Source organism: Protopterus annectens, chromosome 13.part0 (genome assembly GCF_019279795.1).
Source record: "Protopterus annectens isolate FY-2018-M chromosome 13.part0, PAN1.0, whole genome shotgun sequence".
NCBI lineage: Eukaryota > Metazoa > Chordata > Ceratodontiformes > Protopteridae > Protopterus > Protopterus annectens.
Genome location: NC_056747.1, coordinates 52,366,942 through 52,439,030, shown reverse-complemented (window position 1 = coordinate 52,439,030; position 72,089 = coordinate 52,366,942).

The following is a 72,089-nucleotide window of genomic DNA, read 5'->3' as shown; positions in this document are numbered from 1 at the left end:
TGTTGGATCAAAGTAGATCCATATACAATGTCTACACATGCTCCTACAGCAATGCCTCTGTTACATTTATTGACCGGGCTAGTCTAGCTGGATACATGTCCATTTTCAGCAGAGGCCCAGGGAGAAGAGCTCCACAAAACACAGTATTATTTATATTATCATTCAGTTTTTACAGATGCAGGTACATTAAAGATTTTAGCAATTCTTTACATTTCTGCTTACAGAATCTTAATACATATATATGGATAGTTATAAGAAGATATTCATAGTGACATTAGATTAATACATAAAAGTACACTCTATAGTCAACAGAAAAGCAACTAGTTTATACAGGCATAGTGAGAAGTGGGGTAATTATAGTCAGGGTTAGGACAAGGGCATAACCAATGTCTGTGTAAAAAATAATCACATTAGTTAAGCAAGAGCTAAAACACACACTGACAAGGTCCCAAGTCACAAATACCATGGTAGGAGAATAAGAGAACAGTTCTTTCAAAACATTTGCCCCGATTTGTCAGACAGACGTACAGAAATATAAGTATATCTTCAGAAAAAAATAAAGCATAAGGTAATATAACATGAAATGTCTACACTGGAATACACAGCTGAAGATAATTTATTTTAAGATATGGCCAGAGAGCAGTACATTCAAATGGAAACATGAAACAAAGATGAATCAAGCTGAGCTGTAAGACAATGCTATACACCGATGAAAACTTTAATAAGCACAGGTTGTAAATATGCAAACACCTATGAGAAGTTCCTGCAGATAAATTCAAACAATAGGGTGTATACCTGTGACGGATCCACACAGTTACCAGTTTTTGCTATGCCTCGAGCCACATATCACTGTGTATGTTTAATTATTGCTAGATTGATTATTGCTAGATCTTGATATGCCACTACCTCACTGTATGCTGCTAATATTGTAACAATACAAAATGCTTAAGAGCAGGCCTTGCTCACTGATTACTGGTATTACTGAACTTTTGTTAACCTATAAGTGGTTTATCAGCTTAAAAGATGTTTACCAGAATGTGGGGATTTCAAAGAGGAACTATATCACAAATTTGTGAGCTAACTGTTCTTTGAAAAATGGAAGTAAGGCACAAGACCAGACATTACGAGACTTGCTTACAACTTAGGAAATGATTTTTCTAAAATATTCCATCGACTCATGAGGAGCTTGTAATGTCATATTTTCTACAATATGCCATCAACTCATGATGAGCTTGTGATCAATATATCATTAGTTGAACCCGTTGACCCTGTTTGTTCAAGACTATAAAAGCTCAAAGGCTAAAATGCAAATCATCATCATCCGGAATTGATCACAGCACCAGCCTGAACTGAGCTTAGGGACATTTTGCCAGTGTTGAACTTGCCTTGACTGAACAGATAGCTGCACTGGATAGGATTGAAGTCTCCCTATCAGTAGCAAAGATGATTTTGTTTATGCATATGCTTGTAAGTACATGATCTATTAGTTTTTCTGTTTATTTAGTATTCGTTTTACTGTTTTATTTAGTAAGTTTTTGTTTAATAAATTGTTGCCTTGGTGTCTTGTGTCATTTCTAATCCTGTATTAACCTCAGACTTTAAAGTAACAGACTACTTCAATACCAGACTTTAAAAACTCGTGCAAATGGCAACTGTCTAGATAATGCAGAATCTAAATATACAGATCATGCACGGATGTAGAGAGATAAATACCAAAATAAATGACTGTTTTACTGCAGTGCATTTATGCAAAGTGAACGTATAGCCACTTCAGGTCACTTTGAGCAGAACAGTTAATTAAGAAATACAATTTTAATCTCATTGCCCAGTTCTGTGCAGTAGCTGTGCAGCCTTGCAACAACTGTGTTGTCCTGCGGCATCCAAGCAAGCCTAACACTGTAGCAAATAATCCCTACATGTAAAGGAAAACAAACTTTGTCAGATAGGAAAATCACAAAAATAGAAAGGTAATTATGCATTACAAAAATAGTGCATTAATATTACCAAGAATTAAAACACAAATACAAACATTTCATTGTATAAAACGGTTCATGGAAAACCAAAGCACAGAAATTTCCATGAATGCTACAGAATAGAGAGACAAGCATTTAATGTGAAAGGTCAGTTATAAACATATTTATTGACATTTGTTTATCTGCAAAGTCCATTTGAGCACAGGTGCCCTTTTTTCAGAGAAGGCTCAGAGATAAAAGCTCCAATGTAACAAATTTAATAAATGCAATGCGGAGTGCAACAAGCAAGACACAATGTCAAATGAGTAAAACTTCAGAACATAAAGGGCATGATTCACCAAACAGCTTTTAGAAATAACAAGACTAAATGCAGTAACGTGCGAGTGACATTATGGTGCCATGTTACAATCACAGACGGCAAAATTTCAAATTCATTGCATTTGAAAACTAAAGGTTCAAGGCAGGATTTCACTTCTGCATTTGCAAACCCTCCATGCTACCCAATTAATGATCTTCATTTCTTTTAATGCTCTATCAATATCACTAACTCCAAGGTAGCTACTTCTCAAAAAAGGAAATTTGTCCTGTGGTGATCACCTTTGAAAATAGAGTACTTCTGCAAGTGTTCATCACAGCCAACATATACAAACATGTTTCTAGTCCCCAAAAGGTATATTCAGTTACTTGTAAACTTCACTTTTACCCTATAGAGAGCTCAAGCAAGGAAAAGCAGGTAAACAATGTGGACATGGTACATAAATATGCTACAATAGCATCCAAAATTTAGAGAGAGAAATATTAACAAAATAGCCTAGACAAAAATATTTAACTACTTAATTAAAAACAGAAACTCCAGCTTAGGGCCAATTAGTCCAAGCCACTTAACAGAATACAAAAACAGTGTAGAAAGATAATGTTACTGGTTATGACTATTTACTAGCACAAGGTTAAGCAAAACAGACATCAAACCTAATCAGACACACTGCATATACAGCTGGAGAAAAAGTAATACCCTGCCTGGCTAGGCACTAGTCAGGCTGAGCAAGATGCACACAAACCTGGCAACATGCATATGGAAATAGTAAGTGCTTACAGTCTTAAAATAAAAACAATAATTTACTTACAGTGTTGCTGAAAGCAGCGATATTATTCACTACAGTGCTGCTGAAAGTTCATTCAGAATGACAGCAGCCAGGTATCACAGGTCCAGTGGGACTGCCTGGGTGAAAACAGCAATCTCTACAAGTGAGAGGAGAGTCCAGGAAGGAAGAACAAGCAAGGAGAGAGAAAGGAAGGGGTGGAAGATGTGGACGGGCAGCTGGGTAGCAGAGAGAAACAGATAAAAATAGGATAGGTTGACAGGACAAGCCCTTTCAGATGCAATGTCAGGAAGAAAGTAAAGTACAGTTGTGTACACTTACCATAAATGTAAATGTTACAGTGTGTATTCACTGTTACAGTCATTACATTTGTGTTATCCGCTTGCAGGTAGCCCTCAGCCGGCCTGATTATCAAAGTCTTGGGTCCTGCGTCAGTTGCTGGTCTCTTCTTCCATGACATCAGGTAGTCAGGGGTATAAAGCATGCAGCCGGCACCATTACAATCAGTTTTTCTTTTTCCCCAGATGTCAGGTGCCCCCATAATGGGAAGCAATTATATACAAGGTTACACCTCCAACAAAAAGCAAATACACCAGAAAGCTTAAATACAGTAAACAAGAAGAGAGGTATAGCCAATAGAAGTCAGGGGACTGGAGGGAGGGTAACCAGGACTGCAACAGTGAATACACTCGAACATCTCCATTTATGCCAAGTGTACACAACTGTACTATGTTCTTCGTGTTTCACTGTTGCAGTCATTACATTTGGGTAGATTCCCAAAGCCAAGGAAGGGAAGTGAGCATTAGTACCAGCAAGACTGCAGTGGCAAAACCAGCTCCGGATTTAGAAAAAATTGGCAAGTGGTAATGCCTGGTGAAGGTATGTACAGAACTCTAGGTAGCAGCTTCTAGGATGTCCCTGGTAGGAACACCTGTGACAAAGGCTGTTAAAGTAGATGCAGCCCTGGTGGAATGTGATCTTAGCCCCTGTGAGGTAAGTTTTCCATGGTGCTTATAGCAGAAATGAATGCAATGGCCTATCCACTTAGAAATGGTTCGCTTTCAAATGGCCTTCCCTTCTGCCCCTGCAGCAAAGGCAACTAGCAGCGGTTTTGTTTTCCTGAGAGACTTAGTCCTGTCCAAATAAAATCTAAGCTGCCTGTGCACATCCAGAGAGAGTGCAGTATTTGTTCTCCTTTGTTCTGTGGATTAGAAAAAGGTTGGCAAATGAATGAACTGATTAAGGGCCATACTGGATACCACCTTGGGCATAGAGAAAGGACTGGTCCTAAGGGACACCCTGCCCGCATGGAAGATGATGAAGGGCTCTACTGCCATGAGCACCTGTAATTCACTCTTCTTGCTGAAGTGATGGAAGGAAGGCTGTTTACCAAGAAAAAAGTTTCAACTCTGCAGTTGCAGCTGGCTCAAAAGGAGTGAGCTTTTCCAATACAAATTAAGGTCCCAGGCTGGAGTAGGGGCTCTCCTGGGTGGTCTTAAAATTTTGGCCCCTCTGAGGAATTGTTTCAGCAGGGGGTGAGAGAAGAAAGGTGGCTCAGTATTATAATGTGCCGAAATGGTTGAGGTATGAATTTTAATAGAAGAGAAGGAAAGGCCCTTGTGAAGCATCTCTGTTAAAATATTGAAGAATATAGGGTAAGCTGGGCACTGTTGTGCCCATCCCCTGAGTTTGGCTCCAGGAACAGTATATTTTCCACTTTTCAGCATAGAATTTTCTAGTACTAGGCCTCCTTGCCTCCAGAAGGCCATCTAGCACTTGCTTGCTGAGGGTAGTATTGGAGAGCTCAGGTAATTAGCCAGGCTGCAAGGTTTGAAGCTGGGGGAGCAGAATCTGGCCCTCCTGCTGGGACAGCAGGGAAGGGGTCTGAGGCAGGTGCCATGGTTCCAGAGGGGGTACCAGTGTTGGCATGGCCAGTCTGGTGCAATGAGTATTGTCCTTGGTTTGTCCGGTTTGATCTTTAGTAGAACTCGAGAGAGGAGAGGCAGAGGGGGAAGGCATAAACTAAGAAGCTTTCCCAGGTGAAGGACAAGGTATCCACTTTCCAAGCTTGCCTGCGGGGTGTCCTTCTGCAGAATTTGTCCAATTTGTAGTTCTGAGGGGAGCCAAACTGGTCTATCTCTGGGCTCCCCCACTTGTTTCTCAACATGTTGAATACCTTTGGTTCCAGTTACCACTCGTGTGGGTCCATAAGATTTCTGCTTAGGTAGTCTGCCAGTGAATTTAGCTTGCCTGGCTGGAATTGAGCTTGTAGGTGCATTTGGTAGCTCAAGGCTGTGTTCCACAGAGCCATGGTTAGCCTGCAGAGAGGGTACGAGTGGGTTCCTCCCTGCTTATGTACCACACAACAGTGGTGTTGTCGGTCTTTACCAAGAATTGTCCTGAAGAATGTGGCCCTTGAAGACTGTTAGAGAATTCTGTACAGCTAACATTTCCTTTTTTTTGATTGATATGCAGGTGCATTTAACTCTGGTTCCATTTGCCCTGAACGTACTGCCCTGCCAAGTGAGCCCCCCATGCATAGTCTAATTCGTCTGTTTGGGTTTGGGTGGCAGTCCCTTGTTGTGGTAGAAGGCCTATGCTCACCAAAGAAGCTCTGCCTTTATACAAGGAATGATAGAGGTTCTGAGAATGTTGACACCTTAGGCTTTTTAGATACCATTGTAGCTTTGTCATATGCAGTCTTGCATATGGAATTAGTAAGATGCAAGAGGCCATGAACTCCAGGGTTTGCAGTATTTTCCTTGCAGACAGCTGGGTCTTTGTGGCCAGTAATTTGAAGTAGGCTGTCAAATAAACTTGTTTATCTGGTGTGAGGTAGGCCATCTGGAAGTTGTGTTCAAGCTTGCTCCCAGGAATACAATTTGCTGGCAGGGTACTACGTGACATTTCTTTTCATTTATGGTGTACCCCAGTGAGGTTAGCAGTTTCTTTACAAATGCCAGATGATTTAATAGTATGTCTTGGCTTTCTGCCTGAATTAGACAATCGTCCAGGTATGGATATAGTTGAATATTTCTTTGCCTGCAGAATGCAATGACTGGAGCTAGGCACTTTGTGAATACCCTGGCTGCAGTAGATAAGCCAAAGGGCAGTGCAGAGAACTGATCGTGCATGTTGCCTGCTCTGAAGCGTAGGCATTTTCTGCAAGATTCCCTTATTGGGATGTGCAGTTAAGCTTCCTTTAAGTCCAATGTTGCCAACCAGGCATTTTTGCCTAGTATGGGAAGCAGCTGATGAAGAGCTAGCATTTTGAATGTTGGGATTACCAAAAAGGTGTTTAGGATAGACAGGTCCAGGATAGGACGCCAGGAGTCATCTTTTCTGGGTACCAGCAAAAGTCCTGAGTAAAAACCTTGTCCCCTTTCTTCTGCTGGGACAGATTGAATAGCCCCGATACTTAGAAGACAGAGAACCTGCTGTTGAGCATCTGCCCACTGACTTGGGGGTAAGTCTGGCCAACCGTTTGGGGTTGGAAAGGTGTGGAAGTGGAATCTGTACCCTTGGGAAACTATATTTAAAACCCATTTATCTTTGGTAATGAGTTCCCAGTTTTTTGCATGCAGGGCGATCTTTCCACCTAAAGGAGCAGTCAGTTGAGCAGGGCCTGGAAGGGTTAAGGTTAAGCCATTGTGACAGTTTACCATAGGGGGGGGTGTCTTACTACTTCCAGCTTTGGAAGTGGGAGCCCCCCCCACTGCTTAGGCCTGTGAGTACCTTGAGACTTTAGCCTAGGTGGTCTGCTGTTCCTGGGTTTGGACTGAGAAGGCCTGGAAAGACAGGAAAGGACCAATTCTTAGAAGGCCAATGCCTACTGAATCTGGGAGGCTGTACTTGCAGGAAATCTTTAACAGTTTTCACAGATTTAGCTTTTTCCTCCATCTCTTTAAGAAATTCTTACACTTTGTTGCCAAACAAGACGGTCTTGGTTTAAGGGAGCATCCAGTAATTTAGCTTTAGCATGATCTGGCAAAGTTGACTCCTTAAGCCAAGCATGCCTTCTAAGAACAGACCCAGTGACAGCAGCCCTGTAAGTTGCCTCTAAAGAGTCAAAACCACACTGCAAAGTATGTTTACCAACTTGTTCAGCAGAATGCATTAAATCCTGTAATTCTTTATTTTCAGCACAGTCAAGAATCAACATCATTGTCTGTTTAAGTAATCCAATAATATGCTGCTGATACTTTAACATATGAAACTGGCAGTTTAAAGGCCCTAATGGACAAAGTAGCAGAAGTGTACACCTTCTTACCCCACCTGTCCAGGGCTCTGGAATCTCTATCAGAGGGGGTAGGATTTTTGGCAGCAGTAGCCTTAATGCCTTTGAGTCCCTGTGAAATGGTCTCTAGGTCTGCAGTAGGATTCTTAGAGAGGAACTTGTGAGAGTCAGGTACACTAATACCAGTCAGGTTTCCTGGGAGGCAGAGGTAAAGTGTCTGGGGTCAGGTTAGATTCCAATAAGGAATCTACAGTGTCCAGTACAGGAGGGATAGCTAAAGGCCTGTGTTGAGGTAGGAGTAAGAATTCTCTAAGCCTCTTTTTGGAGTCAGAGTAACCCTGGCTTTCCCAGCGGAAATGCTTCCTAAGAGTGTGCAAGGTTTCACCAAAAGAGAAATCTTCTGGAGGGGAAGCAGAGGGTAGAGTCCTCTGCATCAGAATCCTCATAGGTAGACAAGGGCAAATCCTGGTCATCAGAAGAAACAGAAATTTCAGAATCCTGATCAGAAGAATCAGAAGGAAAATTAGTTCTAGGTCTCTTAGAGGGAGAAGGCTGGCTTCCCCCAATTAGAGTAATAAGGTCTTCAGCCATTCTTATTTGTTTTTCAGGCATATGGGCCTGACCATGCGGTTTGGACGTCTGTTTTCTAGGAGTGGATCGAGTTTTAGGCCTCGAAAAAAAAGATGGCATCGATTTGATATGCAAGTCAGTAGGCCTGAATACACCTCAGAAGCCGGTGCCTGCACAGTGGCTCTGGGCCCATCCAAGGTAGAGACATCCACAGGTTCCATAGTCGAAGAAGCATCTAGTGGCATACAGGACTCAGAATGGTCTCAGTAGAGGCCTGCGAATTTGATGTAGCGGGTATCAGGGGCTGTGAAAGCGCCTGAGTACCGGCGAACTGGTGACTAGCTTAACAAAAGTGTCGTCGGCAGCTTTGGACCTATGCGGCCTGTCTTTATCTTTAGGTTTTTTTCAGAATGTCGGTAGTCAGATGGCCTACCGAAGCCATTTCTGGATAATTAAACCGAGTACCAAAATAGTTTGATGCAAAAATGAACAAACGACGAATATTTTGAGGATTGAGAGATATCGTTGTCTGGGCCTAAGCAAGGAATGCAGTACGAATTAAAATCTTTATGGAGGTATTTGCTTTCCACAACTAACACAATTGTTAACTTTTACTGACATTGGTTTAGAGCAAGAAAAAGAATCCCCAACGGGGTAACTTTTTTTGAAGACTTCGGATCTGAAACTCGAAAACGAAAAGGAGTCGGCAGACCGGCACTTGTGAACTGCTTCAGACACCGCACAGCAAGAAAGACTGATGTAATGGTGTCGGCTGCATGCTTTATACCCCTGACTACCTGACATCATGGAAGAGGAGACAGCAACCGACACAGGACCCAAGACTTTGATAATCAGGCCGGCCGGCTAAGGGCTACCTGCAAGCAGGTAACCCAAATGTAATGACTGCAATAGTGAAACACCAAGAACATCAGATGAGAGAGAGAAGAAATTGACAGGAGATACAGTGGAGAAATAAACAAAGAAGAAGTGAATAACAGATTACTAAATTCCTGAAAAAGAGTTCAGGAGCATCTGGAAATATAAAGAAGACTTTGAACCAAGTGCTTACTACAAGGTAAACCATGTTTGGCTATTTAATTAAACGCAGCAATGTATATTAGTTAGTTAGTATTTAGTGCAAGTGAGATAGCTGTGTCCTTCTGTGTGATAAACAAGATGCTTTTCCCAACCCATTCTGCACACCAACTGCCCTTTTCACTGCCACCAAGTCTAATTTACAACAACATGAATAATGGTGCATTACTGCTGGCCTGTTTGTTGATATAAACAGATCTTTTGAAACTGGTAATCATAACCTCCTGCTTAAAATGGCAAAAACTATGGTTCCATAGCTACCTGACATAAATAACTTTTCAACAGTAATTCATTTTCTGGCATTGCAACACCAAACACAGCAGCCCCATCCCCCAAAGCCTCAGTATTAGGTCTCCTACAATCTTCTACTTAGGCAAGTGCCTCTCACCTTTGTCAAGCATGCTAACGGCATCCTACAGGGTAAGTTAAAAAACAATTTCAGACCGCTGTAGATAATAACACTTAACCCAGATAAAAGCAATGTAACAGTCTTTGCAAGTACTCTGAAAGTGGCTTCAAGCACCCTTTCGTATGGAAGGACAGCCAAGGCAACACCATTCCCAATGTCTCAGCACATAAATACCTTGAACTGGCATTCAAGTAATCATTTTCCTTTAACCACTCACACAGATAAAAAACAAACCTATGCTACAGAATCCTACATCTTCTTTCACCAATTACATAAACTGCCATTAGAAAAATGTTGCACTTCCAAAACTTGCCTTTGCTGACTCTGCATTCCTCTTACACTACATAGAGATGACAAATCACACAAAACAAAATCAAGATTCATTCTTCTGGCAGACCCCCTTGTACATCATTGCACTATCCTTAATGACACCAAGTGGCTACCAGTAATGGATAAACTCACCTTTCTTCTCAGTGCTCTCACTTTGCAAAATCATAATTTTTGAGTTTTTGTCCTCTGCTGTAATTATCACTCATACATAGACACCAAAATCATACCCTGGGAAGCTCCTGAAGTGGCAACCTTCCCTCATCCATTCACACTTTAAAAATTGTTATTGGGGAAAGAAATCTTTAGCCTAGGAACCCCCACCTACCCAAATGTTAAAGCCATCTTTTTAAGGCAGCCCAGTGCTCCTGTTGCAGTGATAATGGTTAATACCAATTAACAATTCATGCTATCATTTACCTCAATACTTGGATCATTATCCATTTCCCTTCACACACATGCACAGTGCCTTGTTTATTGCTGATGTACTAGTACTTAGACTGTGTGTGCTGTGGCTTGTTTTGTTCCTAATAATGCATTTCTTTCTCTACTCATTATGTATTTTACTTTATATGTATAACTGCTTTTACTGAGCTGGGGTCGTGGCTGAAAAGAAGGTCAGTGAACCACACCAACCACCTGGTGAACAAATAGTCAAATAATGTAAATAATGTTTGGTTAATTACTTAAAAAATGTACTTTTAAGAATATAAGGCTTATTACTACAGTACACCTAAGCTGGGCCTTATTACAGGAAAAAATCTACTGAGACTTGTAGGCAGTCAGGTATGACAAATCAATAAACAGGAATTACTAGATATAAATGTTTGACTAAATACTATGGACATACTCTAACAAATTTTAGGAAGCCTGTCTGGACACTGTCATTGTTCAGGGCCACATGGCAAACATAGCCAAGATGGAAGCTACACAGAAAACCCTAGTTTTCCAACACAATCAAACGGGTGTGCCTTGCACTTTATGACACGAGGGTTTCTACAAATTTGAACAGTTGTTCTTAAAAAGGAGCCAGATCCCTCCAACCCTCTGGCTAGATGGAGAAGTAATGCATCCCATAGCTGGCTCAGTTTGCACTCAGTGCTACTCCCTGATCTGGCACACAACTCTATGCAGAGAAGCAAAAAAAATAAATAAGAGGCCCTTACTTATAGGTTCATAGGTTTATACTAGGCTATCTGCCCTAAGGCATTTATAAGCCTAGCCCAAATTTTTGTGGCTTACGCCACCCCTTATATGAAAAAATACTGTGCCCATTAGTTTGTTGTGCCTCTGTCCAGCAGTGACACAGAGATGATTCCCGAGATAAACCTACGATCTCCCATCCACAGGTCAAGATTTCTCTTGAACAGAGCCAGCGAGGTGCTCTGCCTCACATGGACCGGGATTTTATTCCACAGCATAGGGAGTCTCTGAGTGATAAATCTATCCCTCCAGCACGTCCTATTTATATCCGTGCTAAGGTTTAAGTCGCTTGCTCTAGTGGTTTTGGTGGATTTGGATTTTTTGAGGTGGAGCATGTCCATTAATTCCGGGTTGGACATGGCCTTGTATGTCAGGCACATGTCACCTCTGAGCAGACGATATGCGACTGAATAGAGCTGGAGTTTCTTCAATCTGGCAGCATATGACAGATTTTGGAGTCCCTTTATCCTTTGGGTGAGGAACTTTTGGGGTCTCTCCAATTGCTGCAGATGTCGGGTGAGATACATCCCGAATGGGGCATTGTACTCGATCATTGGTCTGATAAGTGAAGAGTACAGGGGAACAATGACCTCACTAGATCTGGATGTGAATCCCTTCATGATCAGGTGGGCAATGTAGAAGGTCTTTCTAACCACTTTAGCAATGTGAGTGGCCACTGTCAACCTGGGTCCCCAGGTCCCTGATAACCTCTTCTGTGCTTAGTGGATTGCCACCTATATGGTAGCTTGGGGTTACCTTGTTTTTCCCGAAGGGTATGACTATACATTTTTTGGCGTTTAACTTCAGGTCATGGCTCTGGCACCAGCTATCTGTTTCCGTGAGTCCCTTCTGAAGGATATCCGTGTCCGATGCACTTTCCACTATGGCGCCCAGTTTGCAGTCGTCTGCAAACTTTGTCAGCCAAAGTCCTCCCATGTTGGTCTGTACTTCTGAGAAGTAGATGCCGAACAATAGGGGGCCAAGGACCGAGCCCTGTGGGACACCACTTGTGACCGGCTTGGAGTCTGACATAGCGCCAGCAACTCTAACCCTGTGGGTTCTGTCCTTAAGCCAGTTTGCAACCCATCTTGTGACATATGGGTTTACATTTAAGCTGGTAAGTTTTTCTACAATACCGAATGGGGTATTGTGTCGAAAGCCTTTGCAAGGTCAAGGTAGGCTGTATGGACTGCCTTTCCCTCATCAATGGCCTTGGTGACTGTTTCGAAGAAGTCGACCAAGTTCAAAAGGCATGATCTGCCCTTGATGAAGCCAAACTGGGTCGGGTCCAATGTCTGCAAGTCCCCTATATCTTTGTTTATGAGCTCCATTATGATCCTCTCCATAGCTTTGCAGACTAGACTTGTTAAGCTTATGTGGCGGTAATTACCAGGGTCCGTAGAGGCACCGCCTTTGTGGAGTGGGACCACAGTTGCCGTACGCCACTCCTTGGGCACGTATCCTGTGGTAAGGCTGAGATTAAACAGCTGCCTTATGTGTGGGTTTAATTCCTCATTTAGCTCGTGTAGCACACAGCCGGGGACACCATCCGGTCCCATTGATGCTGTGTTTTTAGCTTTAGAGAGAGCAGCTTTCACCTGCGCATTTGAGATGTCTGGGAGGCTACACTCCGCTGGGATAGTTATCTCTCCTTTAGGGCGCGAGAGCCGGCTGAAGTTTGCACTGAACCTGTCTGCCAGTATGTTGACAATGTCTGTGGGTTCAGTGATTTTTGTATCATTTTGGACTAATTCTGAGCATATCTGGGAGTTTCCACCCAGGTTCCTAACATAGCTGAAAAAGGCCTTATGATTGTCCTTTGAATCCATGGCAATTTTTCTCTCAAAATTGGCCTTAGTTGATTTTATGAGTGCTCGTATTTTTTTTACTAATAATGATCAGGGGTGACTTCCCTTTTTATGGATTTTCCATGCAGTCCTGGAGGTGTTCACAGAAGGCATTTGTAAGGGCTTCCGCAGCTTGGGTTGTGGTTTCCACTGGCACAGGGGCCTTGAAGGATACCACACCAGTCTTGAGTAGTGTGAAGTTTGCTTTAGAGAAGTTCTTCACTGTGGTCTTTTTTGTTTGGGGTGGGGGTGGGATGTGGATTTCCAGTGAGATTAGTTTATGATCAGATCTCACCAATGAGGGGTATACTTCCGGTGTGGAGCATTTTGTCCCCATGTTTGTGATAATGAGATCTAGTATATTTTCTCCTCTCGTGGGAACAGTGACTAGCTGTTCCATGGCATTTGAATTTATGAACTCCAGGAACCGTTGGGCTAGAAAGTTAGGGCTTGAGTAATGTTCCCAGTCTATATTCGGGTAGTTGAAGTCACCCAATATGATGATGTTTGGAGATACATTTATACCCTCCAGTGGGGTTCCTGAGTTTGAGAGGGTGGCCTGTAGCATGCTACAATTTGTAGAGCAGTTTTGCCTATGGTTAGTTGCACCTGGATGGTTTCCGAAGCTTCGTGCGTTGCCACCAACCTGGAGGTGTGGGTATCCTTTATGAATATGGATACACCCCCTCCTTTTGTGGTGTGGTCCAGGTTTTGGGGCCGGAACGCATGATATGAGGTAAAACCTAATAGTGCCGGGGTGCTCTCAAGAGCCTTGAACCAGGTTTCAGTTACAGCACAGACATCGATGTTCTCCATACTGAGAAGGGCCTCGAGTGCGTGCATTTTGAGATTTAGACTTCTGGCATTGAGCAGCATTACCCTCAGTTTCTTCCCATTTTTGTTTTCTAGGGTGGTAGGTTTAGAATTTGAGCCTTGCCTAAAAAAGGCACTATGGGGGTGGCAAGAGCCTTAGCCAATATCCAGAATCCCAGGGGTGACAAGTGCAAGCCGTCCCCTGCGAAGCAGCGTGGCTTGTCAAGCATGTCATCCGAGGCAGACAGACACTGTCATCCCAGGCAGACAGACACTGGATCCCCTTTGAATGACACCAGACATTAAGCCAATTGTTAAAGCTGATCATCTTGTCTCTATATTGTGGCATCATTCTTGGTGAAGGAAGGATACTGCTCAGGGTCAGGGTCATACCTGCCTGGGCTACATAATCAGAGAGCTCCTCTATGTCTCTTCATGTAGTCCAGGGAGGTACGTCTCAGGTCGTTCACACCAGCATGGACAATGACTGTGTCATATTTGTACTTGCCGTGGAGTGACCCGAGTGCTTGCGTTATGTGGCGGATTCTAGCGCCCGATAGGCAGCTTACTGTGACCCTCTCCTTGTTCAGCCTGGTGAGTGGGACATCAGTGTGTCTGACTATGGAGTCACCTATGACAAGTATGTTTGGTGTTGTATTTGGCCTTAAGGGCTGTGACTGCTTTGCACACTGCTTTTGTGGTTTATGTGTTGCTTGTGGGGTGTCTTGAGGTAGCAGTTGTTTGGGTGTCTGCTTTGGAGGCCTCTGCTGTTTAGGTAAATTTTTACTCAGAGCCTCCGAGTATGTCTTTGTGTGGGGGCTCAATCTGGGGCTCCTTACCTGCCTAAGCAGTGTCAGACTGATGTACCCCTCAACCAAAGGAGCAAAGAAAAAAGCCTTCTACTTTAGAAAACTGTAGCAAACTAGCAATCAGCTTGGTACAGGTTATACCAGACATCAAGACTGATGTGCATGCTTCTGTGCTTCATCACAAAAACAGTCTGCAGAGTGGGTATGACCTGGCACTTCCCTTGCTTGTTGATGAACCACATGACTGCGGTATTGCCTGTAACTAATGTGAAAGGTCAGTTATAAACATATTTATTTATTGACATTTGTTTACCTGCAAAGACCATCTGAGCACAGGTGCCCTTTTTTCAGAGAAGGCCCGGGGAGAAAAGCACCAATGCAACAAATGTAATAAATGCAATGCGGAGTGCAACAAACAAGACAATATCAAATGAGAAAAACTTCAGAACATAAATGGCACGATTCACCAAACGGCTTTTAGAAATAACAAGACTAAATGCAGTAACATGCGAGTGTTATTCTGGTGCCATGTTACAATCACAGACTGCAAAATTTAAAATTCAATGCATTTGAAAACTAAAGGTTCAAGGCAGGATTTCACTTCTCCATTTGCAAACCCTCCATGCTACCCAATTAATGATCATTTCTTTTAATGTTCTATCAATTAATATCACTAACTCCAAGGTAGCTACTTCTCAAAAAAAATGGAAATTTGCCCTATAGTGATCACCTTTGAAAATAGCATACTTTTGCAAGAGTTCATCACAGCCAACATATACAAACATGTTTCTTGTCCCCAAAAGGCATATTCAGTTACTTGTAAACTTCACTTTTACCCTATAAAGAGCTCAAGCAAGTAAACAATGTGAACCTTGTACATAAATTCACTACAACAGCATCCAAACTTTGAAAAGAGAAAATATTAAAAAATAGCTTATAGAAAATTATTTAACTACTTAATTAAAAACAGAAACTCCAGCTTAGGGTCAATTAGTCCAAGCCACTTGACAGAATACAAAAACAATGTAGAAAGATAATGTTACTGGTTATGACTATTCACTAGCACAAGGTTAAGCAAACAGATATCAAACACACTGCAAGTACAGCTGGAGAAAAAGTAATAACCTGCCTAGCTAGTCACTGGCTAAATTAAATTACTATTAGGCAGAGCAAGATACATACAGGCCGGGCAACATGCATATGGAAATATTAAGTGCTTACAGTCCTGATTAAAATAAAAACAATAATTTACTTACAGTGTTGCTGAAAGTTCATTCAGAATAATAACACTCCAGATATCACAGGTCCAGTGGGACTGCCTGGGTGAAAACAGCAGGCTCTACAAGTAAGAAGGGAATCCTGGAAGGCAGGAAAGGAAGAACAAGCAAGGGGAGAGACAGGAAGGGGAGGGAGATGTGGAAGAGCATCTGGGTAGCTGAGGAACACAGATAAAAGTAAGGTAGGTTGACAGGACAAGCCCTTTTAGATGCAATGTCAAGAAGAACAGATGAGAGATAGAGACAAGAAATACAGTAGAGAAATAAATAACAAAGAAAAAGTGAAGAATATAGATTCCAGATGCTTCTGAACTTTTGTTCAGGAATTCAATAAATATAGAGAATTACTAAGACTTTAAACCCAAGTGCTTACTACAAGGTAAACCATGTTTGGCTACTTAATTAAACAAACACAACAATATATATTAATTAGTTACTGTTTAGTGCAAGTGAGGAAGCTGTGTCCTCTGTGGTAAACAAGATGCTTTTCCCAACCCATCCTGCACCCCACCTGCTTTTTTCACTGCCACTAAGTCCAATTTACTCTAAAATTAATAATGGCTCATTACTGCTGGTCTGTTTGTTGATATGAACAGAGCTTTTGAAACTGGTAATCATAACCTCCTTCTTAATAAACTACAAAAAAAATGGTTCCATAGCTACCTGACATAAATAACTTTTCCACAGTAATTCATTTTCTGGCATTGCAACACCAAACACTGGAGCCCCCTCCCCCAAAGGCTCAGTATTAGGTCTCCTACAATCTTCTACTTAGGCAACTGCCTCTCTCCTTTGTCAATGTCTAATGGCATCCTACAGGGTAAATTACAAAACAAGGTCAGACCTCTGTAGATGGTCTCCTCATAATAACACTTAACCCAGAGGAAAGCAATGTAACAGTCTTTGCAACTACTCAGAAAGTGGCTTTAAGCACCCTTTCGTATGGAAGGACAGCCAAGGCAACACCATTCCCAATGTCTCAGTACATAAATACCTTGGACTGGCATTCAAGTAATCATTTTCCTTTACCACTCACACATTAAAAATAAACCTCTGCTATATAATCCCACACCCTTCACCAATTACCTAAACTACCATTACAAAAATGTTGCACTTCCAAAACTTGCCTTTGCTGACTCTGCATTCCTCTTACACTACATAGAGATGACAAATCACACAAAACAAAATCAAGATTCATTCTTCTGGCAGACCCCCTTGTACATCATTGCACTATCCTTAATGACACCAAGTGGCTACCAGTAATGGATAAACTCACCTTTCTTCTCAGCGCTCTCACTTTGCAAAATCATAATTTTTGAGCTATTGTCCTCTGCTGTAATTATCACTCATACTTAGGCACCAAAATCATACCCTGGGAAGCTCCTGAAGTGGCAACCTTCCCTCATCCATTCACACTTTAAAAATTGTTATTGGGGAAAGAGAAATCTTTAGCCTAGGTACTTCCACTAGGATCCCCCTCCCACCTACCCAAATGTTAAAAGCCATCTTCTTAAGGCAGCCCAGTGCACCTGTTACAGTGACAATGGCTAATACCAAGTAACAATTCAATCTGTCATTTACCTCAATACCAACTTACTGCTGTAAATAATTATCCATTTCCCTTAACACGCACACACACACACACACACACACACACACACACACACACACACACACACACACATACATATATAAAAACACTGCAAATTTAAATAATCGCAACCCATAACATTGAATGTTACAATTCACACATTAGTAATACCCTCTCTACCTCAAACAAACTAAACCGACAAACACACTTGTTTCAACATTTCTGCAGGGGGGCAAGGCCCCCATGCACTCCCCATGTAGAGTGCTGCACCCCCCCCACACACACACACTGCAAATTAAATATACCAACTTCTAGATCTCACTACAGTGGAGCAAGGTAAATTTCCTATTCCCCACTGTATTGCAATGTTCCTACAGAATATACAAATAATATCTCAAACATGTACCTCTATTTTCCTTACATCTACATACTGCCAAAATAAAAACTTACTCCCCTCCTCACTTATACCATCACTTTCCACAACACTAACATGACTTCTTTCAAACTAATAAATTCATCACTCAGACACAACAATTCTTAACCATTATCTGATAAACATTTACTTTACAACCTGACAATTTCTCTTAAACTGTAAAATGTACCATCTGCCATGTTTGTTTACTACATACTACTTCTTAAAGTGATGCCACCAAATTAATACTTTATACCATAACCATGTAACACTTTCAATGATATAAGACTCAATTATTTAAATTTTCATTATTATGTAATTTTGATGTTCTAACTTTTCAGTGTTCTGAACTTTCAGTGTTATGGTCTCAATGTTTTGTGATTCAACGTTGTAGTAATTCAGTGTTTTGAAGTAAACCCATATATACACATACAAACACACAACTCTTGCTTATAGTTCAAGTTTTTTGACAGCATACTTGTACTTGCTTAACTCTTGTTTATTACTGATGTACTAGTACTCAGACTGTGTGTGCTATGCCTTGTTTATTACCGATGTACTAGTACTTAGATTGTGTGTGCCATGCCTTATTACTGATGTACTAGTACTTAGACTGTGTGTGCTATGCCTTGTTTATTACCGATGTACTAGTACTTAGACTGTGTGTGCTATGCCTTGTTTATTACCGATGTACTAGTACTTAGACTGTGTGTGCCGTGCCTTGTTTTTTACCGATGTACTAGTACTTAGACTGTGTGTGCTGTGCCTTCTTTATTACTGATGTACTAGTACATAGACTGTGTGTGCTGTGCCTTGTTTTGATTCTAATAATGCATTTCTTTCTCTACTTATTATGTATTTTACTTTATCTGTGTAATTGTTTTTTACTGAGCTGGGGTCATGGCTAAAAAGTCAGTGAACCACACCAATTACCTGCTGAACAAATAGTAAATAAATAAGGTAAATAATGTTTGGTTAATTACTTAAAAAATGCACTTTTTAAGAATGTAAGGCTTATTGCTACAATACACCTAAGCTGGGCCTTATTACAGAAAGAAAATCTACTGAGACTTGTAGGCAGTCAGGTATGACAAATCAATAAACAGGTATTACTAAATAGAAATGTTTGATTAAGTACTATAGAGGTACTCTTAAAAAGTTTTAGGAAGCCTGTCTGAACACTGTCATTGTTCAGGGCCACATGGGAAACATAGCTAAGATGGAGGCTACACAGAAACCCCTAGTTTCCCAGCCCAGCACAATCAAAGGGGTGGGCCTTGCACTTGATGACCTGAGGGTTTCTACAAATTTTTAACACTTGTTCTTAAAAAGGAGCCAGATTCCTCCAACCCTCTGGCTAGATAGAGAATAAGAAGTTATGTACCTACCATAACGTTCCATGTTAGTTGTCTTCTTCTCGCCTTCTTTCTTGCTGGTTGGGCTCGGAGCTGATCCTCAGCTCCGACTCAGCCATCTTCTAAAGCTCGAGAACTATTTACTGGCTTGAGGCCTCCCCATATCCCACAATGCCTGATGCTAGATCCCCAGATCTCGTTTGGTAGACCTAACTACAGACAAACATAAGGACACCTGTCCTAACAGCATATGTTTAGCCACAGAGCTAAAAGGTTGAGGGAACAAACCAGATAAGACTCAGCCAGCGAAAAGGAACTCAGAGGGAAACTCTTCACGGTCTATTAGGATAGGGGGACGGAGGGTGGGACGCAAGAAAGAAGGCAAGAAGAAGACAACTAACATGGAACGTTATGGTAGGTACATAACTTCTTAATGTTAAGTTGTCTATCTCGCCTTCATTCTTGCTGGTTGGGACAGCGTCCCTAGCACCTCAGTCCTGGGTGGCTCATCAGAACAGACTCTTCAGCACAGTGGAACCAAAATCAGCTCTGCTCCTAGAGGCCACATCCAGCTTATAATGAGAAATGAATGTATGGGGAGTGGCCCATGTAGCTGCCGCACAAATGGCTTCCATTGGTAATCTTGCCTGAAAAGCTACAGAAGTAGCTAAAGCCCTAGTAGAGTGGCCTTTTGGTTTAGCAAGGAACTGTTTGTTCCTCAATTGATAAATCAAGGTAATAATAGAAGTCAGCCACCTAGATAGAGTTACTTTAGACACTGGTAGACCTTGTTTACCTTCAGCATAGGACAGGAAGAGCTGATCTGATTTTCTAATTTGTTTAGTCCTATGCAAGTAGAAACATAATTACCTATGAACATCCAACTGATGTAATTTATGTTCAGCTTTGTTGGAATAATTTGGGAAGAAGACCGGAAGATCAATGGACTGATTCAGATTACTCTCAGAAGGTACCTTAGGAAGGAAGGAGGGATTAGTCCTGAGCGAAACTCTGTCATTATGGAAAACTAAATAAGGTGGGCGAACACAAAGGGCCTGGAGTTCAGAAACTCTTCTAGCTGAAGTAATTGCCACAAGAAAGAGGGTTTTCCAAGAAAGAAACTTCAAGGAACATGAAGCTGCGGATTCAAAGGGGAGCAATATTATGGAAGCTAAGATCAAATTCAGATCCCACGGAGGTGGGGGGGGGTCTCTTACTGGGGGCCTGAGCCAAGTAGTCCCTTTAAGAAAAGCTTTGCAAAGCTTATGGGACATAATACTAGTTTCAGATAGGCCTGTATGAAAATTTGAAATTGCGGCTAACTGAACTCTAATGGTGGCAGAAGAGGACCCAGCCTGAAAAAGTTCTGCTAAGAAATCTAAAACGTGGTGGACAGGGGCTGAAAAGGGATCTATATTTTTAGACTCTGCCCAGCAACAGAAATGTTTCCACTTACTAGCATAAGTTTTTCTGGTGGTAGATTTATGCAAAGATAAGATGATTTCATGGAAATGTTTGGAAGCCTGGCTAAGGTTGGAAGTGGAGCAACCAAGCAGTGAGGTTGAGAGACTGAAGGGATTGGTGCAGCCCGCCCGACTGATGGATCAGGAGGTCTGGTACTGGGTCCAGGATACAGGGCTGCTCCAGGATGATGATGCAGGAACGGAAACCAAATTTGTCGAGGCCAGTAGGGGGCAATGAGGATCATCTTGCATCTCAGCGCGGTAGCTTTCTGTATTAGTTTGGGAATCAGGGGAAATGGAGGGAATGCATAAAGAAGTTCCTGAGGCCAATCGTGAATTAGAGCGTCTCTGGGGGAGTATCCGGGAAGAGGGAGGAGAAAAAAGAAACTGTCGCACTTGTTGTTGAAGGGGGTGGCAAAAAGGTCACAGCAAGGCTGACCCCATTTGTGGAAGATTTGGTCTACCACTGTCTGACTGAGAGACCACTCGTGAGGCATGAGGATTGCTCTGCTCAGCCTGTCCGCTATAACGTTGGACTTCCCAGGGATGTGCATTGCTATCAGAAACCGCTGGGAAGAGGTCGCCCACTGCCAGAGTCTGATTGCTTCTTGACATAGGGGGTAGGACTTGGTTCTGCCCTGCTTGTTGATGTACCACAGTACCGACATATTGTCTGTCTGAATTGCAATGGTCCCGGTGGGAAGAGAGTTCTGAAGAGTTTGCAATGCTAAAAGCACAGCTCTCATCTCCAAGACATTGATATGCAGATGGTACTCATGGGGTTGCCAGATGCCTTGGAATGTTCTGCCCTGAAAGTGTACCCCCACCCGATCAGGGAGGCATCCGTGGTCACCGTGGCTACTGGAGGGGGAAGAACAAATAGTCTGCCCTGGGGTACTGATGGGGAAGCCATCCACCAAGCAAGCTGGTCTTTGCATGTCTGTGTAATCATGATCATGTGAGACATTGGAAGTTGTAGAAATGACCATTGGGTGAAAACCAACCACTGAAGAATCCTCATATGAAAATGAGCCAGGGGGACTAGTATGATCGCTGCTGCCATGAGGCCCAATGTCTTTAGGACGAATCTGGCCTGAATTTTCTTGCATCCTAATAACACCTGTACATGTCAGCGAATATCTAATACTCTGTGTAACAGAAGTCTCACTGACATGTCTTTTGTACTTAAGCTTGCACCTATAAAGGTTATAGATTGACAAGGCGACAATGCAGACTTTTTGAAATTTATTGTGATACCTAGCTAGGAGCAAGTTTGGATGGTGTAGTTCCTGGCTCGTACCAGCTGATGTCTGGTGGTAGTAGTAAGGAACCAGTCGTCTAGATAGGGAAACACCTGGAATCCTTGCCATCTCAGGTGAGAGGTAACTACTGCCATACATTTGGAGAACACCCTGGGGGCTGTGGTGAGACCAAAGGGCAGAGCTCGGAACTGATAATGACTGGCTCCCAGCCCAAAGCGGAGGAATCTTCTGGAGCGCCTGTCCATTTTAATATGGTAGTATGCATCTTCAAGATCTATGGAGCACATCCAATTGTCCTGACCCAAAAAGTGTAGAATGGACTGAAGCGTGACCATCCGGAACTTCGTTCTTTGTACAGACCTGTTTAGTCTGCTGAGATCCAAAATGGGTCTCCAGTCCCCTGTCTTTTTTGGTACCAAAAAGAACCTTGAGTAAATTCCGGATCCTTGCAGGGACTCATTGGATGGCTCGTTTTTGTAGTAGCTTTGAGATCTCTTGCACTGCTTGTTCCCTTAGACTGGGTGGAACATCTGGAAGGGATTTGCTTGACCTTAAGGGGGTATGAACGAAGGGAATTCTGTAACCTCCGGATATGATAGACTGTACCCATCTGTCTTGAGTTATGTCTTGCCAGGCTTTTGGGTACAGTGATAATCTTCCCCCGACTGCCTCTGAAGGCGGACAGCTGGGCAGCCCCTCAGGTATGCTGGAAGGGCTTGTCAGAGAAGGAATCTCTGCTGCCCTGATTTTGTGGGCCCCCTCTGCCTCGAGGGCGGCGTCTATTGTTGTTCCCTCCTCTGCCCCTGGAGGGAAATTCACCACGTGTGTCAGGCACGGCTTCCTGGGGTTTCCGGAACCACATCATCCCACTTTTCTGACCTTTGGGGGTATGGTCTAGAAGGAGTGGAAAAACGGAGAGAGTCTTGCCTTCCTGCTCACACCTGGTAAGGGTATCCTTCACCTGTGGTCCAAAAAGAGCAGAACCATCAAATGGGGTATTGGTGAAAGACGCCTTGAAGGGTTCCGCAAAGTTACATAACTGCATCCAAGTGTGCCTTCTGAAGGCCACACCTGTGCCTGCGGCCCTACTCACCCCATCGGCCGCATAAGAAATGAGCCACATGGAGGAGTTCACTATCAAATTAAGAGTCGCCAGCTGGGAGGTAATCTTATCCAGGGCCCCAGCAGCTGATGGATCTTGAAGGGTATCTCCTAGCTCCTTAAGGAGATCCCTTTGAAGGCGGGTAAAATGGCACAAATAGTTCATCAACCGCATGGAAAAGGTCACTGAAGAAAACATCTGCTTCCCTTATCTGTCCATCATCCTAGACTCCTTATTAGGGGGATGGACAGATGAAGAAGTCTCAGCCAACTCCTTTTTCATGGCTGCTGCTACCACCATAGCATCAACAGGGACACCATTTGTCAAAAATTGCTAGTCTTGTGGTGCTGTGATGAATTTCATGGGCCTTCAGGGAGTTGGTTCCACTGTGTCTGGGACCGACCACACCTTTTGAGCCACCACTGCCATCAGTGGATCGAAAGGCGGAGACACCCAGGAGGTGGAGGGGCGAGAACCAAATGCTTCCGGAAATACCGACTCATCATCAGAAGGGTTAAGGGTAGTCCAGTTCCCCCTCTGTATAAGCATCTCAAGGATGTCTGAGAAGGAGACATCTTCAGTGGGGGACCTCGGGAACCCTTCCGAATCCTCTAAGTCTGTATCCGAAGTGACAGACTCAGGGGAGTCAACATGCTTCCTCTTACATTTCCTCTTTTGAGGGGGCTCCTCTGAATGATCAGGGGAGGCCTCGGAAGAGGAAGACACACCCACTGGGGTGACCTAGAGCACTTGTTCTCCTCACTTGGGGCCTGGAGGAGGGGCACAGGCAGATGCAGGCACCATGGGGGGAGAAGCCAAAGAGGCTGATCGTGGGGCTGACTCAGGGGCCAGCACACTCCTCATGACCTTTATGGCACCCCTTCAAAGCAGAGAAGAAGGCTCAGGCTCCGAAGAGACCGGAACCTTCCCCGGCACTGAGAGGGATGGCTCCAAGGCCGATGTAGGAACCGAACTCACCTGTGCTGAAGCTCCAAGAGTGAGAACGGGGTTGGACAAGGGTCCAATGCCACTCACCCCCTCGGAACCGAGGGAGTCTCGGTGCCCAAATCCCTCCAGGGACGGCACCATGGAAGTGATCGGAGCCAAAGGAACTGAAAGGGTAGGTATCGGCACCGACGGTTCCACGATCTGAACCTCAACAAGCTCCGGCTCCGAACTCAAGGGGTGAGTCAAAGGAGGAACTACTGTAGAGATGGGCAGAGCCAAACCCTGATGAGGGGGGCTGGATAACATTTTAGCCAGGGCCTGCGATTTCAGAAGTCTGCTCACCACTCTCTCCAAGTCATGGTCAGACAGTCTCGAAGACCGAGAAGAGTGAGATCGGTGACTTCGCTCTGACTGTAAGAGAGGCGACCCCGGAGCCGAGTGAATCGACTCTAGGGATGGGGACCTAGAATGCTTTCGGCTCCCTGAAGGTTCCGACACCAGGGTCGGAGCCGACTGAGAGGCAGGTACTTCGGTTCCGGCCGGAACCGAAGTCGAAGCAGATGCCACACCCAACGACGGCTCTGAGCTGGGAGCCGACAGCTTTGTTGGCTTGGAGGGTTTCCCTGGCTGAGTCTTAGCAGGTGACCCTTCAGGTTTTAGTAATCCTCTAAGGATTAACTTATTCCTACGCTCCTGCAGGACTCTTGGACTAAAGGCGTGGCACACCAAACAAGAGTCCTGCAGGTGTAGGGTGCCCAAGCAGTAGACACAAGAAGTGTGACCATCTGTCAGAGACATCTTCTGCCAGCATGAGTCACACTTCTTGAATCCTGATACCTTCGTATCTTTGGACATCCTGCAAAAAGGAAATATCACAGGAAAAAATGTCAATAGTGCAACAGTAGGTGACAAGTATAAAAAAACCCGCACACACCCTAACAGCGTACACACACACACACACACACTATAACTATAATATATACCAGAAAACAGTAAAGTACTACAACTATTTCTACCTGAAAACACTATAAAAAGTATTTTAGAGAACAAGGGTTAGCCTCTAACTAAAAACGGCTACCTTGAAGAGAGAAAAAGAGAGGGGGGGGGACTCTCTAACAGTAAAAACGAGTTTTCTAAGGGGATGGAATAGATTTAAAACTACATAGAGACAATAATAGTACTAAAACTACTATAATAAATTTAAACACCAACTATCTATCCTATCAAAAAGACGAAAAATATGACCTGAGCCAGCAAAAGCAACCTCGTAGCAGAAGCAGCAAATGAGATCTGGGGATCTAGCACCAGGCATTGTGGGATATGGGGAGGCCTCGAGCCAGTAAATAGCTCTTGAGCTTTAGAAGATGGCCGAGTCGGAGCCGAGGATCGGCTCCGAGCCCAACCAGCAAGAATGAAGGTGAGATAGAGAACTTAACATGTAATGTATCCCATAGATGTCTCAGTTTGCACTCAGTGCTACTCCCTGATCTGGCACACATCAACTCTATGCTGAGAAGCAAAAAAATAAAAAGAAGTACATACTTTGATCTGGTGCTCCTCACCTGCCTCCTAAGCAGTGCCAGATTGATGTACTTCTCAACCAGAGGAGCAAAGAAAAAAAGCCTTCTACTTTAAAAAAACTTTAGCAAACTAGAAGTAGCTTGGTACAAGTTATACCAGACAGGAAGCACAGAAGCATGCACATCAGTCTTGACCACAAAAACAGTCTGCAAAGTGGGTATGACCTGATTCCTCCCTTGCTTGTTGATGAACCACATGACAACTTGAAGAGGTCCCAGGGACTAAAAATGGCTCAGAGAGCTGAATTCCTTGATAAGGGCAAGCATCTCCTTGATATTTATGTGCTTGCATCTGTCCTTGGTGTTTCACATCCCCTGCACTTTTATCTCTCTTGAAACTTCTCACCAAGCAAAGTCGAAGGCATCTGTGATAACGGACTGCTTTGGAGCAGGGAGGGAGAAGAGGAGACCTGGATTTAAGGATATATGTTGTCTCCACAAAAGATGTTTTTTCTTACAAACTCTAGCAATGGGATTTAAAAAGGTAACTGGTGCTGGGATCAGAGATTTCAGATATTCCTGGAGTCTTGCCAGGAGTATCCTGAGTATCATAGATGCCATGAAACCCACAATTCTGAGCTATTCCTTCACGGTGCCCAAAGTCTGATTGGAAAACCTTAGAAACTGATCTAAATACAGATCTATTTTTTCATGTGGAAGAAAAGCTCTTTGAACTAAGTTGTCTTGTTATAATCCCAAGAATACAATCCTGTGTAAAGGAGTCAAGAAAGACTTTTGAATGTACTCTTTGAATCCCAGTTTGTGTAAAAGATCTCTCACCCAAGACAGAGATTCCTGACACTTTTAAAAAGACTCTGCTAAGATAAGTAAATCTAAATATGAAAAAATGTGGATACCCTGTAGCCTGCAATGAGCTATAAATGAAGTTAGACACTTCATAGACAATCTTGATACAGTGGATAGCCCAAAGGGTAAAGCAGAGAACTGATCATGTGATCCAGATACAAAATCTTACAAGATGTCTGAAGTCTGGATGAATGCACATGTGAAGACAAACATCTTTTAAGTCTTGTGTCACCAGGAAACTTGAAAGGGGAAGAAAAGGTAACAGGCTGTAAAGGGACAGCATTTTTGAATTTGGGCAATATCACAAACATGTTTAGGAACAAAAGATCCAGAACTGGTCTCCAAGTATTTTCTTTCTTAGGCACAAAAAAAATCTTTGAATAAACTCCTTCCCCATCTGGAAAGGACAAACTGGTTCTATCACTCCGTGGAACAGCAGATGATGAAGAACCACTGGAAACAAAATAGTCTGATCTGGAGGATTAGGAATGACCCCCTGGAAATGAGGAATTTCCTCCCACTGCCATCTGTAACCCTTATCAATGATTTTATGAACCCATTTGTCTGAAAATATCTTTTGCCAAAGAAAAAAATGTAGTTTCATACTTTCTAGAAGAAAAAAGGGGCCAGGGTTGGAAGGGGTCACAAGTTCTCTTGATCAGTCATTCAGAGTTGTTGGACTGTCCTTGATTTTGGGAGGTTCGATACTTCTTTTTGGAACCCCTTGCCATTTCTTCTTAAAGGTCTGTTTACATGTATTTTTTGAGTCTGTTTATTCTGCTTTTTGCCAAAATTGGATGAAGTTATAGAAAATCCCTTGCAAAATTTGGAAAAGGGGGCTTGCAAATCTTGGAGGTTCTCTAGATTAGATTGCCTCTTTCATCACACTTTTTGATCCCTTTTGCAGCAGAGAGGCTGAACACAAAACGCATGTGCAAGGGTGAATTTAAAATCTCATTTTAAACATCATATGGGAGATTCTGAGAATGCAGCCATGCAACCTCCTCAAAGCAGTACCAGTGGCCACAGGCTTGGAAGAATTATCAACAGAATCACATACACACTGTAAACACTGAGTAGTGATATGCACAATAGAGGAAACTAAGTTATTTAAAGCAGATTTTACTTCACAAGAAGAAACTACAGATAAAGCATTCCTCATACATTCACAATTAGAACAAACTGTAACATATGAGTCTGAGAATTCATAATTCTGAAAATCAAAGCTTCCCATTCTTATCAGAAAGAGTGGGACTGAAATCAACGAAGTGCTTAACAACAGTGGGAACAACTAAAACTATAACTGCTGGTCAGGTTTGGGAATAGTGCACAAAAATTTAAAAGCCTGATAAACTATACATCCTATCTGCCCTTTTAGGGACAGATGGCTGGCTATCAGGAAAATTGCAGGCAGTAATACACACATCTTCTACAGCAATCAGAACAGGAGGAATGGGTGTAGGATTTGGAAATCCTTCTGTAAGAACTTACAGTATTTTCTGAGGACTGAGAAACCTCAGTGTTTTCCCATTGAAAATACTGGCACATTCTAGCAATAGTCTCAAAGACAGAAATCCCCACAGGGAAAATCAGTAACTGAGCTCTCCTCTGAATCTGAATGAGAAAATTAAACAAAAAAAATGTTTCCATCCCTGCATCTTCCTCTTTAGATTCAGAATCCTGAATCTCTTCAGAATACAGAATCCCTCTTTTTTAGCCAGAAATTACTTTAGAAGAACGATCAATAGTCTGAATTAAACCCTGTGCCAGATCCAGTAAACTACTCCTATCCAAAGAAATTTGAGGAGGAGTAGATACGTGCTTGGTTTTTGATTTCTTTTTGACAGGAAAATGGAGTCAAAAGTGTTACTAATGTCAGCAGTAGCAGCTCCCCCAGGGATGGGTACAGCATTCTAACACAACAGGGGAACCTTCTATGTTCCCCTGTCCCAGGACTGAAAAGAGTAACTCTCCCTTTCTCACTAAGGAGACACCAAGAGCCGCAGAGGATGTAGCTATTCTCCATAGTGGCTGTGGGTACTACACTAAAGGGATCCAGGGTAACAGATTAGTGATCTGAGGTAAAATAAATGGTCACAGCAGAGTCATCCATCTGTAGCTGTGGCAAATTGCTAGCCTGTGTGGTGGCAAAGGCTGCTGTTTGCTTATTTTGTTCTTTTTGTGACTGGAACAAGGATTGACTCCAGGACCGGTAATCTGTTCAATGGTCAAGATGAAAATGGTGGCTAGTCCAGGGGAAGACAAGCATCAAATAAACACAATTTCTTCATAGAAAAAATGTTTTCAGTTACTTTACATCACTTATAATGCTGACAGAGGAAACAAGCACTCATTTTTAAAAGTATGTTACAGTCTTTTGACAATCTATTAAAACACAACCTCCTAGCTTTAAAATAACTTTTCTGAAGAGGAACGTGATAGAACAGCAATACAAATAAGAAAATGAAAGTTTTTTCCCCCCAAAAGAAACTTAACTGCTTAGCAAAGGAACAGCAAAATAAAACTGTCAGTCCTCAAAAACCCTCAGAGGATCAAACCCTTCAGCAGCAGAAATGCTCTGAAGGGCGTTGTACCCAAACTTGCCTTTTAGTCAGCTCAGGTCAAGCTGCCTGACAGTAAGGGTGGGTGGAAGGTGCCCTGAAGCTTTGGAAGTTGTCTGGCTGTTATGTCCTTGGCAAGATATAACCCGTATAAGTAAGGCTATTGCAGCAGTGATCAGTATGATGAACATCATGTCCATCTGAATAAAACAAACTAGTTTACTTATGCTAGATAGGCTGTAAGTATAAATAGTTAATATCCATCATCACTAATGCAGCCTATAAGAAGGGATGCCACACCTTTAACCCCCTCCCCCCATTTTCTGTTGCTGTTTAGCTGCTGAAAAATAATTTTATGACGAAGGCCACTGTAAATAATTAAATAATATTTATCATCAACAATTCTTCCAAGGGGGATACCACTTCCCTTAACTCCCCCCATATTAATTTGCTGTACAGATGTTGAGTAAAAAGGAATGTTGTACAAGGGTGAATAGTTATGGACAGTGGCTGGTCAATTCCTTTATTAATATCTGCAGTGTTGAAATACGTAGGCATAATGGACTGTGTAATGTGCATATTCTTGGTGCAAGACTGCCGGTCATTCACTGAAACAAGTCCCCACCCTCCACAAAATGTTAGTAGGCTGTCTCTTTCAGATATCGCCCCTAATTATTTATTATTTATTTATTTTACATTTGTTGACCGGGTTTGTCCAGCTGAGAAAAGCTCCACATGATTACAATAAAATTGTGAGTGAAAAATAGTATTATATACGAACATTAACATTTTCAAGTTGGTGCAGTAAAAGCATAGAAAATGATTTACAGAGCTTAATTGTCGTTTAACTTAAGATAGGTACAAGGACAGTATGCAGAGTTAAATAAGTGCAGCCAGTCTAGTTAGAGCTGGTGAGAATTTGACAGGTAGTATATAAGTAAAACTTTTTTGTGATTAAGTAGCAGGTAATTACCTAAATAAGATGACTAGGAGAGCTATCACATGACAGAAAAATACCAATGAGGGCAGAGAGCAGGGTACATAAGAGAGAGGGACAGGTTATGGATGGTGAGTAACAGTGGCATGACCAGCAACGTTTTAGGTAGTCATTGGTAACTGATTTAAATTCTTTGAGTTGGCTGAGTGTTCTGAATTCCAATGGGAGTTTATTCCAAGAAATGGTAGATATAGATGCTGATAGCTATAGATGTTTTGACCAATTTTGCTCTTGGGTTTATAGCTTTACAAGAAGTCTTGGTCTGAGCTATGGAGAGTCCTAGAAGGAATGTAGAGGGAGATTAGAGGGGACCAGTTGGGACAGTAAGATCGTTGGTACAAGATAGAGTGGATAAGCTGAAGCTGAGAGAGGAGCAGCAGGTGGGGGAATTGTAGCCACTTTAATTATTTTAAAGAAAGACAGTAATGAGATCTGTAGCCTTGATTTGCAGCAAATCTGGCCGCTTTGTTATAGGTAGTTTCAAGCTTACCTAGGAGAGAGGTTTGGAGGTTAGTGAGGATTTGAGAGCTGTCCAATAGGCTTCGTAGGAGATAGGAGTGAGAGAGGGAGGGAGACTTTAGCTTTGTTAGAGAGGAACTTTCTGTTTCTATATAACAGGCCAAGTTTTTGATGAGTTTTTCTTAATGCAAGTGTTAACACGCAGATCAAATTTCAGTTGGTCATATACCATGACCCCTAGAGGTTTTGTGATGGGTTCATCTATGATAGGTGTTTTATTTAGAGAATGGATAGCAAAAGTGGATTTAAGGTGGTTTGGGTTTTTGGGAAGAAAAGTGAAAGTTCGGCCTTTTTAGGATTCAGAATTAGCTGTTTGTTAGAGAGCCAGGTTTCAACAGAGTTGAAGGATTTCTGAATAATAGAATATAATCATCACCATCATCAGCCCCCTTTTTCTCATTTTTTGTACATGGGGGTCGGGGTATCATATTAACTGTTGCCAACTCTCTCGATTCAGTGCCACACTCCTGCCTTCTTCAACACTGATGCCTGACTGTCACAGATATTCTTTCACACAATCCATCCACCTCTTTGCTGGACATCCTCACTTCCTCTTACCTTCTTCCTGTCTGTCCCAAATCTTCCTCACCAGATTGTCTTCTGCTTTTTTGCACATCTGCCCAAACCACTGTAATCTGTTCTCTTAGATCTTTTCTGCAATAATATAAGGTCTGTAAAAGCTTTTATTTTCACAACTAGATTTTTAGCACACACAGCTGTAAAGGGTTCTGCTGAACAGTAAAGCTGATTTATTAGCCTAATGGTTTCACCTTTTGACTTTCTTGTTTCTTTGAAAAAGTCATGCAGATAAAAGGCAATGGATCTTGATTTGATCTAGCTATTTGACACCATATCTCATGATGTAATCATAAATAAGCTTATGATATTAAACCTGATTCCAGCTGGCTCAAGGACAAAATGCATGTTGTCAAAGTTGGCAATGCCTCCTCATTCAGAGATAAGCTGACCAGTGGTAACCCCCACAAATCAGTGATGGATGCCTTCCTGTTTGACACTTATTTCTCTGATCTCAACACTGATAACACTAATCTCTGGTATAACATTTGCTGATGACTGCAAGCTGGGTATAGTTGTCGAGTCAACACAAGATACTTATACCCTTCAAAATGAATTAACATAGAATTCTACTCAGCAGTGGAAGTCAGTTATAATGGAAGTTTGGGCAAGAGATGCTGGGTAGGTTTTCCTGCTGGCTAAATTGAAATGGTCCACTTCACCCAGAAACATGGCTCCAGTATGACATTCTAGTCTATGCTTAAAAGTCTACTGAAGGATGCTACAGAATTCTGCTCAGATGAGGAGCTCACAGGGAAGGTTGAACAAGAACTTGCTTCCTTGGGTGCTCCCCCTCTACAAACTATAAACCGGGAATACCCCCTTGCAGAGGAAGACTACCTCAGACTGCCTGCTCTAAAGTGTGTTTCCCCTCAAAATATCAAAACCTAGTGTGTATGTATCTTATCTTACTTAGAAAAACAAAAAAACTACTAGTGGAGCAAAGGAGCACACAAAACTAACTCAAAGTTAAAATGTTACACACGGAAACTATCTGATGCAAACCGTAACCTACCCTCGGTGAGCACATTAGCAGCCTACTGCAGCCTTTTACTCCCCCTCCAGTTGCTTTGTATCTTAATCTTTCCCTAAAGACCCCTGCTATTTTTATGGAATAACCAAAGGAAATAACTTTGTAACAGTATGGCCAGCTATTAACTCTGTCTCCCATCCCCATTTCACCACTAGGTGGCAGCATACACCCACTACAGTGAAACGCATGCTTGTACATGCTTTCTGTTCTCACTACCATACTTAATTTTAAAGATAGTACTTTAGGTCACAAAGATATACCTACTCTGCCCTTTACCACTGACTCTGGTTATATCCCACTGCAATTTATCTACCCCCTGACTGTAACACAGTCCCAACTACAGAGTCCCAGTAATTGATTGTTTTTTGTTGCTCTGTGTGGACTTCTCACTCCTACTTGGCTTATCCCTCCCCCTCTTCCCGTACTACTCCTCCCTTACCTACATATCTCCTCCCTACAGGTGAACTTCCTCCCCTGAATCTATTTCCCAGAGGTGCTATCTACGGTGCCATCTTTATAAAGTAAAAGAGAAGGAGATAGTGTGTCCGCCACCCCCGAAACACTCCTGCAGTTAGGCTGCTTGTCTTGCTTCCCGGTAGGACTGGAATCAGCTATTTAACGGACCCTGTATATGTAGTTAATAACTCATTTGTTAATAACAACTGCTGCCATTGCTTTCATGTAACGCTCTAATTTCCTGTACAACCAAACCTACTGTACAATTAGTGACCTTCATTTGACTGTGTAGCATACTAGCCGAGATATCAATGTGCATTTTGTCTATAATGAAATAGCGACTGCTAGTATTTAGAAAGACTTAAATTGCTGCTGCATAGCCCTATGCTATTTTTGTACCAGCTGCTGCATAAACCCCTTGAAATAGTGGTAACAGATACTGCTCAGGAGTAGTTTAACTACTGGTGGTTCAGCGCTCAGTGATTTTCGGTGAATAACCATTGGGTTTTACATGTAACACTAGAGCTTGTATAGTACTAACAACCAATGAGCTTCTGTGACTGAATGAGGACTGCTGCAGAGTATATATCTGCCTTTAGGTTTTTCATGTGCATGTATTGTGTTAGCAACCAATGAACTCCTGCAACTGAATGAGAATTGCTTTGAATGTATATTTGTTGTCTGTCTTTTTATTTCCTGGCTGTACCCCCCTACCTACACTCACTCTTTATCCAGCCTCTGCCTGAGCCCTCTACTAGTGCTAACTATCCCACTTGCCCTATAAATGCTAACCTACCTCTCTCTCTCTCTCTTTACAACTTGCTTCCTCGGGTGCTCCCCCTCTGCAAACTGTAAATGGGGAATACCACGTTGCACAGGAAGACTACCTCGGACTGCCTGCTCTAAAGTGCATTTCCTCTCAAAACATCAAACCTAGCGTGTATGTATCTTATCTTACACACAGAAATTATTTAATGCAAACTATAACCTACCCTCGGCGAACACGTTAGCAGCCTACTGCAGCCCTTTACCGCCCCCCCCCCCAGTTGCTTTGTACCTTTATCTTTCCCTAAAGACCCCTGTTATATTTATGGAATAACCAAAGGAAATAACATTGTAACAGTACGGCCAACTATTAACTCTGTCTTCCATCCCTATTTCACCACTAGGTGGCAGCATACACCCACTACAGTGAAATGCACGCTTGTACATGCTTACCATTTTCACTACTATACTTAATTTTAATTTTAAAGCTAATAATTTAGGTTACAGAGATATACCTGTTCTGCTATACCACTGAATCTGGTTATATCCCATTGCAGATTATCTTCCCCTCTGACTGTAACACAGTCCCAATTACAGAGTCCCAGTAACTGATTGTTTTTTGTTGCTGTGTGTGGACTTCTCACTCCTACTTGGCTCATCCTTCTCTGTTCACCCTACAGGCTCACTCTGCTCCCCTACCCTGCCCCCAAATTCCACCCGCCCCCAGTGCCTGCACATTTATACCTAACCAAACCCCTCCCTCCAATCACACCCATCCTCCAATTAACCCCACCCATGCCCAGTCGCATGCAAACCCACACACTCCAACAACTATGATTAGTCTCTCCTCACACACATTAATCCTAACCAGCCTTATCTCCTTCTCTTGTCTAACCTTCCTTACACATCTCCCTAACACACACAGCTCAAAACCCCCAAGCCACCATCCCCACCTCCCATTTACATCTGTTACTTTTAGCCAAATTTCGCCTCTAATGCTACAAACCAACCCATTTTTTCAAACCCATCATACTCCCAACTCCACCCTCCAATCACCCCTTTCAAATCATAATCCTCAACTCTAAAAAAAAACCTCCCCCTTTACAACCCTTCCTCCCTATCTCCCATACACCACCTCCATCAGCTCTTCTTCTACAGCTCCCTCCTTCTCTCTGTCAGATGACATCCACCCAAACTCAGGACCCAACTCGACCAGACATCTAAGTAGCAACCCTAATGAACCCCTCAAACCCAAAGCCATCTGACTCACCACCTTCAGTGCACAAAGCCTCAAAAATAAAATCCCCAACCTACATGCCTGGCCTGCTCACAACCAACCCGACATAAACACTATCTCTGAGATGTGGCTTAAACCTTCCATCACTGACAATGAAATCCTTCCTCCTGGCTACGAAATCCTTCGCAATGATAGAACCCAGAAAAAAGGAGGTGGAATGGTTATTATCTTCCCCTCCACCCATACACTAACTCCATATACCAACCCCATCCCTACCTTTTCCAATGCTGAAATCACAATAGGCTATTTAAAACTTAACAATTATAAATCTTTATACATCAGCTCCATCTATATCCCCCCAGGCAATAATACCAAAACATTAGGAGACATACTATCCTGGTTTAGCTCTACTATCAAACTCGAAACCTATATCCTTGGTGATGTTAACATTAACTGGGCCTCTCTCAACTCTGACATCCCATTCAATCAATCTATATGACGTCACCCAACTTATAAACCTTCCAACCAGGCCAAACAAAGATGGAACCTCTGATACCATCATCGACTGGATACTCACTACCCATCCCTACCTTGCCTCACATGCCGGTATTCTACCCGATCCTCTCAGCGACCACTTACCTGCCTTCGTTGACTGCATATCCCCCCCCCCTACAAAAACATCACCAGTATATCCAAACTTGCAACTTAGCCTCCTTCATCTCTGAAATATTCTCAGAATGCCTGAAACACACTGACTGGTCACCCCTACAAACTCTCCCACTAGACAATGCAGTATCCTATTTTAACAATACTTTCCTAACCATCCTAAATAAACAAGCCCCCCTTAGATCCAAATGAATCAAATCAAATCCCTGCCCCTGGCTATGCTATCAAACTAAAAACATCATGCATCAATGACACATAAAATGGAAACAATACCAAAAACAAAACTCTGCCAACTCCCTCCTAGAATTTAAACAATTGCGGAACGTAACCAAGAAATTAACTAAAGATCACAAGACCTACTACAACAAACTCCAATCCATGCACTCATCCAACCCAAAAATATTTTGCAGCACCATTTCCTCCATCCTTCACCCTGGCAATAAAATCAACCCATGCCCAGACCCTACTCTCACCAACCTAGAAACTGCCACTAATTTCAACCAATTCTTCATAGACTGCATAGCAAAACTATCCACCTCTTTCCCTGAACCCCTCCTGCCCCCTCCCCCACCAGCAAACCTCCTCTTACCTCCCCCTTTACCCTAAACCCCATCCCCACAAACACAATAAAAAGACTTCTCCTCAAGCTAAAACCTTGTCGTAACGCACCAGACAATCTACCTCCCACCTTCCTCACGCAATCTGCTGAAACCATCGCCTATCCCATATCTATTCTCATAAACAGATCAATACAGGAATCATATGCCCCAGCCATCTGGTGCCAAGCATACATCATCCCACTACACAAAGGCAGTAAAAACATAGACACAACCAATTTTAGACTCATAGCCATACTTTCCCCTCTCAGAAATACTAGAAAAAACTATCCATGCACAAATTATGCAATATCTAACCCTGAACAAACTCCTCTCCCACACCCAACACAGCTTCCACCCCGGCCACAGTACTATCACTGCCTTCCTTTCCTTTCTAGAGACAATCAACCTAGCATGTGATAATGGCAAATATGTATCATCATTATTTTTAGACCTTTCAAAAGTATTCAACACCATCTCCCACTCCTTACTTTTATCCCAGCTCTCATCCTTACATCTCTCTTCCTCCACCCTTGCCTGGTTCAACAGCTACCTGTCCAACCACCACCAAGCCATCAAATGGAAAGAATCTACCTCTCCTTTCCTACCTACACACACAGGGGTCCCTGAAGGTTCAGTACTAGGCCCACTGCTCTTTAACATATTTATCAACAACTTCCACCTCTCCATCCCTGAAGCCAACATTATCCAATATGCAGATGACTCCACCATCATCTCCTCAGCCCCCCCCCTTTGAACTGCAACTAAAAACCCAACTTGCTTTTCCAAAACAGAATATTTGATGAAATCCAATCTCCAAAACAGAATCTTTGATGAAATCCAATCTCCTTGCCCTAAACGGTACCAAAACAAAACAAAACTAATGATCTTTACCCCACTAGAAACTTCACTTTAGACAGAAACCTATTCTGCATTACAAGCCAAAATAAAACCCCATTGGAAATAGTTCCCTTGACCAAATTACTAGGCATCATTACTGACAAAAACCTAAAGTATGAATCCCACATATACTCTGCTATTAAGAAAACCCATCAAAAAATTGGTCTCCTATACAGACACAACCACTATCTCAGCCCCTGCACCCGACAAACACTTGCAACTACCTTCCTCCTCCCATCTCTCATGTACAGCGCTCCCCTATTTACCAACCTCCAACTAGGCCTGTGCTCCAACCTGGAATCCTGCTACCACAAAATTAGCAAATTCGCAACCAACTCCAAAAATTCATCTCATCACTGCCACTCACTACTCATCTTCAAATGGCTAGAACCCCCCAACTACCTTAGATATTTGCAACTTACCACTACCCACAAGCTCAGCTTCAAACCTGCTGACTGTCCATTCCTGGCCACAGCCCTAATGCCCTATACTCCCTCCTACTCCCTAAGATCTGAGAGCCAAACTCTGCTTCAAGTACACAACCCTCTCATCCCCCATGCCAACTATTACTAGTCTGCACAATAGCTAAACTATGGACCTCTCTCCCCTCTCAACTATGCAACATGCCTAACCATAATAACTTCAAAACCAACCTTTTCTCACACCTGTCCTCCAAATGGGAATGTCCTTCTTATGCTCATACCTAAAGCACCTCTTTCAATTGTTTTCCCTTTTTTTTACTCTCTCTTTTTTTTTTCCAAAAGAATCGATACATACATGACTACCTAATGAGCATTTTCTTTGCCAGACTGGTTTAAATGTGCATACTTTGATTTCCTATTCTACTAATGCTACTTAATGCTTCTGATTGAATATTGTCTGTTGATATTAATGTAATGTAATTTTCTTGTGGAGCTCTTCTCCCCGGGCCCTCACTGAAACATGGCCCAGTGGACTCTCACAGTCAATTAATGCAATAAATAAACAAGTCATCAGTTGCTACACCGATAAAGGGCTGAAACTTAATGCCAAGAAGTGTAGTATCGTCCTCTTAGGGGAAACATCAAATTCCATCAACCTACTGCATTGCTAACATCCAGCTATCAAGTGAGTCAGTGATTAGAGACCTTGACACAGGGGTTGATAGCTCACTTTCCTTTGATCACCATATGGCAATTGTAATTAGGAAATCCTCTTATATCACACAAGTAGTTGCCAAAGGCACCTCTTCTAAAACCAGAGAAATCGTTGTTCCCTTATACTCTGCCCTGGTCAAACCCATTATAAAATATAATGCACCCTTTGGCATGTATATTACTAGACAATGAAACAGCTTAAAAAACATAGAGCTTCCTAAGAAATTATCCTTAGCTTCAAAAGTTCTGCCCTACCATGACAGAGTAGAATCCTTGCTCCTGTACTTCTAGTCATATAGGCTCCTGAGTTACGCTCTGTGTCTCCCTTACTGTGCCCACAGGGATCCTTCTATCCTTGAGTTCCTTTTTTTCCATAAGTCAAATAGTCCAGCCAACACTAGAATAAGAGCTCTCAACCTAGACAGGAAATAAATAAAACTAAATGGAGGGATATGTTCATTACCAATCACCCCGTCTGCTCTGGAATAGGCTCCTCCTACTGGTCAAGCAATGCAGTTCACTGTCATGCTTCAAATGTAGCTTGGACAACTAGATGGGTTCCCTTAAATTGACTCTTGGACTTAAGGGTCATGTCCTCCTTGGAAGGAGTGGTAGAACTTTAGAGTGGTTATTGCCACGGCATATATGGCATCTGGTTAAGTTGCCTTGTATATCCTAGGATCCTATGATTCCCCAGATCCTTAGATTCTACAGGGCGACAAGTGGAAACAAAACAGAAAACATGATTTAAGCTGAGCATTTTTTCTTTAAGAGTTTTATGGCTTATCACACTTCCTGATGGGAATGTTTAAACACTCACACTGCCAAATTACCAAGATAAGGCGAGTGTCCTTAGGCTGTAAACATTAGCTAATAACCACTAGTGATAGCATAACTTGTATATTCTTGTAAGAGTAGTTTATGAATTTGCAAATACATCAATATACAAGAGATAGCATTTGGACATGCACATCAGTCTGGGGGGTGAGAATTCAGCAATACACAAGTAAGAGGGTTTAGTTAGGCAGAAGCAAATAATACTTTCTGAGTATTGCAGATTTGTTTACTAATTTGACAGTAATGCTTACACAGTTACAAGAAAAGTATTCCCAACTTGATATACATATACTCCTCTAAATTTTAGACTTTTGAAACACAAAGTTGCACTGAATTTCTCATCTTTTTTGCTCAAATATTCTTGACAAAGTCAAACATAGTTGTGGTATAAAGGCCAGAAGTAGGGACATTTTTTTAATTATCACATTTAAAATTCTCTTTAAAAGTTAATAGAACAACATGTTTTGCATCAATATGTATTTTCTGAACAATAAGCAGTATGTATGATTTTTTTTCAAATATTTTATAGAACTTTTCAAATATCACAAAAATGCATTAGCATCAAATAACAAAAGTACATATGAAGCAATACTAATACAAAATCTGTGAATTAAATTCTTAATGTCTGCCATTACTGACTTACTGTAATCTTCAATATCTAATGAGAAGTTCAAACTTTTATGGGAAAAGGGCAAAACTATGTGGCAAAATCAGAGACATTCCTCAGAAATGACAGGTGAAAGGTAGGACTTGTCTGATGCAAGTTACAACTTGTAACAATTTGTAGCTTGTTTGAAAATGTGGAGTCTGTTAACTTTAGGTATTATGGTGAGGGTTGGGTATGGTACAAAGGGTGGGCACAGGAAATGAAAGTTTTTCTAATAAACCTCATAAAATTTAGTTAACTAGCAAGCTATCAATCTGGCTACTCAACCTATTACTCACTTACAAAAAAAGCTATGTGGTCACATAAGGTGACACATACTGCATACTTTATTGTACTGTAAATACTACCCAGTAATACGAGTTAAGGTGGCTGGGTGACACCTTCAAATCATGTCTGCATTACTCTCTCTAGATATTTATGTTGTGCTCTTCATGGAGAATGAGTAATGCCTGAAAATATTCCAGCTAAATAGATAAAAGTTGATGCCTTACAGATCAGCAGCAGTTTAATTCATCTAGTGGAGCCACAATTGTGCTGCCCTTTATTTCCTTGTTGAGATCATAGCTTAACAGACTCTTTGGGTTGGTGGGTGGAGGAGCAAGATTCATTCAACTATTCAGCACTCACACTGCTAACAACTTAAAACACAGGTAGAGAACGCAGTCAGAGGTGTATAGAGGAAGGCTTGATAAGGCAATAGTCAACACTATGCAGTAAGTTCCTGTGGGAGTCACAGCTGCAGACAAGCTGCAGAGGTCCAGCAGTGATCTGTGGGAATAGCTTCCTGGTTTAGTTAAATGAGATGAAATATTCAGCTGATAGAAATAAAACAATTTAGCTGAAGAGAATAAAACAAGTAAATAATGTCTAGTGAGATGATTTTATTAGGCTGTAAGCAGAAAGGTCACCCAGGGACACCATATTATGACACACAGATTTAGTAGGCAGGGCAGCAAAGGTCGAAGTATGGTGGAACCTAAATAATATCATAGAGGATAGGCAGGGTTTAGGGTTAATCATAAGATACAATTACATGAGCATTGTTTGACAGGCACAGACCTATTTGCTCTTGGGCTAAACCTGTGCCCAGGAAAGAAGTGACTCTTCTGGGCCTTTGCATGCTAAGAATAAAAAATAAATAAATCTTGGTAGATGGCATCAGGTTGTAACCCCCTACAAGTTTATGCCTCTGCACAGCAGACCACATGGGAATGTTTGCCTGGGGAGCTCTGACTAATATTTTAAAACTGAAAGTTCTGTGAACATAGTCCATTTTCGTACAACATCAGGGATGATAGGATATATGACAGAGGTACGGATAACTGGGAAAGTTATCAGTGTGTATCCAGTTTTCAGGAAAAATCAACAATAAAATAGCCAAAAAGTGGCAATCTGGTACAAGCAGGAGATCAGCAGGATATTAAGTTTGGTAAACATAGTGGGATATCAGAGGGACAATGACACAACAGAAGAATGCATTACCACTTAAAAAAAGGTAACAATACTTGAATTTGAAAGTTGATATTACTTGATGAATATTTATTTGTTGGGTTACCCAGTAGGGCTCAGCTCAACTGAACACGTTTCATGAATGGATAACTGCAGATGAAAGCTTCTGGAATAAGTTAAATAATTTTTACAGGTACAAAAATCAACCATGAAAAAAAGAAAAAAATGCATGCATGCTTAACTGCATTTAAAGAAAATAAGGGCAATGTGAGGCAGAAACCTGCACATATTTAAGAAATTTGAGTTGTCAGGCTTTGAGGAAGCAGAGCGAACAATATTAACCAAAGCTGGTGGGAATGTAATAGCTTGGTCAAAGTATATACTGCATAAAGCTGTACATTTGAGGACTGAGGGTTGAAAGAAATCACTTGTTTTGCAATTTCATAATATCAAGTTTTAAATGGTACCACAGATGCGGAAAAGGGTACATTTAGCACTTAGTGGCTATTTGATTAATAATAAATTACTGAAACAGTGGCATAAAGGTGTCTAACCTAGGTTTAAGCAGGAGTACCTTGAAAGATTAAACTGAATACTACTGTGGCAACACTACCCACCATTACTCTTTATGTAGAAAGGTTTGCAATGGCGTCTGTGTCACTGTGAATTATTAATTCTGTGAAGCCCAAAGAATTCATAATAAGTGGATGCTTTTGTGGCACAAAAGGGAGATGCAACAAGAGGAACCTTGTTTCCCTCTCCATACCAGTTAAGTGGTGAGGTATTCTAATGCAGCTAAGGTTTAACAAGTCTCAGATTTTGAGTACAGCAGATCCTCCTTCAAGGGTCACATGTAAATTGTGTTACACTAGGGTAAGATAACATGAATGTATTTTGTCCTGTCATGTACAATTACTTATTCAGTTGTTTACAGATACAGCAGAATCCATGAGTTTTGGCCTGAGAGGAATGTGAACAGGAAACAGTTTGCAGAGTGCTGACATAAGGAGTGTTAAAAGGGGCACAGGCTGAAATTCATTATATAATTGGAATCCTTCCTACTAGAAGGAGCAGTAAACATCAAGAGGGGGAGTTTAGGGCAAACACAGTGTGTTTAGGGGCATAATGTGGCAGTGGTCAGCAGGCTACATAAGCATGTGGAGACTGGGAACAGGAGGTGACTAATGAGGGAGTCTGTACAGAGCTGTATATAACACAACACAACTTTCAAAGCACTGCACATTCAAGGTGCGGGCAATGCCACTCTTGATTCATGATCTCAGGTGGACAAAATCAAAAGCTAGCACCATTGCCAGAATCCAGACTATTCAGTATTCTGGGCAAGTTTTGCACTCTGAAGGTAAAATGATGTGGAGCATTATAGAGAGGGTGCTGCATCCAAAAACCAGGGCATAGTACAGAAACTGCATGGTGCAAGGTATCAGAATCAGAACTAATAAGGAATGGGAAGTGCAGTAGCCCATGCCAGTGGGTCTATATTAGAAGACCGAATGTTTAGGTGAGCGAACACCTAAACATCGATCTTCTAATATCGAACAACACGATGTCAAACGTCCTAGGGAAACACGTCCCTCGGCCACAACACAAAAAACACTACTTTACATCTAAATTAAGTGGGGGGCTTTGCCCCCACACCCCCCTTAACTAAATATACCAACTCCGAGATCACTCAATGGTAGGGTAATAGCAAATTCCGGCGAATGGCCAAGGGAAATCTTTCCCTGCATTAAATTGTCCGTTCGCCGTTTTTTTGCTTTCGATATTAGAAGATCGATGTTTAGGTGTTCGATCACCCAAACAATCAGTCTTCTAATATAGACCCCATGCCAGTAGTACAATAAATTGGAAATGGTACAGCCTATGCCAGTAGTAAAATAAATGGGAAATGGTGTAGCCCATGCCAGTAGTACAACAAATGGGAATGGTATAGTCCATGTCAATAGTGCAGTAAATGGGAAATGTTATAGCCCATGATGGTAGTAGAATAAATGGAAAATGGTACAGCCCATGCCAGTAGTGCAACAAATGGGAATTGCAGTAGCCCATGCTAAAAGTACAATAGTGAAGCTTCATTTTAGTCTAGGAAACAGTGGGGTATCAAGAGCAGTGGGGGGCACACACTGCAGAAAGTAACTGGTACCAGAGGGCCTGTGGGTGCCACAACACAGCACAAGCATTCACAGTCAGAAAAATGAGTCAGGGTTGGTCAAGAATGGAAACAAGACGTGTGAATGAGGACTGGCCTTTGGGAGACAAACTATCTGGACACTTCTGGAAGGGATTGAAAGAGATATGCAGCTGGCAGTAGTACAAGCTACGACTATCCCAAGCATACCTCTCAGCTGTCCACATTTTTGCAGAATGTCCAGATTTTTGCCTCATATTTTTGGTTTGTTCCTCATGAAATTTTGGTTTTCTGGGAAATTACTGGCAAGTCATTGAAGATTAAAGCCAGAAAATCATGACATACATTTGACTTTCAGACTTTATACCCTTCAGAAATCTCACACAAATGCAAAAACGGTTGTTCTGTCAACTTTCTAGGTTTGTAAGGCAATATTTACATTGTCCCTATTTTGGGGCCTTTCTCACTGCTGTTATTTATGACTTTGTCCAGACTTCTTGCTCTAAGAAGATGAGAGCTATCATCCCAAGCACCATATTCACTGGCCTACCTCAAGGCCTATCAAATATCAGAGGTAGTGTAACATATCAAGTGTGACACCCATCCCTGTATGTGAGGGGCCCAGTGATGTTATGATGTATACAGATGGCATTGGGACCCATGGTAGGAAAACTTAAGATAGATGAACAAGAAAAAGGGGCGTGGTGGAAACTCAGCTTCTGCTCGCTAGTAACTGGAATGTAGTAGGTCTGACTGGGAAACACAGGATCCAAGCTAGGAGACTTCATTTTATGCTACAAGGATGGCTCACTTGTACCTACACTGTAGTTCAGGGCAGTGTCAAGAGACAATAGAAAGCTCTGGTTAGACAACAGAAATATGACAGTACATTAATTTAGAATGGGATCAGCATTATATGCACACACCAAAGGAGCATCAGAAGAAGTAAAGCATTTAAGCTGGTAGTTTCAGCCATGTAGATTATATGCCAGTCTGCTGTGGTTCTAATGGATATTATCTTTTAAATCTGACAAGAAATGGCAATTAGAGATTTGGAAACTCATTTCTTCATATGTTTATCATGTAGGTTAACAGCATGGCATAATAGGGAGGAACTATCCAAGATTCGAGTAGAAAAATGTGTGGGTCCAATATAATAGAGAGAGACTATCCAAGATTCAAGGAGGAAGACATATGGGTCTAATGTAATAGGGAGGGACTATCCAAGACTCAAGGAGGAAGATGTGTGGCTTCAATGTAATAGGAGGGACTATCCAATATTCAAGGAGGAAGATGTGTGGGTCCAATGTGATAAGGAGGGACTATCCATCATTCGAGGAGGAGATGTATGGGTCCAATGTGTTAGGGAGGAACTATCCAAGATTCAAAGAGGAAGATGTGGGGGTCCAATGTAATAGGGGGGAACTATCCAAGATTTGAGGAGGAAGATGTATGGGTCCTATGTGATAGGAAGAAACTATACAAGATTTGAGGAGGATGATGTGTGGGTCCAATCTGATAGGGAGGGACTATCAAACATTCATGGAGAAAGATGTCTGGGTCCAGTGTAATAGGAAGGGGCTATCCAAGATTCGAGGAGGAAGATGTGTGGGTCCAATATAATAGGGAGGGACTGTCCAAGAATCAAAGAGGAAGATGTATGAGTCTAATGTAATATGGAGGGACTATCCAAGATTCATGGAGGAAGATGTATGGGTACAATGTGATAGGGAGGGACTATCCAATATTCAAGGAGGAAGATGTGTGGGTCAAATGTAACAGGGACAAACTATCCAAAATTCGAGTAGGAAGATGTGTGGGTCCAATGTAACAGGGACAAACTATCCAAAATTCGAGGAAGAAGATGTATGGGTCCAATGTAATAGGGAGGAACTATCCAAGATTTGGGAGGAAGATGTATGGTTCCAATGTAATAGGAAAGGGACTATCCAGGATTCATGGAGGAACATGTGTGTGTCCAATGTAATAAGGAGGAACTATCCAAGATTCAAGGAGGAAGACGTGTGGGTCCAATGCAACAGGGAAGGACTATCCAAGATTCAAGGAGGAAAATGTATGGGTCCAATGTGATAGGGATGGACTATCCAAGATTCACGAAGGAACATGTGTGTATCCAATGTAATAAGGAAGAACTATTCAGGCTTCGAGGAGGAAAATGTATGTGTCCAATGTAATAAGGAGGAACTATCCAAGATTTTGGTCCAATCTGATAGGGAAAGCTATGCAAGATTCTAGGAGGAAGATGTGTGGGTCCAAAGTAATAAGGAGAACTATCCAAGATTCGATGAGGAAGATGTACGGGTCCATTGTAAAAGGGAGGGACTATCCAAGATTTGAGGAGGAAGATATATAGGTCCAATGCAACAGGGAGGGACTATCCAAGATTCAAGGAGGAAGATATGCGGGTCCAATGTAACAGGAAGGGACTATCCAAGGTTCAAGAAGATGTGTGGGTTGAATGTGATAGGGAGGGACTACCCAAGATTCAAGGAGGAAAACATATGAGTCCAATATAATAGGGAGGGGATATCCAAGATTCATGGAGGAAGATATATGGTCCAGTGTAATAGGGAGGGGATATCCAAGATTCAAGGAGGAAGCTGTATGGGTCCAATTTAACAGGAAGGGACTATCAAAAATTCAAGGAGGAAGACGTATGGGTCCAGTGTGAAACAGAGGGACTATCCAAGATTCACGGTGGAACATGTATGTCTCCAATGTAATAAGGAAGAACTATCCAAGATATTCGAGGAGGAAGATGTATGGGTCCAACATAATAGGGAGGAACTATCCAAGATTTGAGGAGGAAGATGTGTGGGTCCAGTCTAATAGGGAAGAACTATCCATGATTCGAGGAGGAAGATGTACAGGTCTAATGTAGTAGTGATGAGCTATTCAAGACTCGAGGAGGAAGAAGTAGGGATCCAATATATTAGGAAGGGACTATCCAAAATTCAAGGAGGAAGATGTGTGGGTCCAATGTGATAGGGGGAGACTCTCCAAGATTCGAGGAAGAAGATGTGTGGGTCCAATGTAATAGGGAGGGACTGTCCAAGATTCAAAGGAGGAAGATGTATGGGTCCAATATAAAAGAGAGGAACTATTCAAGATACGAGGAGGAAGATGTATGGGTCCAATGTAATAGGGACGGGATATCCAAGATTCAAGGAGGAAGCTGTATGGGTCCAATTTAATAGGAAGGGACTATTGAAAATTCAAGGAGGAAGATGTGTGGGTCCAGTGTGATACAGAGGGACTATCCAAGATTCACAGTGGAACATATATGTCTCCAATGTAATAAGGAAGAACTATCCAAGATTCAAGTAGGAAGATGGATGGGTCCAATGTAATAGGGAGGAACTATCCTAGATTCGGGAGGAAAATGTATGGGTCCAATGTAATAGGGAAGAATTATCCAAGATTGGGGAGAAAGATGTATGGGTCCAATGTAATAGGGCTATCCAAGATTTGAGGAGGAAGATGTGTGGGTCCAATCTAATAGGGAAGAACTATCCAAGATTCGAGGAGGAACATGTGTGGGTCCAATGTAATAGGGAGGAACTATGCAAGATTTGAGGAGGAAGATGTACAGGTCCAATGTAATAGCGAGGATCTATCCACGACTCAAGGAGGAATAAGTAGGGGTCCAATATAATAGGAAGGGACTATTCAAGATTCAAGGAGGAAGATGTGTGGGTCCAATGTGATAGGGAGGGACTGTCCAAGACTCTAAGGAGGAAGATGTATGGGTCCAATATAAAAGGGAGGAGTTATCCAAGATTCGAGGAGGAAGATGTGTCGATTCAATGTAACAGGGAGGGACTATCCAAGATTCAAGGAGGAAGATGTATGGCTCCAATGTGATAGGGAGGGACTATCCAAGATTCAAGGAGAAAGATGTATGGTCCAATGTAATAGGGAGGGAATATCCAACATTCGAGGAGGAAGATGTATGGGTCCCATCTAATATGGAGGGGCTATCCAGGATTCAAGAAGGAAGCTGTATGGGTACAATGTAATACGAAGGGACTATCCAAAATTCAAGGAGGAAGATGTATGGGGACAGTGTGATAGGGAGGGACTACACAAGAATCATGGAGGAATATACATATGTCCAATGTAATAAGGAGGCACTATCCAAGATTTGAGGAGGAAGATGTATGGGTCCAATGTAATATGGAGGAGCTATCCAAGATTCGAGGAGGAAGATGTATGGGTCCAATGTTATAAGGAGGAACTATCCAAGATTTGAGGAGGAAGATGTGTGGGTCCAATGTAATTGAGCAGGTGCGTGATCTAGGTGGGCTTTATGGTGTTTTGGTCCAATGTAATACCGAGGAACTACCAAAGACTCGAGGAGGAAGAAGTACGGGTCCAATATAATAGGGAGGGACTATCCAAGATTCAAGTAGGAAGATGTGTGGGTCCAATGTGATAGGTAGGGACTATCCAAGATTCAAGGAGGAATATGTGTGGGTCCAGTGTAATAGGGAGGGACTATCCAAGATTCAAGGAGGAAGTTGTATGGGTCCAATATAATAGGGAGGAACTATCCAAGATTCGAGGAGGAAGATGTACGGGTCCAATGTAACCAGGAGGAACTATCCAAGGTTCAAAAAGGAAGATGTATGGGTCCAGTCTAGCAGTGAGGGACTATTCAAGATTCAAGGAGGAAGATATATTGGACCAATGTTATAAGGAGGGAATATCCAAGATTCGAGGAGGAAGATGTATAGGTCCACTGTAATATGGAGGGGCTATCCAACATTCAAGGAGGAAGCTGTATGGGTCCAATGTAATAGGAGGGGACTATCCAAAATTCAAGGAGGAATATGTATGGGTCAAGTGTGATAGGGAGGGGCTATCCAAGATTCTCGGAGGAACATGTGTGTGTTCAATGTAATAAGGAAGAACTATCCAAGATTTGAGGAGGAAGATGTATGGGTCCAATGTGATAGGTAGGGACTATCCAAGATTCAAGGAGGAAGATGTATGGGTCCAAAGTGATAGGAAGAACTATCCAAGATTCGAGGAGGAAGATGTACGGGTCCAATATAATAGGGAGGGACTGTCAAAGATTCAAGGAGGAAGATGTGTGGGTCCAATATAAAAGGGAGGGGCTATCCAAAATTCAAGGAGGAAGCTGTACATTTTCAATGTAACAGGAAGGAACTATCCAAAATTCAAGGAGGAAGATGTATGGGTCCAGTCTGATAGGGACAGACAATCCAAGATTCACAGAAGAACATGTGTGTGTCCAATGTAATAAGGAACAACTATCCAAGATTCACGGAGGAACATGTGTGTGTCCAATGTAATAAGAAAGAACTATCCAAGATTCGGGAGGAAGTTGTATGGGTCCAATGTAATAGGGAGGAACTATCCAAGATTCAAGGAGGAAGATGTAGGGGTCCAATGTAATAGGAAGGAACTAGCCAAGATTTGAGGAGTAAGATGTGTGGGTCCAGTCTAATAGGGAAGAACAATCCAAGATTTGAGGGGAAGATGTGTGGATCAAATGTAATAGGGACAAACTATCCAAGATTCGAGGAGGAAGATGTGTGGGTCCAATGTAATAGCGAAGAACTATGTAAGATTCGAGGAGGAAGATGTATGGGTCCAATATAATAGGGAGGGACTGTCCAAGATTTAAGGAAAAAGATGTGTGGGTCCAATATAAAAGGGAGGAGCTATCCAAAATTCAAGGAGGTAGCTGTATGTGTTCAATGTAATAGGAAGGAACTATCCAAAATTTAAGGAGGAAGATGTATGGGTCCAGTCTGATAGGGACGGACTATCCAAGATTCACAGAAGAACATGTGTGTGTCCAATGTAATAGGGAGGAACTATCCAAGATTCGAGAAGGAAGATGTGTGAGTCCAAGGTAATAAGGAGGAAATATCCAAGATTCAAAGAGGAAGATGTGTGGGTCCAATGTAATAGGGGGAACTATCCAAGATTCGAGGAGGATGATGTACGGGTCCAATGTTAAAGGGAGGGACTATCCCAGATTCAAGGAAGAAAATGTGTGGGCTCATTGTAATAGGGAGGCACTATCCAAGATTCAAGGAAGCAGGTGTGTGGGTCCAATGTAATAGGGAGGGACTATCCAAGATTCAAGGAAGCAGATGTGTGGGTCCAGTGTAATAGGGAGAAACTAACCAAGATTAAAGGAGGAATACTTATGGGTCCAATGTAAGAGTGAGGAACTACCCAAGACTTGAGGAGGAAGAAATATGGGTCCAATATAATAGGGAGGGACTATGCAAGATTCAAGAAGGAAGATGTATGGGTCCAATGTGATAGGTAGGGATTATCCAAGATTCGAGGAGGAAGATATGTGGGTCCAATGAAACAAGGAAAGACTATCCAAGATTCAGAAAGGAAGATGTATGGGTCCAATGTAATAGGGAGGAACTATCCAGGATTCGAGGAGGAAGAAGTACAGGTCCAATAAAATAGGGAGAGACTATCCAATATTCAAGGAGGAAGATGTGTGGGTCCAATTTGATAGGTAGGGACTATCCAAGATTCGAGGAGGAAGATGTGTGGGTCCAATGTAATAGGGAGGGACTATCCAAGACTCAAGGAGGAAGATGTATGGGTCCAATGTAATAGGGAGGGACCATCCAAAATTCAAGGAGGATGATGTATGGGTCCAGTGTGATAGGGATGGACTATCCAAGATTCAAAGAGGAACACACATATGTCCAATGTAATAAGGAAGAACTATCCAAGATTCGAGGAGGAAGATGTATGGGTGCAATGTAATAAGGAAGAAATATCCAAGATTACAGGAGGAAGATGCACGGGTCCAATGTAATAGGAAGGAACTATTCAAGATTTGAGGAATAAGATGTGTGGGTCCAATCTAATAGGGAAGAACTATCCAGGATTTTAGGGGGAAAATTTGTGGGTTCAATGTAATAGGGACAAACTATCCAAAATTTGAGGAGGAAGATGTATGGGTCCAATGTAATATGAAGGAAATATCCAAGATTCAAGGAGGAAGATGTGTGGGTCCAGTGTAACAAGGAGAGACTTTCCAAGATTCAAGGAAGCAAATGTATAGGTCCAATATAATAGGGAGTAACTATCCAAAATTCGAGGAGGAAAATGTGTGGGTCCAATGCAATAGAGAGGGACTATCCAAGATTTGAGGAGGAAGATGTGAGGGTCCAATGTAATAGGGAGGGACTATCCAATATTCGAGGAGGAGTATGTGTGGGTCCAATGTAATAGGGAGGGACAATCTAAGATTCAAGGAGGAAGATGTACAGGTCCATTGTAATAGGGAGGGACTATCAAAAATTCAAGAAGTAAGCTGTATGGGTACAATGTAATAGGGACGGACTATCCAAGTTTCAGGGAGGAAGATGTATGGATCCAGTGTGATAGGGAGAAAGATGTATGGGTCCAGTGTGATAGGGAGGGACTATCCAACATTCGAGGAGGAAGATGTATGGGTCTAATATAATAGGGAGGAGCTATCCAAGATTTGAGGAGGAAAATGTGTGTTCCAGTGTTACAAGGAGGGACTATCAAAGATTCAAGGAGTAAGATGTGTGGGTCCAATGTAATATTGAGGGACTATCCAAGATTCGTGGAGGAAGATATATGGGTCCAGTGTAATAGGGAGGGACTATCCAAGTTTCAAGGAGGAAGATGTATGTGTCCAATGTGAGTGGGAGGAAGATGTATGGGTCCAATGTGATAGGGAGGGATTATCCAAGATTCAAGGAGGAAGATGTATGGGTCCAATGTGATAGGGAGGAAGATGTATGGGTCCAATGTAATAGTGAGAAACTAGCCAAAATTCAATGAGGAAGATGTACGGGTCCAATATAATAAGGAGGGAGTATCCAAGATTTGAGGAAGAAGATGTATGGGTCCAATGTGATAAGGAGGAACTATCCAAGATTCATGGAGGAAGTTGCATGGGTCCAATATAATAGGGAGGAACTATCCAAGGTTCGAGGAGGAAGATGTGTGATCCAATGTAACAAGGAGGGACTATCAAAGATTCAAGGAGGAAGATGTATGGGTCCAATGTAATAGGGAGGGACTATCCAAGATTTGAGGAGGAGGATGTATGGATCCAATGTAATACCAAAGAACTATCCAAGATTTGAGGAGGAAGATGTATGTGTCCAATGTAATAGGGAGGAACTATGTAAGTTTCAAGGAAGAAGATGTATGGGTCCAGTGTGATAGGGAGGGACTATCCAAGATTCACGGAAGAAGATGTGTGTGTCCAATGTAATAAGGAAGAACTCTCCAAGATTCAATGAGGAAGATGTGTGGGTCCAATGTGATAGGGAGGGACTATCCAAGATTCAAGGAGGAAGATGTGTGGGTCCAACGTGATAGGGAGGGACTAACCAAGATTCAAGGAAGTAGATGTGTGGGTCCAATGTAACAGGGAGGAAATATCCAAGATTCAAGGAGGAAGATGTGTGGGTCAAATGTAATATGGAAGAACTATCCAAGATTCGAGGAGGAAGATGTACGGGTCCAATATAATATGGAGGGACTATCCAAGATTCAAGGAAGATGATGTGTGGGTCCAATGTAACAGGGAGGGACTATCCAAGATTTAAGGAGGAAGTTGTATGGGTCTAATATAATAGGGAGGAACTATCCAAGATTCAAAGAGGAAAATGTGTGGTCCAATGTAACAAGAAGGGACTATCCAAGATTCAAGGAGGAAGACATATGGGTCCAACGTAATAGGGAGGGACTATCCAAGATTTGAGGAGGACGATGTATGGGTCCAAAGTAATAGGGAGGAGCTATCCAAGATTCAACGAGAAAGCTGTATGGGTCCAATGTAATAGGAAGGGACTATCCAAAATTCAAGGAGGAAGATGTATGTGTCCAATGTGATAGGGATGGACTATCCAAGATTCGAGGAGGAAGTTGTGGGGTCCAATCTACTAGGGAAGAACTATCCAAGATTTGAGGAGGAAGATGTGTGGGTCCAATGTAATAAGAAGAACTGTCCAAGATTTGAGGAGGAAGATGTACGGGTCCAATGTAATATGGAGGGACTATCCAGGATTCAAGGAGGAAGATGTGTGGGCCCAATATAAAAGGGAGGGGCTAAGATTCACGGAGGTAAATGTATGGGTCCAATGTGATAGGTAGGTATTATCCAAGATTCAAGGAGAAAGATGTGTGGGTCCAATGTAATAGGGAGGGACTATCCAACATTCAAGGAGGAGGATGTGTGGGTCCAGTGTAATAGGGAGGGACTATCCAAGGTTCGAGGAGGAAGATGTGTGGGTCCAATGTAATAGGGAGGGGCTATCCAAGATTCAAGGAGGAAGATGTGTTGGTCCAATATAATAGGGAGGAACTATCTAAGATTTGAGGAGGAAGATGTATGAGTCCAATGTGTTAGGGAGGAACTATCCAAGATTCAAAGAGGAAGATGTGTGGTTCCAATGTAACAGGAAGTGATTATCCAAGATTCAAGAGGAAGATGTGTGGATCCAATATAATAGGGAGGAACTACCCAAGATTCGAGGAGGAATATGTATGGGTCCAATGTGTTAGGTAGGAACTATCCAAGATTCATAGAGGAAGATGTGTGGGTCCATTGTAACAGGAAGTGACTATCCAAGATTCAAGAGAAAGATGTGTGGGTCCAATATAATAGGAAGGAACTACCCAAGATTCGAGGAGGAAGATGCATGGGTCCAATGTGATATAGACAGACTATCCAAGATTTGAGGAGGAAGATGTATAGGTCCAATGTAATATGGAGGGACTATCCAAGATTCATGGAGGAAGATGTGAAGATCCAATGTGATTGGGAGGGACTATCCAAGATTTAAGAAGGAAGACAAATGGGTCCAATGTGATAGGGAGGGAATATCCAAGGTTGAAGGAGGAAGATTTGTGGGTCCAATATAATAGGGAAGAACTATCCAAGATTCAAGGAGCAAGATGTACGAGTCCAATGTAATAGGTAGGGACTATCCAAGATTCGAGGAGGAAGATATGTGGCTCCAATGTAACAGGAAAGTACTATCCAAGATTCACTGAGGAAGATGTATGGATTCAATGTAATAGGGATTGACTATCCAAAATCCAAGGAGGAAGATGTATAGGTTCATAGGCTGGTACTAGGCTATCGGCCTTAGGGCCTATACAAGCCTAGCCATAACAATTCCCTGGCTATTTCTTTCCACAGTATTTATTTCCCTGGACCCCTGTCTAGCAGGGCAACTGACATGATCCCCAGGTGAATTTCCTATCTCCCATCCAATCATCAAGGTTCCTTTTGAAGAGGGCCAAAGAGGTGCTCTGCTTGACATGTATGGGCAGTCTACTCCAGAGTCTGGGGAGTCACTGGGTCAGAAACCTATCCCTCCAGCATGTTTTGTTCATTGTGATGACAAGGTTTAGATCCCTGGAGCGTGTATCTCTGAGGGATTGGGATTTCTTTAAGTGTAGCATGTCCAACAGCTCTGAGTTTGACATGGCCTTGTATGTTAAGCAGAGATTGCCTCTGAGTAGACAACACGCGATAGAGTATAGGTGGAGTTTTTTTAGATAGTCAGCATAGGGCATTTGCTTTAGCCCTGTGATTCTTTTAGTGAGGTATTTCTGCGGCCTTTCCAGTTGTTGCAGATATCATGAAAGGTACATACCAAATGGGTTGTTGTATTTTATAATGGGTCTAATGAGGGATGAGTATAGTAGGACAATGACCTCCTTTTTTCTGGATAAAAAGCCCTTAGTGATGAGGTGTGCCACATAGCAGGATTTCCTGACTGTTGTGGCAATGTGGTTCTTGAAGTTGAGCCCGCTCTCCACCTCTGTCCCTATGTCTCTAATCACACTTTCAGGATTTAGTGTTCTGCCACCTATGTAGTAATTCATGGGTACATGTTTTTTCTCAAAGGGAATAACTATACATTTCTTGGCATTGAGCTTGAGCCCATGGCTCTGGCACCAAGCATCTGTTTCTGTAAGGCCCTTTTGTAGAATATCCACATCATTTGGGTATTCATTAATGGCTCCCAGTTTGCAGTCATCTGCGAACTTTGTTAGCCAGAGTTCCTTAGTGTTGGCTTGTACTTCAGAGAAGCAGATGCTAAACAAGAGCGGTCCCAGGACTGAACCCTGAGGTGCTCCACTTGTCACTAGTCTGGAGTTGGATTTGGAGTCAGCTACTTTTACAGTGTGGGTTTTGTCAGTAAGCCAGTTGGCAACCCATTGAGTGACATAGGGATTAATGCCCAGCTTAGTAAGTTTATCTACGATTCCAGAGTGAGGGATGGTGTCGAAGGCCTTGGCGAGGTCCAGATAGGTTGTGTGGACCACCTTACCCTTGTCCATGGCTCTGGACACTGATTTGAAGAAGTCAATCAGGTTCAGAAGACAAGATCGGCCCTTCACAAACCCATACTGCATGGGGTCCAGTGTTTGAAGGTTGCCAATGTCTTTGTTTATAAGTTCCATGATAATACGTTCCATGGCCTTGCAGATCAGGCTCGTCAGACTGATGGGGCAGTAGTTCCCGGGATCCAAGGTGGATCCCCCCTTGTGGAGTGGGATAACTGTAGCTGTGCTCCACTCAGTGGGCACAAAGCCTGAGGTGAGGCTATGATTAAACATGACACTTAGGTGAGGTGCCAGTTCATTTTGTAGTTCATGTAGTACACAGCCTGGGATGTCGTCTGGTCCCATGGATGCTGTATTCTTAGCTTTGGAGAGTGTGTTTTTTACCAGAATTTGGCAATCTTTCGGTATTGAGATGGGCCCTTTAGGGGGTGAGAGGGGGTGAAGTTTGCACTGAATCGATCTGCCAGGATTTTGACAATATCCTTGGAATCAGTATATTTAATGCCATTCTGTTGTAGCTCAGAGCAGATCTGAGCATTGCCATTTAGATTTTTGACATAGCTATAGAATGGCTTGTGGTTGTCTTTGGAATCTTTGCAATTTTATTTTCGTAACTAGCTTTGGAGGATTTTATGAGGGATCTCAGCTTCTTACTGAGGCTGGGAAGGGAGTATGGGTCTACTGTAATAGGAAGGGTCTCTTCAAAATTCAAGAAGGAAGACGTGTGGGTTCAATTTGATAGGGAGGGACTATCCAATATTCAAGGAGGAAGATGTATGGGTCCAGTGTAATAGGGAAGAACTATCCAAGATTCGGGGAGGAAGATGTGTGGGTCCAATGTAATACAGAGGAACTATCTGAGATTCGAGGAGGAAGATGTATGGGTCCAATGTAATAGGGATGGACTTTCCAAGATTCAAGGAGGAAGATGTGTGGGTCCAATGACTGGGAAGGAGCAGAATGAACTAACAAAGCTTGCTGAAAGTTCTGAAGGATCATGCTGAAATATTACCTGAGCCAGATGTTATTGTGTTGTATTTGGGGCATTTGAGGTCACTCACAACCTACTGCTACCCTTTAAGGAAGAGACTGAGTTCTTGTAGCAGATAGGGCAGAAAGGGACAATGATTTAGTCAGTTTAGTTAGATATTATCAACAGACACCTGGTGGGGGCCAGAAAATATCAAGAGACTGAAAATCTTAACAGTCTCCCAAAATGATTTGTCAGACAGTGGGGTGGGAGTAGTAAGAGGATGGGTGTGCAACATGCAGGTATTAGGGTAAAGTCACCTGAACTGCAAGGAAGGATTGTGTTTCATCCATCAAACCAAGAATGGAGCAGCTGATGAATGTCCTGATATGGGGACTTATGAAGTTTTCCAAGATGTGCTTGGGGGAAGGGTGATGTGTCACCCTCCTGTGGCAGAAGGGATGATTTGGAAGACTAAATTTCAAGAGGGGCTGAATGGGGGGAACACAGTTTCAGCATGTTATTACAGCCATCCCTGGTGTCAGTAGGCAGGATGGGAAGCCATGGCCAGAAGCCCGCATGTTGTATATCACTTCAGCCATTGGTGTTGTTTGAGTGTTTTACAGGGACTTCCAAGTTCAAATATATGGTTCACTTCACTTGTTCTCCTTCCAAGAGCTTCCCTTTGTGCACATATGGTTATTCAGTGATTGCCACTTAAATGGAAATTCAGTGATTTGGCTTTGACTCCCACTTGATGCAGTTCACTTTATTGGCACAATAAATGCATTGTTGTGACCACTTTCCTCCAAGCAAGTTTATGTGGTCATTGGGAAAGTAGAGGCATACTTACATTATTCCTAAGGCAATGAGAACAGGTCAAGGTATCTCAGCTCAGTGGGATTGCCTGGGTAAAACTAGTGGATCTACAGGTGGGAGGAGGGGGCTGGAAGGTAAAAATATGCAAATGGAGAAACATAAAGTAGAGGAAGTTAGAAACACATATAAAAGGGGATTAGGTAAATGGGGCAAAACCTTTCAGATGCAACTCCAGGAAGTACAGATGAGAACTGGTGTTGATCACATACCCACTCTGTTCATAAATTTGTTCTGTGAACTACTCAAAAAGAACAAATGGGGATATTTGAGATTAACATGGCTAGGCTTGTAAAGGATTTAAGGCCACTAGCCTTGTAACCTCTTATGAACCTAAACAAATGGCGATACTTGGAATTAACATGGCTAGGCTTGTAAAGGATTTAAGATCACTAGCCTAGTAACCTCCTATGAACCCATAAACCTGTGAGAACCATCCTCCTGCCCCCTCTTTGTAAAAGCTAGAAGAGGTGGCAGCATAAGGACAGTTAGGGTCTTGCTAGCCCACAAAGGTGATTGCACTATGGATCAGGAAGGAGTTTCATATTTTTGACTCAAAAGGTTTTTCAGGATTTTGTCTTCCCCAGCAAAAGGTTGGAAGTATAGGCTAGTGTTGCAGCCATAATACTTGGCAGAATGACAGACTTAGAAGGCTAAATGGTAGGGGGATTAGGCTCAGACAGCTTAACCCTCTCACATCACAGCCACTCTTGGTGCTAGTGGACAGGCCTGGAAGTCACGTGCTGGTGCCTGCATGTTGCATATCCCTTCAGCCAGTGGTGTTAGTTGAGACCTTCATAGGGACTGGCAAGTTCAAGGCTACATTTGGCCTCACTAGTTCTCCTTTCAAGTTCTGCCCTTTGTGCACATCTGAATATTCAGTGATTAGCATTTGATTTAGTGAGTTAACTTTGATTGTTATTTAGTCCAGTTCATTTGATTAGCACAATAAATGCATGGTTGCAGCCATTTTCCTCCAAGCAAGCTTGTTGTGCTGTCATAGAGTAAGTAGGAGCATGTTTGCTTTCATCCTAAAGCAATTATATACATTACCCATTACATCCCCACCTTCCAAGGGAAAAAAACACAGGAAAGAATGTGAGGAACTGCTATTGCAACATAGGAAATGAAATGCTAATATGACTTTCACAAAATTCTGCCATGGCACAGCCGCAGACCTAGTGAAATCTCCTAGGAACTGAGGACAAATAGAGGACAAAAAAAGATGTACAAGTTGGGGACATGGAGGCAAAGAATGCATGGTATAAAGAAGCAAGCAGAACAGCAACAAAGGAGGTAACAGTAGCTATGGACCAAGTCAAAGAGAGATGGTGAAAGAGATCAAGAAGGGGAGGCAAGGCTTTTCTTAGGTGTACTGTAGAAAGAGAGAAGGGAAAGACAGAGACCTGGTTATGTTCAATAGGGAAGACATGAAGATTGGGGAATGCAGGATACAAACTGAGCTACTTAATGAAAACAATTTATCAGTTTTCATAAAAGGAAGGAAGGGTGTATGGGTCTGTGGCAGAGAGGACAAAGTCCTGACAGTGATGTAGGTGACCAAGGTTCCTTCAGTGGGCTCAGCACAGGAGGAGCTAGTTTTGTGGGAAAGAATGAATGGATATGGCTCCTTACTTCTTCTGAGGGATGTGGAGGGCTGTACACACTTGGAGGCACACCTGTTGCGTGACTTCCCTGGTAGAGACCAGAGAAACAATCACAGTGCTTCAAAAAGAAAGGCAAGACTGCCTGAAAGAAGATGACACTTGTGGAAGTGATGATGTCTTTCAGCCCATTGCACATCATGATGGGATGTCTTTCACTACAGCCCATTGCACATCACAATGTGATGTCCTTCACTACAGCCATCGAACATCACAATATGATGTCTTTCACTGCAGCCCATTGCACATCACAATGTGATGTCTTTCACGACAGCCCATTGCACATCACGATGTGATGTCCTTCACTACAGCCCATTATGCATCACAATGTGATGTCTTTCACTACAGCCCATTACACATCACGATGGGATGTCTTTCACTACAACCCATTGCACATCACAATGTGATGTCTTTCACTACAGCCCATTGCACATCACAATGTGATGTCTTTCACTACAGTCCATTGCACATCACAATGTGATGTCTTTCACTGCAGCCCATTGCACATCACAATGTGATATCTTTTACTACAGCCCATTGCACATCACGATGGGATGTCTTTCACTACAGCCTATTGCACATCACGATGTGATGTCTTTCACTACAGCCCATTGCACATCATGATGTGATGTCTTTAACTACAGTCCATTGCACATCACGATGGGATGTCTTTCACTACAGCCCATTGCACATCCCTTCCTCAGTACTTTACCAAGTAGAAAAAGAAAATAAAACCACCCCGATGGCTGTCTGTTGACCCTCACCTGCATGTTGGGGAGAATGTTAGTCAGTTGGCCAGAAGGGGGATGATGATCGACAGACAGGGGAACAAAAAAAAGATTCACAGTTTGAACTGCTGTATGGCAGACATTTTCATGGCCAAAATGAGCAAGACAGGACAAAAAAACACCATATTTAAGAATGTAATAAATCATTTTAAAGACCTACAGGACAGGTTACAAATTATAAAGCTTATAGTAAGAGAACATATGGAGAGAGCACAGGAGGCATAACAGAGAGCATATAACAGAAATGCTCATCTTAGATGATGCAAACAGCGAGATTAAGTACATTTTTTAGTATCCAGTGCTGATAAGTTCCTTGTGAAGTGGCAAGTACCATTTGAAGTTGTAGAAAAAGGAAATCCAGTAAATTATAAGGAAATCAAGAAAATTATAAGTTGAAGCAACCAGGAAAAAGAAAAACAGAACAGATATACCACATATATGTTCTGAAACCTTGGAGAAAACCTGAAGTTCCTGCAGTAAGTATGAAGAAGACATTAAGATCCTCCCTCCTCCCCAGCATGTCCTGAAGTTAAAATGGGGAAGATATTATCCACATCTTGAAAAGAGGAAGTGAAAGATTTTTTTTTCCTCAGGAAGAAGCAATTCAAACCTGGACCACAACTAGTGCACAAATTGAATAGTACCTTAATTTTATTTTAGTTATGCTGTGACAGTATTGATTACTGGTTTCGTCCGTTGCTGAGTTTCATGGCCCATTGTGCCCTTGGTCTTATACATTGTATATATTTATGTTTTATTCATACCCATTTTTTAGTACATGAGCTTTTTCTGTTTCAATCGATGTGTTTGGTTTAGGTTTTAGGTTCATTTAGGTGGTTTCAGTTTTGGTCGGATTGAAACTATTTAATTTGTGTACTAGTTGCTTTGGTTTGGTCTGTCGTTTTTGGTTTCTCAGTTAGTCTTTGGCATAGGGGTAATCAATGTGCTTAACATTTTGCCTTTAAATTTCAATGGTTCATCCAGAAACTTCAGGTTTTAATTCATTCAATTAAGTAGGAGGGGTTTCAAGAGTATATAAGGAGCCTCTGTATCTGCTGTTTTTCTCATTCAGATGAAGTCCTTTTGGGGAACAAAAGCACTCAATGTAGTTTAAATAAATACAAATTTATTAGAGTATTTTTGCTGTCCAGTTCCTTTGGTTCAGTTTTGGATTGCTCAGTCAAATTTTGCAGCTTATTTTGTTCTCTCAGGAAGAAGGACATATTATCAGAATTGCCTGATATACCCAGTTTAATTCAGTATAATATAGAGACCATACCAGATACCAGAACCCTAATGCCAAATAGTCGGAGATCAGATACAGAAAATACTTAAACTTGAGGTTCAGAAAAATCTCCCAAATGAGTGAAACAGCCCAATGATACTGGATTCAAAACTTGCTTTGTTTGTTGTTTATAAAGGTTTGCAACAACTTTAGAAAGTTAAGTAGCATTTCCAAATTTGATTTATATCCCATGAGTTGACAGAAAAATTGCAAGGCTAGATTTCTGCCCACTTTAGATCTAACCAAAGGATATAATGGCAAATTCTGCTAGCCCTCCATGCTAAGAAAAAAGACAGCATTCTTAATATTTGATGAACTTGCCCACTATAGTGTTCTGTTCTTTGATCTCTACAGCACACCATCAGCATTCCAGAAGCTGATAGACAAGATTCTAAGATATCATGTCAGATATGCCACAGGCCACCTGGATAACATTGTAATATTCTATGAACATTAGGAAAGTCAGCTCTTTAATGTACACACCATTTTGAGTTCCTTGCACATACTGGATTGACAGCTAACCCATATAAATGCAGGCAAGGTGTGACAGAAGCCAGCTATTTTGGCTGTAAAACACCAAGATGAAAAAATTGATACTGTCCAGAACTGGCCTACAACTGAAAAGGCAGGTTAAGGCAGTTTAGGCATGACAAGCTATTATTGCAAATTTGTACCAGACTTTGGTACTTTTGTATGTCCCCCAGCAGCTCTAGCCAAAGCTAAGGTTCCACTGAAAGTTAAATGTACAGTTGAGGCTGAGCAGGAAACTCAAAAGTCTGCTGTATTCACAACTTACTCTGATAGCTCCCAACTTCTCCAAACAGTTCCTTGTCCACATCAGTGCCTCTTGGCTCTAGATGATGGTCACTGTTAATGTGACACTCCAACTCTATACAAAATAGATAAATAAGGAGGTTGATGCCAATTGTGACCAATGCATTTGAAGTGGACATTGGTGCAGTATTATCCCATGTGGTGAAGGGAGGGAAGCATCCTGGTTGTTACATTAGCAGAAAGCTTGGCAATGCTGAGAAATTATATTCTGCAGTAGAAAGGGAGTGCCTGGTAATTAAGAGTGCCCTCACAACCTTCAAATCTGTTTGTAAGCAAGAGGATTTACCTTCATTGCAGAAAAAATGTCCCTCTTCAGAAGGTTTACACAAAGAAAGACAGTAATTTCAAACATTCTTGCTGGACACTAACCTTCCAGCCTTACAATGTTATGTTTACCAATCACTTGGACTGTAGCTTCCTTAATGTGGATAGACCATCCTGGGTGTACAGCTCATACACTGAAGCTTGAACTAATGGTTCTATGCTGGGGGGGGGGTCATACAGCATCGTTAGGGTTACCACCTGTTCCTCTTTACACAGGACAACAAACTTAACTAAGGTATTATCTCTTCTCACAGCTCCCACCCTGAAAGGCTTGCACAGTTAGAAGGACTCCATCCAGTTGGGCATTAAAAAAATGGATAGCCACACTGGTCTACCCTCAATAACAGACTTAACTAAGGTATTTTCTCTTCTCATGGCTCCCACTCTGAAAGGGTCGCACAGTTAGAAGGACAGCATCCAGTTGGGCATTTAAAAAAAAACGGATAGCCACACTGGTCTGCCCTCAATAACAAACTAAGGTTACTATTTTTTCTAAAGTCTTTCTGCTTAAACTGTTTAATTCAGCTATACTGGGTCAACAGCACCAAACTTCTCAGCCCTTAAATAAGGCTCCTAATGCTAAAAAGTTCCTCCAAATTGTACTGTTAAAGGTGCTGTCTATGTTTAAAAACAGAACATAAATTAGAATTTAAAGCAAGTAAAAAAGCAAGAAAAAAAGACTTACTTTAATCATCACAGGCTCTGAGTATTCCTCTGGTGTGGTGAAGCCCCTTGCATGTTCCCCTCCTCTGCCTTGCTAACAATCGGAGATTACTTAACCACCTCAATTAACCTCCATTTTTCAAACACCCCTGTGCTCCCAACCCAGATGGCTGTCCTGCTATAAACTTGGTATGCAATGTTCTGTGTTGCTGACTCTTTCATTAAATACAACTGTAGATTTAATAATATGTGAAATCTTATGCTGACTCTGAATGTTTAAAAGTGCATTAATACATGAGGCTGACATGCATTGGGCAACTGATTTTGTGCTTTCTTGTTGCTGCTAAATTGAAGTGATTGTTTGTGGATCAGCATAACTTTGTTGCATTATTTAGTCCAATTCTTAAATCCTACACTCTGTACAAACAGCCTACTTCCCAAACGCTACTTCCATTGAACTTTATTTTCATACTAAAGATACAAGATGCTGTATGCAGAATAGTGTGATCCTGGTTAGCGTTTCTTCTTCTTATACATGCTATATCTTGCTTACTTGTTCTATTTAGCTATGAAATACTTGAAACTCTTTCTTAGGGAAGCGCAGTGTACTATTAATGTAAGGATTATGCTTTTTCTCTCAGTCGCTGTGTTATATATGGCAAGAAACACTGTTCAGTGATTTTTTTGCTATAGTTCTATTTCTGGTGATGAGCTAACACTAAATATCTATTATTAGGTATTATCTCTTCTCACGGCTCCCACTTTGAAAGGCTCACACAGTTATGACTGCATCCATTGGGCATTTAAAAAAAATTGGATACCCACACTGGTCTACCCTCAATAACAAACTTAACTAAGGTTACTATTTTTTCTAGTCTTTTTGCTTAAACTGTTTAATTCAGCCATACTGGGCCAACAGCACCAAACTTCCCAGTCCTTAAATAAGTCTGCTAATGCTAAAAAGTTCTGTGAAATTGTACTGTTAAAGGTGCTGTCTGTGTTTAAACACAGAACATAGATAAGAATTTAAAGCAAGTCAAAAAGCAAGAAAAAGCCTCTTACTTTAATCACAGGCTCTGAGGATTCCTCTGGTGTGGTTAAGCCCCACTCTGCTCACCATCCGGGCTTGCCCTTCCCTGCCCCCTATTCCCACCCGCCCCCAGTATCTCTGAATTTATAACCCTTCAGCCACACCCTACCCCCTCCTTTGCCAACCATTAACATGAATTAATTTATAACCCACCCTTTCCACTATCTCCCCACCTACTGTTACACCTAGGTTGCCTACCTACCTGGAGTATATTCCTCCCATTATGTCTCTAATACTTACTAAGTCTTCTAAAATGCCACCTCTACTCTACACCCTACCTTTACTAATCACCCTTTATTCTCTCACCATCTATGAAATCCAATCCCATATAGAATTCAACCATCCCAAATGCCTTACTACCACCCCAATCCTCTCAAACCTTTCTGCCCACTCATTCATGTTCATCAACACCAACTCCTTTACCCCTGCTAACACCCACCTGTTATACCCAGATATGTTAACACCAAAAATAAATACTACCAAAAACTGATAAATTTCTAAAGCTCACAGCTAGTTTGCCCCACATCCTTACTATTGATGGGGATATCCACCCCAACCCTGGGCCACCATCCCCAGACAACACTAATTCTAATCATAACAGCCCAAACATAAGACAAAGCCTAAATAGACCACCCCCCCAATTCACTATTGACCTCCCACTTAAACATTAGAAGCATCAACAATAGGGTCCACAACCTCCATGCCCTATTCCCCCAAAGTACTTTCTCTCACCGAAACATGGCTAAAACCAACTACACCAGATAATGAAATTCTACCTCCAGGATATAATTTACTCAGGCTCGATCGTACTACCAGGAAAGGGAGAGGGGTTGCTGTTCTCTATAAAACCACCCTAAATGTTACTCTAGACAACCTTCAACCACCTATAGTTAACAAAGCAGAAATGATGATTTCCAAAATACAAATAAAAGCAAATGTATAAACATAGTATGTGTCTAGATTCCCCCAGGTAATAACTCAGGGACCCTAGAAGACATCCTCTACTGGCTATCCAATGCCTACCCCCAAGAGACCATTGCTCTAGGGGACTTCAATATAGATTGGAACACCTGCACTGCAGAGACCCCAACCACCCACCCACGTAAACCTACATGGTTTTACACAAACTATAACCTCCCCTACTAGGATCAGCAAGCCTAACAATAAAGAAAGTATCCTAGACTGGATACTAATTAATAGCCCCCACCACATGTACAAATCAGGTACTCCCCCTGAAGATCTAAGTGATCATTTCTTAATGTATACTATTAGGTATAAAGTTGAATGTCCACATCTACCCACCTATAAAACAATAAGAAATAACAAAAACTTCAACCTTAATAAATTCTTAGAACTTAAATTATGCAATTGGTCAATTCTAAAACAACTACCACTAGATGAGGCAGTAACACACTTTAATAACACATTCCTGGCCATCCTTGACAACCATGCACCTGCACTCTCTATTAGAATTAAAACAAAAGTTGCCCTCTGGCTCACTAAAGAAACCAAACTAAAGATCATGCAAAGAAATAATCCCTGGAACACCTGGTGCTCCTCTAAAGCCCCACAAGATCAACTCAAATTTCAACAATATAGGAATGATACAAAAAATCCATATTACTAGACAAAAAAAAATTTCTGCCATCTACAGCAGAAACACCACAACAAGCCACAGAAAGTTTGGGCAGGTATTAACAAACTCCTTCATCCAGGGCAATCCACAACTCTAACCCCCTCAGCCCCAACCCAAATATCACCAGAGTCCATTGCCAAAACCTTCAACAGTTTCCTTACAGAAACCATCCAGGCCCTTGCTAGCAAACTTAAACCTACTTGTCCTAATGCTGAAACCCCTAAACCCAGTGACATTCTCTCCTTTAGCTTCCAAAAAGTTCCGACTTCACTCATTAGAGCCCTAATTAAAAAACTCAATCCAACCACCCTTTCAGCTGACCTCCTCCCTGCAGACTACCTGCAAAAAGCTGCTGATGTTATAGCATACCCTGTCTCTATTTTGATAAACAGAACAATAACTGAAGCCTCTATCCTCTCTATCTGGAAAATATCACATGTCATACCACTCCACAAAGGAGGCAGCTCCATTGAGCTGTCAAACTATATACCAATAGCTTTCCTTTCCCCCTGGCTAAAATTATAGAAAAGTGTATCCATAAAGAACTCTTACACTACCTTATTCAACATAATCTTCTGGTCAACTCCCAGCATGGATTTAGACCACAGCACAGTACCACCTCAGCCCTCCTCTCCTTTTCTAATGGCATAAATTCCAACCATAACAACAACAAACTATCTTCTGTCCTGTTTCATGATCTTTCCAAGGCCTTCAACATGGCTAACCACCAGCTACTCTTACTTAGCCTAAATAAAATATCCCTAAACAACCATGCCATACAATGGTTTCACTCTTATCTTAGTGGAAAACAGCAGGCTGTCCTTTAGCAGGACAAACTCTCCACCCTTCTCCCCATTACCCTTGATGTCCCTCAAGGTTCCATATTAGGTCCCCTTCTTTTCTCCCTGTTTATCAATGACTTCATCCCAAATGCAACCTGTATACAATATGCTGATGACTCCACCCTGATTTGCTCAGCCTCTACCCCTACAGATCTCCTTAGTTTAACCCAGAAAATCTTTAATACAGTGGAAAACTGGATCACAAATCAACAGCTGATATTAAACCCTAATAAAACAAAGCTATTGCTCTTCTCCCCTACTCACAAATCCTCTCAACCTTCATTTACTATAACATCTAACAGTGGGACCATAATCTCATCAGATATGTATATCAAACTCCTGGGTATTATAAAAGACAACAACCTCAAATATGATATGCATGTAAACCAAACTATTAAAACCATTAATAAAAAACTTGGATCCCTATACAAAAACAAACCTTTTCTCACCCCTCTAGCTAGGACTGCCATTGCCCGTACCCATCTGCTTTCAACTGTACTCTATGCCTCGCCAATACTCATTAACTTGAACAAAACTGATCTCAGCAAACTCTCTAGCTGCTACAATCAGATTGCCAGGTTTGCCACAGGAACTTCCTACAAGACACACCATTGTCAAAACCTAAACCTCTTAGGATGGCTAGAACTCCCCAGGCTAATTCAATATAATCAACTTAATGTAGCATTCAAGGTTATTAACCATCCAGAAAAATCGCCCTCCCTTAAAACATTATCCATCCCTACAAAAAAGCTAGGCCACTTCGATCCACTACAAAACGTTTAGTTCAATCTGTTAAAGCTAACAACCTATCTGGGAGAATCTTTGTTTGCAAATTCAGTAGGCAAAATTTGGAATTCGCTCCCATCTGACCTTACTCTGAACCCCTCCCTTAATCAGTTCAAAAAAAAATCTAAAACTCACTGGTTATGTCCTTGCTCTAACCCTGACTAAAGCCTCATCTACTTCCATAACCCTGCAATTTTTATTCACAGCAATTTACCTCTTACACTAAAAGGTTTGAAAAGAGAAACTGTAACATCTTTGCAGATAACTCTGTATATAGCTGTACCTATAGGTTTGATAAGAAAAACTGTAACATATTTGTATATATTTCTGAATATAAACTGTATTCTTCATAGACTTGAAATGTGAGACTGTAACTTGTATGTTAATACAATATGTTTGTGCATATACTGCAACTTACTTGTCTTTATTGTCTTTATCTGTTTGTAAGTTTGGAGCTTTTCACCCCGGGCCTCTGCTGAAAATGGACATGTATCCAGTCGGAATATCCCGGTCAACACATGTAAACTAAAAATAATAAATAAAAATTTGGGCAGCTGTGTCCTGTGGAAAATACAGCAACTGTCTTGAGATTTTAGGACAAAAATATTTCATAAATTTCCTTTAATAGTCACATACAATAATTATTTTGTATCTGAAACATCTAAATATTAGATGTAACATAAGTAACTCAAAATTTACAAGACTGAGATTTTTGCAAAAAGTGACATTCAGCCTTTTGTTCTGGCTGTGGGTATAGTTAGTCTTGCAAGAGGTGGGCTGTGCAGTGGTTAATGTTGGTGCCTCACAGCAACAGGTTCTCTGGTTCAATTCTTGGCTGGGGTTCCATCTGTGTGGAGTTTGCATGTCCTCCCCGCATTCACGTGGGTTTCCTCTGGGTACTCCTATTTCCTCCAACATTCCAAAATCATGTGTCTGGAGCGTTTCTCTCCAGGCCTCCACTGAAAATGGGCTCTGTCCTAGTCAGACTTTCCCAGTCAACAAATGTTAAATAAATAATAAACGATATTGCAGTAACTCAGTCTGAAATGCAGTATGAGGATTTGGCACCTAGATGGAGACAAAGAAGATTACCAGAGTTGAAGGGGTGGGACACTCTTACTAAAGGAAATTTTGGAGTACAAGAAGTGCTTCTCTGAGCAGAGGAACACAGGTGTATATTTATAAATATAGTCATATCTTATGGAGAATTAAGCTGGAAACAGCCCCGAAACTCACATATTTCAATTGCTTTCACCACTATATATATTTAGTCTTCACTGGTCAGACAAGCACACAGACTTGAGAATTAGAAAGGAAAGTGCTTTACCAGAGCAAAAACAGAACGTGAAACTTAACATAAAAGTGAGTTTACTCCATATAAATATTGACAAGTACAACTCAATTATTTATTTATTCTTACGATGATTGCCTCCAGAAGTTATTTATACTTTGCTTTTAGTTAGAAGTATTACTTTTCCATTCTCTCTTGTTTTGGGCATTAGACAGTTACACCTTCCCAAGTAGCATTTAAGAAGGGACAGAACCTCTATTCGAAATACATTGCCAGTGCTCTGCCCCTTATGTACATATTGATGTGTCCTCTGAGCTCATGCCATGCACTCCACCAGAAGGTGTAGGGAAGCCAAGCTGACAGCAGCAGTAATTCAGTAAATAAAAATAATAAGATTTGAAGTAGGAAATAATCAGATATAGCCAGTAAAATCACACAAACAAGTTAATCAGCAGTATGACATACTTCAGGTAAGCAGGAAATGTTTAGCTGTAAATAAGAAAAGAAAAAGAAATGAAGAGAGTGCTCTGAAACAGCAGATCAGAGGAATCCACCTGTCTAGCTTTAGCAAGGTATTCTAGCACAACCTTTGTTTGGTCTATAAAAGGAATTGAGAAGAGAGTGCTCTGAAACAGCAGATAAGAGGACTCCACCTGTCTAGCTTTAGCAAGGTATTCTAGCACAACCTTTGTTTGGTGTATAAAAGGAAGTTGAGAAGAAAGTGCTCCGAAACAGCAAATCAGAGGAATCCACCTGTCTAGCTTTAGCAAGGTAGTCTAGCACAACCTTTGTTTGGTGTATAAAAGGAAGTTGAGAAGAGAGTGCTCTGAAACAGCAGATAAGAGGACTCCACCTGTCTAGCTTTAGCAAGGTATTCTAGCACAACCTTTGTTTGGTGTATAAAAGGAAGTTGAGAAGAGAGTGCTCTGAAACAGCAGATCAGAGGAATCCACCTGTCTAGCTTTAGCAAGGTATTCTAGCACAACCTTTGTTTGGTGTATAAAAGGAAGTTGAGAAGAGAGTGCTCTGAAACAGCAGATAAGAGGACTCCACCTGTCTAGCTTTAGCAAGGTATTCTAGCACAACCTTTGTTTGGTGTATAAAAGGAAGTTGAGAAGAGAGTGCTCTGAAACAGCAGATCAGAGGAATCCACCTGTCTAGCTTTAGCAAGGTATTCTAGCACAACCTTTGTTTGGTGTATAAAAGGAAGTTGAGAAGAGAGTGCTCTGAAACAGCAGATCAGAGGAATCCACCTGTCTAGCTTTAGCAAGGTATTCTAGCACAACCTTTGTTTGGTGTATAAAAGGAAGTTGAGAAGAGAGTGCTCTGAAACAGCAGATCAGAGGAATCCACCTGTCTAGCTTTAGCAAGGTAGTCTAGCACAACCTTTGTTTGGTGTATAAAAGGAAGTTGAGAAGAGAGTGCTCTGAAACAGCAGATCAGAGGAATCCACCTGTCTAGCTTTAGCAAGGTATTCTAGCACAACCTTTGTTTGGTGTATAAAAGGAAGTTGAGAAGAGAGTGCTCTGAAACAGCAGATCAGAGGAATCCACCTGTCTAGCTTTAGCAAGGTATTCTAGCACAACCTTTGTTTGGTGTATAAAAGGAAGTTGAGAAGAGAGTGCTCTGAAACAGCAGATCAGAGGAATCCACCTGTCTAGCTTTAGCAAGGTAGTCTAGCACAACCTTTGTTTGGTGTATAAAAGGAAGTTGAGAAGAGAGTGCTCTGAAACAGCAGATAAGAGGACTCCACCTGTCTAGCTTTAGCAAGGTAGTCTAGCACAACCTTTGTTTGGTGTATAAAAGGAAGTTGAGAAGAGAGTGCTCTGAAACAGCAGATCAGAGGAATCCCCCTGTCTAGCTTTAGCAAGGTATTCTAGCACAACCTTTGTTTGGTGTATAAAAGGAAGTTGAGAAGAGAGTGCTCTGAAACAGCAGATCAGAGGAATCCACCTGTCTAGCTTTAGCAAGGTAGTCTAGCACAACCTTTGTTTGGTGTATAAAAGGAAGTTGAGAAGAGAGTGCTCTGAAACAGCAGATAAGAGGACTCCACCTGTCTAGCTTTAGCAAGGTAGTCTAGCACAACATTTGTTTGGTGTATAAAAGGAAGTTGAGAAGAGAGTGCTCTGAAACAGCAGATAAGAGGACTCCATCTGTCTAGCTTTAGCAAGGTAGTCTAGCACAACCTTTGTTTGGTGTATAAAAGGAAGTTGAGAAGAGAGTGCTCTGAAACAGCAGATCAGAGGAATCCCCCTGTCTAGCTTTAGCAAGGTATTCTAGCACAACCTTTGTTTGGTGTATAAAAGGAAGTTGAGAAGAGAGTGCTCTGAAACAGCAGATAAGCGGACTCCACCTGTCTAGCTTTAGCAAGGTAGTCTAGCACAACCTTTGTTTGGTGTATAAAAGGAAGTTGAGAAGAGAGTGCTCTGAAACAGCAGATCAGAGGAATCCACCTGTCTAGCTTTAGCAAAGTATTCCAGCACAACCTTTGTTTGGTGTATAAAAGGAAGTTGAGAAGAGAGTGCTCTGAAACAGCAGATCAGAGGAATCCACCTGTCTAGCTTTAGCAAAGTATTCTAGCACAACCTTTGTTTGGTGTATAAAAGGAAGTTGAGAAGAGAGTGCTCTGAAACAGCAGATCAGATGAATCCACCTGTCTAGCTTTAGCAAAGTATTCTAGCACAACCTTTGTTTGGTGCATAAAAGGAAGTTGAGAAGAGAGTGCTCTGAAACAGCAGATCAGAGGAATCCACCTGTCTAGCGTTAGCAAAGTATTCTAGCACAACCTTTGTTTGGTGTATAAAAGGAAGTTGAGAAGAGAGTGCTCTGAAACAGCAGATCAGAGGAATCCACCTGTCTAGCTTTAGCAAGGTAGTCTAGCACAACCTTTGTTTGGTGTATAAAAGGAAGTTGAGAAGAGAGTGCTCTGAAACAGCAGATCAGAGGAATCCACCTGTCTAGCTTTAGCAAGGTAGTCTAGCACAACCTTAGTTTGGTGTATAAAAGGAAGTTGAGAAGAGAGTGCTCTGAAACAGCAGATAAGAGGAATCCACCTGTCTAGCTTTAGCAAGGTAGTCTAGTTGGTGTATAAAAGGAAGTTGAGAAGACCTAGCTTTTGCAAAATCAAGACAAGTGAATCAAAGTAGCTAGAAATATAATCCTAATGTTATATTTCACTGTTAGAGTGTTTATTTTCAAAGAGCGCCCATGCATCCATAACTGCAGCCTGTAGCAATACACTTGGCAGCAAGTGCAATTTCCTGTGGTTGGGAGTTAGTAAGTGCAGTAGGCTGCTTTTTTGTGTGATACATTTCACTTAATTTTAGAACTGCTGTTGCTGGTGACTCAGTAGGATCTGCCATTACAGTGAATATATATATATATATATATATATATATATATATATGTAAACACACACACAAACGTGTGTAACATTATAGTGAATATAGACATGTAAGCACACACACATAAATACTCAACAATCTGTATAGGAAAGGTAGGAGTCACCCTAACTGGAACAATGGTAAGACTTGTTTCAAAGTCTTTTCAGAGTTTTTAATTCACAGTGATTTCTACAATGAAGAGCTGAAGAGTGATGTGATGAATAATTATAAAGTACCCCTATAAAGACAGGCACACAAACACACACACACACACACACACACACACACACATATATATATATATATATATATATATATATATATATATATATATATATATATATATATATGGGTCTACTTTGTTTGATAGAAAACACATTTCACTGAAAATCATTTTGTCGAAGTCTCATTTCACTGAAAATTAATTGCCTGAGTACAATTCACTGAAAGCTCACTTCACTGAAAATTCATTTGACTGAAACTCATTTTGTCTAAACAGGCATACGCCCTCTTCCTCAATGTAGTGCAATCCTGGAGTTAGTATATATACTTAGGGGGGGGGCACAGCCCCCCCACATAGTTTGGGTATATATTATTTAATGGAAAGAGTTATTCATTTAACTTGTAAGAATCCATGTCTATGTTTTACAACATTTAAAATAGGTGCGGGGGGCTACATCCCCCACACCCCCCAAAGTGGGAGGCTGTGCCCCCCACAGCCCCTTACTATATATACTACATCACTCAGGTGATGGACCAAAATGTGGGCAACAAGCCATTTATGAGGATAAGGAACTATGAGCTGGAGGTTGTCCATGAGTTTGTATACCAAGACTCTATGATCTTGGACAACTTGTCACTAGATAATGAGATCAACAAGCACATTGGAAAAGCGACCGCCTGACAGAGGGAATATGGGCTAATAATAAGCTCAGCGTGCACACCAAGGTGCAGGTTTACATTTGAGCACATTACTGTGTGCCAGGGTAACATGGGCTTTGTGTTCAAAATAGAAGCAGTGGCTCAAGCTATTCCATACATGCTGCCTTAGGCACATACTTGGTATCTCATGGAAGGACAAGATCCCCAATAGCACAGTACTTGAGAGGACTGGCACTGCCTTCATGTTTACCTTCCTGTCTCATGTATGACAGATGGCTGAATACTGAAAAATCTCATTTATGGAGAGCTGAAGTCTGGAAAAAGGCCAAAAGGATGACCCAAACTGCGCTACAAAGACATGTGTGACTGTAACTTCAGTACTCTTTCCATCAGAGTGAACACCTGGCATGCTCTCACCTCAGAGAAGTATGCCTGGAAACAGGAAGTGAAAGGTGCTCTCTTTATGTATGAAGCACTTTGGCAAGAAGAGCTGAGGATAAGAGAGCCCTCAGGAAGATCCATGCCTTTGTGCTGCTCAGAATGCAGAAAGGACTGACACTCTCGGATTGGATTGGATTGCACAGAAGGATGAAAAAAGCCTACTATATATATATATATATATATATATATATATAAAAGAGAGACAGAACTTACAAAAAATGCTTCCAGCACAAAACA